The sequence below is a fragment of the Somniosus microcephalus genome, chromosome 8, assembly GCF_052327205.1.
Source record: "Somniosus microcephalus isolate GS21.2 chromosome 8, FLI_Smic_1.0, whole genome shotgun sequence".
Lineage (NCBI taxonomy): Eukaryota > Metazoa > Chordata > Chondrichthyes > Squaliformes > Somniosidae > Somniosus > Somniosus microcephalus.
Window position 1 is genome coordinate 76,429,693 of NC_140994.1, and position 72,089 is coordinate 76,501,781.

Below are 72,089 nucleotides of genomic sequence, written 5' to 3' on the forward strand. Positions count from 1 at the left end.
TCGTAGAGCAAAGAAGGAGGTCATTTGGCCTACTGTGCCTGTGCCAGCTCTTTGAAGGAGCTATCCAATTAATCCTGCTCCCTTGCCCTTTTCCCATAGCCCTGAAATATTTTCCTTTTAAAGTATTTATCCAATGCCCTTTTGAAAGTTATTGTTGAATCTGCTTCCACCACCCTTGCAGGCAGTGCATTCCAGATCATAACAATCTGGAGAGTTGTAGGCGGCTAAATTGGGCTGTGTAGCACCCGTTTTTTAGGTGCTAGGCCGTCAAGTAAGAATCAAAAATGGGATCCGAGATGCGCTCGCAGACTTTCAATGGGAAGTGCGCAAGATGCAATCTTGATAAAGGGGTTTGTGCGCGCACCTAACAACTGCCGGCAACGTGTAGAGCAGCGCGATAATGACGCAAATCAGTGTGCAACACTGTACTGATGACAGTGCTGCCATTTTCGAACTCCACACTCCAGTCAATGTCCTGTACTAACCTCACACAGCTGAACACAATGTTAAACGGAATGAAGGAACCCTCACCAGCTCTATTTAAGGAGATCATGAACTACTTACAGGTTAGTTGCTGGATTATTTCATCTGGCTGCTGATGCAATTTTAAGTGTTTTTGGAGCTTTCCCAAAGCTTGGCTAAAGTTTCAATACTCTGTAGGGAGTGGTTTGGGTGGTCTTGAACTAATTTTTGTTGATTTAAAAGCTTGTGCTGAAACAAGTTGCTTCCAGACATGGGTGGCCTGGTAGGGCTTCCTCTGGGAATTGAGCATGACTGGGAGAATGAAGAGAGGCTTCACAGAGCAGGACAAGCTGCTAGATGAGGGAGGAGGAAGAGGAGTAGAAGGGCTCTCAGCAGGAGGCCATGTCCACCCAGGGTCTTTAGGGAGCAAATCTCTTACCTCAATCACCAATACTTGAGCCATCTTCACTTCATAAAAGAGGTTGTGACTGAAATCTGTCAACTGCTGCAGCCACAACTGCCACCTCAAAGCAGGGTAAGGACAGCATTGCCTGTGGCTGTCAAGGTGACCGTGGCTCTTAACTTTTATGCGTCTGGCTCCTTTCAGGTTGTTGCTGGAGATATAAGCAACTTCACGCAGTTTGCAGTACACTGCTGCATAAGGTACATCATTGAGGCTCTCAATACAGAGAAATACACTTTCATCTCATTCCCTCTGGCAGGCAGAGAGAGCACATGGTTTTGCACGGATTGCAGGCATCCCCATGGTACTGGGTGCCACTGACTGCACACACATTGCCTTTCATGCACCTCATGTGAACTCGGCCATTTTCATGAACTAAAAGAGATTCCACTCCCAAAAACGTGCAGCTGGTGTGTGACCACAGACAGCGCATCATGCAGGTGAATGTCTGGTATCCTGGCAGCAGTCACGATTCCTTCATTCTGCGGCAGTCCTCTAGCCTATGCCCCCTGTATTTGAACCACCACAGCAAGTCAAAGGCTGGCTACTGGGCGACAAGGGTTATCCATTCACGACATGGCTCATGACTTCAGTCCGGAACCCACGCACACGTGCACAGCAGGCCTACAATGAGAGCCATGCTGCCGAAGGAATATTATAAAGCACACCATTGGTGTGCTCAAACAATGCTTCTGCTCCCTGGACCACTCTGGAGGAGCCCTGCAGTACTCAGCTGAGTGGGTATCAATATTTGTGGTAATATGCTGCATGCTGCACAACCTGGCCATTATGAGGGAACAGCCCTTGCCACTACCTGTCAGGCAGAAGCTAAAGAGCACAAGGAAGAGGAAGAGGAGGAGGAGGAGGAAGAGAAAGTGCAGGAACAGGAAGAGGAAGGGAGGCAACAACATAGACAGCTCCTTTCTGCCTGGGCTCTACATGATCAGATTATTCATGAGCGATACCAATAACCTCAAGCACAACTCCCCATTCACCAACAGTCCCACACTCCTTACCTTTCCTCTATTACTGACCATCACATCATACTCTTTCCGACAACGCAAAAATAAAAACCACCAGAAAATTCACATTCCAATCCGATTTTATAATTCACTCATTACATAATGCATAAAATAAAATCACCTTTGTGCATTCCCTTAGTGCTTGTCTTCCGTGTGCCTTTGCCTCTCCTAGTGCTCCTAGGCGGCGTTGCCCAGTGGCTGCAACATGAGTGGTGGAAGGATGCTGACCTTCAATTGAGGACAACCTCCAGCAGCTCTGGGCCTAGGGGGCCCGGCTTCGGTCTGCACAATCTCGGCATGGACAGCAGCAGTCTGGGCTGGCTGACTGACGGGCAACAGCAAGGGCACTGGCAGGGTGGCAGGGATGGGAGGACGAATGCTGTCATCCTGAGAGAGGACAGCAGTTTCGGGCTCCGTGAAGCCAGTGCCACTCTCCCAGGATGGTGCCTCAGTAATCCTGCTGATCTGTTAGAGAACAGATTGATGCACGACTGTGACACCCTGGAAGCCGATTTGAACAATGGTATCCAGAGCCATGATGGCAGCAGTCTGAGATTCCACTGCAGCACTCAGACCTTTGACAGAAGCTGCTTGTGCTGCAACAGAAGCTGTGACATCGGCCATCAGATGCTGCATCATGGTGAGTTCCACAGGTGTGCTGATGGAGGTGACCACCCGTTCTACGCTGGAAAGGATGGGCTTCAAGCTCTGCACAAAGTCCTGTGCCAAGTTGCTGCTGGACTCCTCCATGCTCCTTGACATTGCATGCAGGCTTTCTGGTGGGCATTCCAGTGCACCAAGCATTTAGTTGTGTACACCTGTTAGTCTTCTTCTATAGCCTGGTGCATCAAAGTCCTCATCTGAGTCCACTACAGCAGAACTAATGTGCGACCTCACCCTTTGGCGAGATGGCACCTGCACTATCCTTTCATCTCACCCTGGCTCCTGTGCACTTGTGCCCGGTGTCTCACCACGTGCAGATCCCTCCGCTATCCTAGCCTCTAAAATACACAGTGTCAGTCTCTGAGCTGGTGAGTACGCGTATAAGCTTGAGTGTTTGTGTCTGTTCATCATCATTGTCTTCTTCCTTTTCATCTTCTGACTGGGAAGGTTCTAGTTCTTGGGTATCTGAAATGAAAATGAGTCAAGTGTTGGATTGTGGTGAGGGAAGAGGAGAAAGTAAATGTGAGTGCTTACCCCATTGCAGCTTGTGAGTCAGAAGAGATTGTGTGATGAGGGAGAAGTGGGAAAAGAGGAGGATTAGGTGTGCAGATACCCTCATCATTGATTCCTCCAGCCCCACCAGTGGCCACGGCCTCAGCAATGCCCCTTTCCATGATGGCCAGCACTGTCTCCCCCATGGGGGTTAAAACATGCAGGTGTGCTTGTCCTCCTCCAGTTATTTCCTGCTACCTCTTGTTATGTATTACCTTCTCCTGCAAGAAAGAGGGAAGTATGTCAGTTCATGTCCTGCAATATGTTTGGGTAATATGGCTGTCATGGTTGAATAGCTGCCAGTGTCTGTGAGATGTGAGTTGTGAGTCCGAGGCTTGCAACGGTGCTAAGTGTATGAGAGTGAGGTAAAGCACATGAATTAAAGGGTTGAATACTGATTGATGGAGATTGTTGGTATGTGGGTGATGGGGGTGTAGAGAATTGAGCAGTGGATGAGGTTAGTGGTGGAGTTAGTAGGATGTGCCATTTGAAGATGAATTCACTCACCTTGACCACTTGTGTCAGATCGTTAAACTTCTTCATGCACTGCATCCATGTTCTTGGAACAACACTCCTGCCAGTGACCTCTGCCGTTACTTCTTCCCACTACCTCCTGAGCATATGTCCGATGGGCCTCCTGCCCCCTCCCTTAACCATGGATACAGGATGTCTCTCCTTCTCTCGACGTCTTGCACCAAGTCTTCCAGTGCATCGTCAGAAATGCTTGGTGCTCGCTCTCATGCATGTTCAACCATTCCTCAATGTATCAGAGCACAGATTCAGTTTTCAAAGGACTCTCACCATTTCTTGCTGCCACAATGCATCTCCCCTTTAAGAGGTGCACGCTGCCTTTAATGTAGCACTAGCCACTCGTGATATCGGGAAACCCTACTGATGCGGCAGCCAATGAACAAGTGCAGGTAGTGCTGGCTGTACGCAGCAATCATCTAAAACAGCAGGCAGCACAAATTTAACGTGCGGTCTGCAACGCAATAAACAGGCACGGGTTAATCACTTACCGTGACCCCCCCCCAACACCCATTTTCGGGTCTTATCCAATTTAACCCCCCGTACAATTTACAGATTAGAAGTGGCAGCCCTTGGATTAAGCAATGCTGTTTCAAAAAGGAAAGCAGTGGATCCGAGAATACTGTGTCAACTAATATATTAGAAGGTAAGTATTTTTAGCAGGCACGGATTGAAACATATTAAAGAATAGTAATGCAAGTGAAACTGTTGTCTAGCAATATAGTGTGCAATTTTCCAGCTCAAAGCTAGCGTAACCTATTAATTTATAAAATCAAATTGGTTACTTATAACAGCAAGTTATAGCAAAATATTTTGCTTACAATTTAGGCAGCTGATTGAGATGAAACTATTTTAAAACTCCCTTAATTTTAATGATTCTGTTACACTTTTCATGTTTATTACATCTACACTGTGTATATTTAAGAAGAGATAGTGATTTGGTTGATTTTACTTGTTAGATTTAATTCCTTTCATTCTTATATCTTATAATAATTCATTTTCCTAGAACTTGCACTGTGCTGTTTATCACTGACAATTTCATTAATATTTTAATTATTTCAGATACACCATGCAGAATTAAAATGATGGATGTAGAAATTCTGGAGCACACATTTTTTGTCGCCCACCCCCCCCTGCGCAGGATATTTACCCTGCACACGAATGGAGAGGTCCAAGGAGCCCCAGATAGTGGGGGGTACCATGGGTCTGCGGGGGGGGGGTGATTTGGTGGTCGGGAAGGAGGGCTGGGGTTGTCTTGGGGGTGGGGAGTGGGCGAGGCGGGGGCAGAGTGATTGGTGGCCGGGGGTGGGGGCAGGTGTGTGGGGGTTTATGTCAGCCGACAGCATCCCACGGGTTCGGGGCCTGAGTTGAGGTTCGGTGATCGCGAAGCCAGTGGGAGGGAGATTGATGGATGGGGCTATGGAGCCTGAAGGTCGGGGATTTTGGGTCCAGAGGGGTGGAGGGAGTTCGGGTGTCGAGGCCGGAGAGCCTGGAGGTCAGGAATCGCGAGGTCATGTGGTGACGGGCGGGCGGCGTGTGTAGCATAGCCTGGAGTGGCGGAGATCAAGAGGGTCCTTTAATGAAGAGTCGGGAATAGCACTCCTGCTTCTCCCAGCTCCACATTCAGAAGTGGGTTACTTACTGCTTTTTTTTGCAGATAACCCCTAGGCCTGGTTTCCCTGAGTGCAGCGATGGCACTGGCTGTGTGAGGTCAAACCAATTTGCAGGCGTTGGGTCCCTTCTTTGCAAATGCAAGAGGTCTAATATCTGCATCAGGTGTGGGTAAAGAACACTTCTTGTTTAAACTTACCCAATATAGTGTGCGGCACACTTTTGGTCAGAACTTTGCATGCCCTTCCTGCCCACCGTTTTGGGCACTCAGGAGGCTGCGTAGCATCTGAAAAGTGGCCGCTACATGGCTCAATTTCTAGGCAATGGTTATAATATAAAATATAGGGGGTGAAATTGGTCATTGGCGGCACCACTAAATGGGCGACAACAAAATGGCAGCACATTTTACACCCCGCCTAATTTTCTTTTCCATTGAAGTCAATCGAGCTGCTGATTTGCTGTCACCGATTTAATGCTATCACCGAAGACCAGTTTCACCCTCGTAATCTGAATCAGGTGGTATTGACAGCAAAGAGCGAACACTTTGCCAAATGAATGATTAAAATAATTCATTATAAATATGTATATCCATATATATATATCTGAGGGTTATTGAAGAAATCTCTTAGACCCCTTTTGCTGGGATTCTGCCTCGACGCTCATTTCCAAATGGGGATTGAACATATTCAGCTGGAAAATTTGTCAGGTCCATCGCCAATTCTACCTAATATAGGCTGACTCGAGCTATACTTTGCTGAGTCGCAGTGGGGGGGCGGGCGGGGGGGGGGGAAGATTTCCTTGGTGCGCTATTTGAAGCAATATGTAAATGCATTTATAAAGGGCATGTTCACAATTTAGCTACAAGCAGCAAACAGAGGAAATCTTGCCCCCCAGAACTGGGAAAGCTCTCTGGTAAAGATTGCCAAAATCAAATCCTGGCTTTTGTAACGGGAGCTCAAGGCTCCAGCACTAACATTGCTAGGTTCCATATGCACTGCAGCAACTCACCAAGGCTTCTTCGGCAGCACCTCCCAAACCCGTGATCTCTTCCACCTGGAAGGACGAGGGCAGCAGGCGCATGGGAACACCACCACCTCCAAGTTCCCCTCCAAGTCGCACACCATCCTGACTTAGAAGTATATCGCATTCCTTCATCGTTGCTGGGTCAAAATCCTGGAACTCCCTCCCTAACAGCACTGTGGGAGTACCTTCACCACACGGACTGCAGCGGTTCAAGAGCAATTAGGGATGGGCAATAAATGCTGGCCTTGCCAGCGACGCCCACATCTCATAAATGAAAAAAAAGGTTTCTGATAATGTTGATCAATGTATAGCTTTCCATGATTTAGACCAGTATTCTCAAATTGCATTTCACAGTTTGATCACTGGACGATACCAAGTACTTAGTAAAGAGTAAATGCTCACATTAAGTGTCCTGATTAAGCAACATTTACACAGCACCTTTAATATTGTAGTATCAACAAAACTAAAAATAATTATTTATAAAAGGGGTATCATCATCTTCTTGGGAACTTTCTTGTGCGGGCTTGACATCTGGCTGATGGGGGAAAAATTAAACTGCTGCAGTTCCAAGTTTGAAAGATTTTTTTGAAAAAAACATTTGAAACTTACTTCAAAATGTGTTTCTTGCTTAAGCTTAGTAAGGCATACAAGATCAGAGAATTGACATCATCACATAATAATCTACTCAAACATTTTGCACCGCTAACTCAGAATAAGGATGTAGCTAAACCACTAATCTATGTAAGCTTTCTTCAGATAGACTGCGCAGCATAAGATGGCACCATGGTATGAAGTAGCTGTTAAGTTGGTAAGAACCTTTCAAATGGCAAAAAGGTATTTCAAACATAAGGATACCAGGGAAACAAGTGCTAATGAGACTGTTACAGCAGACACCAGTCCTCAATAGGGCAATTACAGCTTCCTCACTTGAGCCTGGAATTTTAAAACTATTATCATCATATTCCCTCGTGTATTTTCCTCCCCTGAAGGAACAGATTCGTGCAATGCCTGATCTCCTCTAGTACCTCACCCAAGCGGCAAAAACATCAGCAGAACATTCAGCAGAATATTCTACCATAAAGGACATCACAAGTGAGTGCAGTTCTGTCCTCACCTGACAATCACCAGACATACAGCTTTCAACAGGGGTTAGCTGAGTAACGATCAGAACTGGCAACACCAGCTTTTTATTTCACTTCCTTGCTAAGGGGCAGTGAGGCCAAAAGCAACATCCCAAGCTCCTTCCTAGGTGATACTTTGCAACTTTTAAAACACTGCATAAGGGAGTTAAGCTCTTGGTTTCAGGGAAATTTGTCAGTGCATCAGAGAGATTTTGTTATTTCATATTTGTAACCCATTTCCCTCTGTCCCACTTTTACAAACTAAATATAGCTTCATACATTGTAATGCGGGAAGGTCAACTGATTAAACATAAGGAAAGTCAAGGAGAAGAAGAGGCCATTCGGTCCATGGAAGCCCACTGCAACAGTATTCTGGCTATTCCAGCCTGCCATCCAACTGTGTTTTGAATACCTCTAAAATCCGCACCTCCACTAATCTGCCTGACAGATTATTCTTTCCATTTATTACCCTTTGCATGAACATGTTCCTTTGGTCTTTCATTGAATTTACTTTTAATATATTTATGACCTCTGATTTTATTCTCTCCTGCCTTGTTAAAACATTCAGGATCGACCTTATCTAAACCACTTAATATGTTGTATATTCACCAAGGTTCACTCCACACCTTTTCTCCACAGACTAAGCTTTCTTTACCATTTTCTGTTATATAGGGGATCATTTTAACCTCCCAGGGAGGCAGGAGATAAAATTTCAAAAATGGGAAACACGTCCCCGACCTGCCCACTTCCAGATTTAACGGAGGCGGCTTGGAGGTGGTGGGGGAGACTAAGCTGCTCTCCAGAGGCAGGTCCAAATTTAAATATTTTAATTAAGTTGCGTGCTTCAGATTTTAGCTGTGTTTCAGAGTTAATGGCTGTGGCCTGCGTTTCCCAGGCCTCGGGAAACCTGGCAGCTGAAGGGAGGTGAGAATGGACGGATCCAACAGGTAAGTACCTTTCCAGCACTGCTTGTAGGCCAGGAGTGCTTGCCCCTGGCCCCTCAAGCAAACATGTTAACCTCCCCACAATCGGACCCCGTGATCGAGCACCCCCCCACCCCCATGATCAGACCCCCACAGCCCGAACTCTCTCTCGCCCACCCCCACTGATGTCCCCCACGAACAATCTCTCCCTCCCTCATCTCCGCTCCCCAGCTACGGCCAGGTACCACAGGCCTTCCCACCCAACAGCCAGCCAGTCTTTCAATCTGGCTAGCTGTGGCCAGGAAACAGTGTCCACAAATTTAAAGCAGGTCCATTAAATTCGACAGGACCTCAGGGAAACCCATATTTCCTTATTTCCCAGCCACTACACCTCCACCCACTCCCCTCGCCCCCTCGGCCCACCAGCCTTCCTGTAAATATCAGGGCCATGGAATAATTTGTGTTCCTCTTTCTGCACTCTAATCTCACACAATGCACACTCCCATCTTGAGCACATGTTGGGAAATCATGGGAACGTTCCTCATAATTTTCTCTTCACATGGAGTACAGGATTTCCTGAGAAGCACTCCCAGCTACAGGAAGAGCATGCATTCATAAAAGTTACCCACAACTGTTGTAGGACCGGTGTGTCCTTGGTGTCATATTTGACCCTGAAATGAACTTCCGACCACATATACATGACATAACTAAGACCGCCTATTTCCACCTCCGTAACATTGCCCGTCTCCGCCCCTGCCTCAGCTCATCTGCTGCTGAAACTCTTATCCATGCATTGTTGCCTCTAGACTTGACTATTCCAATGCACTCCTGGCTGGCCTCCTGTTAGATCCGTGTGTTAATGGAGACACGGAATGCAGGAGTTGATTTAACAAGTGTTTACTGAACAAAGTCTGGAGGTGAACTAACAACACAAGACGCTACACAGGCTTATATACCCGAGTGGTCACTACTGGTACTACAGTATACAAGGGCTTCAAAAACATAGTTCCTCTTAAAGGTACATACACTACAATTCCTCCCCTTTTAGATAAATAGTACATAACATTTTAAGTAATCATTAAATAACATTTTTACAAGAACAATAAAATACACATTTGCTGAAGTTAATCAATTACAAATTCAGTCTCTCTGGAGGCTTCCTGACTCGGTCCAGATAACGCCTCGGTGGTGTAGTAGGTTCTTTTGGCAAGGTCGATTCGGCTTCAATGCTAGTGTCGGGTTCATCTGGTTCCAGTATCACCGGATCGGAGGTAGATACTATGGGTATCTCTGCTTCATCACTAGGCGTATAGAGTTGTGGTGTAGGTTGTCCTTTTTCGGATGACTCTGTGATCTGGTCAGCATGGTACCTTATTATGCTTTCTCCAATGTCCACGGTATACATCAGTGGTCCTAGTCATGTGCAAATAGTTCCAGGCTGCTATTTCTCGGTACGGTAGTCCAGGGCCAAAACTGGTTGACCTATCTGGAAGGTTCTAGTTGGCCTTTCATTCATGCTTTGAAATTGCCGGTTCTCTACGTCCCTTCTGACATTTGGCTTGACCAAATCCAGCCAGCATCTTAGTCTTCTATTGAAAAACATCATGGCGGGGGTTTGGTTTGTAACCACATGTGTTGCATTCCTGTACGCAAACAAGAAGTTATCTACCTTATGTTGTAGATTTATGTCTTCATTACCCATGGCCTTTATGGCCTTCTTGAAGGTCTGGACAAACCTTTCAGCCAATCCATTGGTGGCAGGATGGTATGGGGCGGACGTGTAGTGCTTAACCCCATTGTTTTTTAAGAACTTCCTGAATTCTTTGGATACAAATTGCGGTCCATAATCAGAACAGATCTGTTCAGGCAGCCCATTCCTGGCGAATATGGTCCTTAATACTGTGATGGTTTTTTCCGTGTTGGTGGAGGACATCTTTATTACCTCCGGCCACTTGGAGTGTGCATCCACTGCGATTAAGAACATTGAGTCCATAAATGGACCAGCAAAGTCGATATGTACCCTTTGCCATGGAGATGAGGGCCACTCCCATGGATGTAGAGAGGCTTGTGGTGGGGCGTTTTGGACCTTCTGGCATCCTAGACAGCTCTTGGTCATTTCTTCAATGTCTCCATCGATACCTGGCCACCACACAAACACTCTGGCTAAGTTCTTCATTTTCACTCCACCCAGATGCCCCTCGTGAAGCTCCTTTAGCACTTTATCCTTGAGTTTGGGTGGAATCACCACTCTGGATCCACACATCAAGGTTCCTCGGCACACTGACAGCTGTTTTCTTTGCGAGAATGCTGGCAACAGTGGTTCGCCATGTGCTGGCCATCCCTTCACCGTTAAATCGTAGACTCGTGAGAGAGTCGGGTCATTTCGCGTTTCCTTTTCAATGGTAGAATTTGTCACCGGTAGACATTCCACTATGGTCGAGTGGAATATCTCCAGTGGGTCCACTGTAGGCGCCTCTTCCACCGTTGGCAACGGTAGGCGCGATAACCCGTCAGCATTCCCATGCTGTTTTGTTCCTTTGTACTCTATGTCATATTGGTGTGCCCCTAGGAAAAGGGACCACCTCTGTAGCCTTTGCGCTTTCATAATGGGAACGCCCTTTTTAGGGTTGAATATGGAGACGAGGGGTTGATGGTCAGTCAACAAGGTAAACTTTTGTCCGTGTAGGTAATGGTTGAATTTCTTCACCCCCCACACCAGGCTGAGTGCCTCCCTGTCGATCTGGGCATAGTTACGCTCAGCTGAGTTCAATGAGCGTGACGCAAAAGCTATCGGCCGCTCCGAGCCATCAGGGAATCTATGCGATACCGCTCCCACGCCGTAAGGGGATGCATCGCACGCCAGTCTGATTGGCAGTGATGGGTTGTAATGGGCCAACACTTCCCTGGACGTGATCAAGCCTTTGCATTTATGGAAGGCACGTTTACAGTCTTTGCTCCATTTCCAAACTACTCCCGTTTGTAGCAGTGCGTTAAGCGGGTGCAGAACCATCGACAAGTTTGGTAAAAATTTATGACAGTAATTTACTAATCCCAGGAACGACCTTAATTGTGAGACATTTTCAGGCGCTGGGGCCTTTACGACCGCTTCAATTTTTTCAGGTGACTTATGCAACCCTTCTTCGTTAATGACATGGCCACAATATGATATTTGTTTCTGGAAAAATTCGCATTTGGGGCGATTTGCTTGTAGGCCCCGTTCTCTCAGCCTCGTGAGCACCTGCTCCAAGTTGGCAAGGTGCTCGTTGTCGTTTTCTCCTGTTACAAGGATGTCGTCTAGGTAGCATTGAGTCCCCGGAATCCCATGCAGGACTTGCTCCATAGCTCTTTGCCAGATAGCCGGAGCTGATGCCACTCCGAAAACCAGTCGATTGTACTGGTACAGGCCTTTGTGTGTGTTTATTGTGAGATACTTTTTAGAGGCCTCCTCAACCTCCATCTGTAGATATGCCTGTGCTAAGTCAAATTTGGTGAAACGTTTCCCTCCGGATAGTGAGGCGAAAATATCTTCTATCCTCGGGATACTGTACCGTGTGAGGAACCGGGTTTACAGTCACCTTGAAGTCCCCACAGATGCGAACTTTTCTCTGTTCTTCAGATTTATCATTATTCAACGTTTTCTTCATGACCGGGACGATGGGTGTTGCCCACTCGCTCCAATCTACCTTGGGTAACACGCCTGCTTTTTCCAAATTCTCCAGCTCTGCCTCGACGGCTGGACGAATTGCATATGGCACCGGCCTTGCCTTAAAAAACTTGGGAATTGCCGCATCTTCCACTTTTATTGAGGCGGTGGCGCCTTTCAGGGTTCCTAGTTCCTGTTGAAACACTTCTTTGTCATTAGCCAAGATTTCTTTTAATCGTCCAGGTATGACGTCATCATCGTTTTTTTTCTTACTGGTCACCGTCAGTGCCTGAATGGAGTGCCAGTCTAAACGTATCTTTCTGATCCATTCACGTCCCAACAACGGTGGACCACCATCTTGCAGAACGTATAAATACAACTTCTGTATTTCCTTGCCGTTGTATACAACAGGCACCCTTATTTTCCCTCTGGGGTATACTTTCTGCCCCATATATGTCTTCAAGACAATGGATGTGTCTTTCAAAGGTATATGCGGAAATAGCCGCTCGCAATCCCGTCGACTCATGACGGTCAGAGCTGATCCTGTATCTAGCTCCATTTTGACTAGGGACCCCGCTATCGTGAGGGTAACCCAAATGGTCTGGTAATCTTCTTTGGCAATTACATTATGTAATTTGAGACAGCTTAGTCTCTTGTTTCCGGAGTCGCTATCGCTCTTCTGGTCTTCGGAGCTACTGTCCGTCATCATTTGTACCTTTCTGTACTTTTCCTTATTGACCTTTTTACTGTCAGCGGATTTCTTTCCAGATCTGCATACACGTGCAATGTGTTCCATCTTTCCGCATTGCCTGCATGCTTTGTCCTTGAACCAGCAGTCCTTCTGGTCATGGGTGGATCTGCCACAGCGATAACATCTCTCGAAACCCCGTGTCATTTCATGGGTGCCGAAGTCCTGTGGCTTTTGCTGTATCTCTGCAGCTCCTCTTGCTGCTGCTTCGTATGATACAGCCACACGGAAAGCCTTGTCCAGTGTCAAATCTTCCTCAGAAAGTAGTCTTTTCTGTGTTCCTTCGCTTAGGAGACCGCAGACGAATTTGTCTCGTAGAGAGTCTGCCAGTCCTGCCCCAAATTGGCAGTGCTTTGACAGCTTTCGTAATTCGGTGAGGTAATCAGCGTTGCTTTCATTCTTGTGCTGATTCCTCCTGAAGAATTTGAATCGTTCCGCTATCAGCAGCGGTGTTGGGTTTAAGTGCTCCTGTAAGGTATCAACAATCTCCTTAAAATTCTTGTCCATCGGTTTGGCTGAGTGATCAAGTTTCGTAACAGCCCGTATGTCCTTGCGCCCATCAGATTTAGAAGTACCGATGCCTTTTTATCATCCGCTACTTCATTCGCCTTGCAATATACCTCCACCCTTTCCACATATGTGGTCCAATCTTCTATATCACTATCGAAAGCAGTAATATTGCCAGTCTTCGGCATCTTGAAAATCTAAAATGGCGCTTCCCGTGCTTTTCTTTCTTCCCCGCCGAGTTAAGATGGCGCCTCCCGCGCTTTCCCGCCGCTGCCGCTGCTGCCAACGCTGTTCTCCGCGGTTCCCGTTGCGACCTGCAGCTTTTCGCGGTATTTCTATTTTTTTAATATATCGCTTCAATAGTTTCTCCATTACTTGGAGAACCGTTCCCGTTGTGGAGAGGACCCTCTGGGACTTTCCCCTCCCTCTGCTCGGTCCGAACGCCGACCTGCTTTGCAGCACCGGCCGCGCCCTGAATGCTCCACCCTCTCTCTCTCTTTGCTTCTGCTTCCCGACTCGCTGCCCAGCCCCATTGCAGAGCCACCCGATCGAGCTCTAGCCCGCCGCAGCCCAGGAAGGATCAGTGCACTACCTGCCACCAGCCCGTTTAGCTGGGGAAACCACAGACTGGAGACCAAGCCTGGCCCTCGTTTTCGAGTTTCTTCGAGTTATTTTTTTTTTCTTGCTTCTGGCTTTGACCTTCGTCTGTGGAATCAATCCCTTTGAGGTGCTGCCGAATTGCAGGTAAGTTTGTTTCTAACTCGTCGCCACTGTTAGATCCGTGTGTTAATGGAGACACGGAATGCAGGAGTTGATTTAACAAGTGTTTACTGAACAAAGTCTGGAGGTGAACTAACAACACAAGACGCTACACAGGCTTATATACCCGAGTGGTCACTACTGGTACTACAGTATACAAGGGCTTCAAAAACATCGTTCCTCTTAAAGGTACATACACTACACCTCCCACATTCTACCCTACGTAAACTTGAGGTCATCCAAAACTCGGCTGCCTGTGTCCTAAATCACACCAAGTCCCGTTCACCCAACACCCCTGTGCTTGCTGACCTCCATTGGCTCCCAGTTAAGCAAAGCCTCAATTTCAAAATTCTCATCCTTGTTTTCAAATCCCTCCATGGCCTCGCCCCTCCCTATCTCTGTAATCTCCTTCAGCCCACAACTCCTCAAGATATCTGCGCTCCTCAAATTCTGCCCTCTTGAGCATCCCTAATTATAATTGCTCAACCATTGGCAGCCGTGCCTTCTGTTGCCTAGGCCTTAACCTCTGGAACTCACTCCCTAAACCTTCCTGCCTCTCTACCTCTCTTTCCTTCTTTAAGACGCTCCTTAAAACCTACCTCTTTGACCAAGCTTTTGGTCATCTGCCCTAATTTCTTCTTATGTGGCTCGGTGGCAAATTTATGTCTTATAATACTCCTGTGAAGTGCCATGGGACATTTTACTAGGTTAACGGCGCTATATAAATACAAGTTGTTGTTGTGCAGTATTAGCGTAACCTCCGTAAACTTGTATTCATTGTTCTGACTATATATTCCAGCATTTTGTTTGTTTTTTGTTAAACGCTTCAGCACATTGTCTCGACATTTACAGTGACAAGACTTTTCTAAGTCACCCTGTCCTCATTTTATTCCATTTACTTTGTATTTATGTGTTATTATTTTATTTAATGTGTAAGACTTGCATTTGTCAGAGTTAAATTTCATCTCGCATCTGTCTGTCCTTTTGCAGGAATAATCAAAATCCTTCCTTAAATTCTTAGCTGCATCCTTTATTTCATTACACTGTCTATCTTCATGTCATCTGCAAATTAGACTTGCAGTTGATGTCAAAATCCAGATCATTTATGCATGTATGTAAATGAGTTCAAGCCATGAACATCACTCAACACCTCTCCCCAGTCCAAAAAGGCACCTTGCGCTAACATTCTGTTTCTTAACCTTTAACCAACTTCATGCCCTTTCTCACATTTTGTATTGCATACCCATGGCTTTCGACATAATTAGAAGCTTATCATTCAAAACCTTAGCAAAAGCCTTCTGAGAATCCAAGTAAACCATATCTGCAATCTCCTCAAATGTGTCAAGTGAATTTGACAGGCATAATCTTTCCCTTCCAAAACCATGTTGACTATTTCTTATAAATTTATTTCTATATTAAGAACTTAAAAAATAGGAGCAGGAGTAGCCCATTCGGCCTCTCAAGCCTGCTCCACCATTCAATAAGATCATGGCTGATCTGATCTTGGCCTCAACTCCACTTTTCTGCCTGTTCCCCATAACCCTTGATTTCTCTGTAGTTCAAAAATCTGTCTATCTCAGCCTTGAATGTATTCAATGACTCAGCCTCCACAGCTCTCTGGGGTAGAGAATTCCAAAGATTCACGACCCTCAGAAAAGAAATTCCTTCTCATCTCTGTCTTAAATGGCCGACCCCTTATTCTGAATTTATGCCCCCAGTTCTAGATTCCCCCACGAAGGGAAACATCCTCTCAACATCTACCCTGTCAAGCCCCCTCAGAATCTTATATATTTCAATAAGATCACCTCTCATTCTTCTGAACTCCAATGAGTATAGGCCCGACCTGCTCAACCTTTCCTCATAAGACAACCACTTCATCCCAGGAATCAACCTAGTGAACCTTCTCTGAACTGCCTCAAATACAAGTGTATCCCTCGTTAAATAAGGAGACCAAAACTGTACGCAGTACTCTAGCTCTCACCAACGGCTTGTACAGTTGTAGCAAGACTTCCCTCCTTGTATACTCCATCCCCCTTGCAATAAAGGCCAACATTCCATTTGCCTTACTAATTACTTGCTGTACCTGCATGCTAACTTTTTGTGTTTCATGTATGAGGACACCCAGATCCTTCTGTACTGCAGCATTCTGTAGTCTCTCTTCACTTAGATAATATTTTGCTTTTTTATTCTTCCTACCAAAGTGGATAACCTCACATTTTTCCACATTATACTCCATCTGCCAAATTTTTTCCCTTGCAGACTCTTTGGCTGCGAATTTAATAGAGGAGGCAGGTTGGAGTCAGGTTGCCTGGTGGGTGGGTACCGGTGCCTATGCCGGTTTCAGCTGCTCCCGCTTTCCGATTTTAGTTTAAGTGCCCTAATTAGTCCCATCGTGCATGCTGCCTAGTCCAATGAGTGGGAGCGAGTCTGTTGCTCTCCACTTATGACGTCATTGCTGCAGTTGTTTTTACGGGGCCCATGTAACCTCAGCTTCTCATTTCTCCTTTCTGCTGCTGTTTGAATGGGCCCTGGCTACAATGACTGCTGCCAAAGCCAAGGCTGCTCCAAGGTTCAATGAGGACTCCCTCCAAGCTCTTGTGCAGGAAGATTCTGTTCCCTCCCGATGACCGGACGAAGCCTCCTCAGCAAACAAGGCAGCCTGGCTGCACATTGCTGAGGAGGTAAGCGCAAGGTCCTTATGTTCACGCACCTGGTCCAGTGCCGAAAACGGTTTAATGATCTTCTGCGCTCATCAAAACTGAGTATCACATCACACTTACCTTCACTCTGCTTCCCTTCTCTTCTCATCACCAGCACGCTACTTTGTCAGCCTCCCCCTCCACATCCCACCTTACCCTTACTTTCCTTGCACCCTTACCTAGCCATCTCTCTCTCTGTACTGAATCACTTCACCATCCGACTGTGCACCCCTCACATTTGCTCTCACTGCTATGCAATAACTACAACTAACAACGCACAGGGAGGCTCCTTCCTCTTGTCACCTCACTCCATCCTGGCCTCCCTCTAAGATTCAACCTTATGGATTCTTCACACTCACTCCATCAATCTTGCTGAGACTCCACTTGTGTCCCTCCTTGCAGGAAAAGATAGCCCACAATAAGAGGGAGTGAGCGTCGACAGGAGGAGGCCCACCATCCCTAGCGACATTGACAAGTGCTGAGGAGGCTGCTCATGAGATCATGGGAGGTGACGAGGAGCTGGAAGTGGGGGACGGAGAGACAGGCACAGCAGAGGAAGCTGGTGACAGAATAGATGTTCAACCCTCTCATTTAGATTTCATGATTGACTGCAATGGCATATGATTTTGATACAGATTGACTTTTGATCATCTGCACAATAGGATGTGTCTGCTACCTAAAATTCAATCCTTTACTCCCCCACAGGACAATCAAGAACCCTCCTCCCCAGTGTCCATGAGGAACAGCCGGACGACTCCTCAGAGGAAACTGCAGCCTCTGAGGGAGCAGCGTCACCAGGATTCAGCGCACCCAGCACCAGCAAAGATACGCACACCTCGGCGGGTCCTTTGCGACATAGAGTAGTGTTGTCACGTGGTGTATTACAGCTCACAAGTGAGCATCAGCAGATGGTGGAGACAGCAACAGCAGTGGCGAGTCCTCGTTGGAGGGTGCAAGATGCTCCTAGCTCTGCTCAGCTGCATGTAGACGCAGTGCCTCTGGGGCCATCCAGAAAGAGAGCGGTGCTGGAACTTCAGGAACAAGTGCACGAGTGTCTGACAGGGTTTGCACCCATGGTAACTGCGAGTGTGCAGAGAATGGAGGAGTCCATCTCAAACATGAGCGCTGCCTTTGTGGAGGCAATGGCACATGAACGTGTTGCCATGGAGAGGGTGGCAACCTCCTTGGAAGACATAAGTCACCACACTCAACAGAACATGGTGACTCTTCTAAATAGATGGTCTGCTATGGAGGATAGATGGGCATCTATTGGGGAGACACCAGAGGTACATGGACGTGCCCGTTATGAGCCCGCTGTCAATTTTTCCGATTTTTGCTACCGACCCGCCTCCAAACCCTCCCTCTGAGCTCTATTAAATCTGCAGCCATAGTGTCCTCACAACTTGCTTTCCCACCTATCTTTGTATCGTCAACAAATTTGGCTACAGTACACTCGGTCCCTGATGTAAGAAAACTACTAGGCACTTGGCCTGGGTATTAAACAAGGCTTTAATCAACTGTTTTTCAACATGGAAGTCTAGTTGTGTCCTTCACTAGTTCCTGTTAAAGAATGTCCTGAGCAAGCTGGGCCCATGCCCGAGTATTTATACTCTCCCTGGACAGTGCCACCAGCAGGTCGCCCAGTATCATTTCATAAGTCATTTCCACATGAATGACAAGATTCATGTCAGTCCCTTTATCCAAGCCATTAATAAAGATTGTAAATAGTTGAGGCCCCAGCACTGATCCCTGTGGCACTCCACTAGTTACAGTTTGCCAACCTGAAAATGACCCATTTATCCCGATTCTCTGTTTTCTGTTAGTTAGCTAATCCTCTATCCATGCGAATATATTACCCCAACACCATGAGCTCTTATCTTCTGCAGTAACCTTTTATGTGGCACCTTATCGAATGCCTTTTGGAAATCCAAATACACTACATCTACTGGTTCCCCTTTATCCACCCTGCTCGTTACATCCTCAAAGAAGTCTAATAAATTTGTCAAACACGATTTCCCTTGCATAAAACCATGTTGACTCTGCTTGATTGTATTATGATTTTCTAAATGTCCTGCTACTAATTCCTTAATAATGGATTCCAGCATTTTCCCAATGACAGATGTTAGGCTAACTGGCCTATAGTTTCCTACTTTCTGTCTCCCTCCTTTCTTGATAAGAAGCGTTACATTTGCGGTTTTCTAATCCGCTGGGACGTTTCCAGAGTCTAGGGATTTTTGGAAGATTACAACCAACGCATCCACTATCTCTGCAGCCACTTCTTTTAAGACCCTAGGATGCAGGCCATCAGGTCCAGGGGACTTGTCAGCCTTTAGTCCCATTAGTTTGCCTAGTACTTTTTCTCTAGTGATAGTGATTGTTTTAAGTACCTCCCTCCCTTTTGCCCCTTGATTTTCAACTATTATTGGGATGCTTTTAGTCTCTTCTACCGTGAAAACAGATACAATATATTTGTTCAAAGTCTCAGCCTTTTCCTTGTTTCCCATTATTAATTCCCCCGTCTCATCCTCAAAGGGACGAACCTTTACTTTAGCTACTCTCCTCCTTTTTATATACTTGTAGAAGCTCTTACTGTCTGTTTTTACATTTCTTGCTAGTTTACTCTCATAACCTATTTTCTACCTTTTTTTTTAGTCATCCTTTGCAAGTTTCTAAAAATTTCCCAATCTTCTGGCCTTCGCAATCTTCGCAATATTGTATGCCTTTTCTTTCAATTTGATACCCTCCTTAACTTCCTTAGTAAGCCACGGAAGGTTCATCTTTCTCAGAGTCTTTCTTTCTCACTGGAATATATCTTTGTTGAGAGTTATGAAATATCTCCTTACAAGTCTGCCACTACATATCTACCATCTTACCTTTTAATCAATTTTCCCAATACACTTTAGCCAACTCTGTCTTCATATCCTTGTAATTGCCTTTATTTAAGTTTAAGACCCAAGCTTCAGACCCAAGTTTCTCACCCTCAAACTGAATGTGAAATTGTATCATGTTATGATCACTCTTCCCTAGAGTATCCTTTACTATGAGATCATTAATTAATCCTGTCTCATTACATATTACCAGATCTCAAATAGCCTGTTCCCTGGTTGGTTCCACAATGTATTGTTCTAAGAAACTGTCCTGAATTCACTCTATGAACCCGTCCTCAAGGCTACCATTGCCAATTTGATTTGTCCAATCTATATGAGGATTAAAATCGCCCACGATTATTGCAGTACCTCTCTTACAAGCCCCCATTATTTCTTCATTTATACACTGTCCCACAGTGTAGCTACTGTTAGGGGACCTATAAACAACACCCACCAGTGACTTCATTCCCTTATTATTTCTTATCATCACCCAATCTGATTCCACGTCTTGATCTTCTGAGCCAAGATCATTTCTCACTACTGTACTGATCTCATCCTTTATTACATACTGATACTCCAACAGCCGAGCCTTTAGAATGGTTGCCATGATTTTGCCTGGTGTAGACGTTTGGCGAAAAGGCCTTGTCTGATTGTTAAATATTGAGTGTTATTGGGCCAGATTTTCAGTGTGCCGTAAGGAGGGATTTCAGGCGTGCGGGGGGCAAAAATCCCGAATTCGGGGGTCCCGACACCATCCCACCCAAAACCCGCCCCCACGTAAGTTTCAAGGGAGGCAGGTACCCGCCCCGCACGGGAAGGGATTAGTGCCAATTAACTGCCTGTTAATAGGTAGTTAACAGGCAGTTTTTAGCCTAATCCCTATTTTGAGGGGTGTCGTATGGGATTCCCGACGGCTCCAAACCATGCCAGATTAGAGCAGGCGGGCCATCGGGTTGAAGGACTTGGAGGGGTCGCGATATCGGTGTTCAGGTGAGTGATGGGTGCATGAGTGCAAAGGTAAGTGTGTTTGGTGTGTCTAAAGTGTGTAAAGAAGTTTTACTTACCTGCAGCACGGTGGCATAGTGGTTAGCACTGTTGCCTCACAGCGCCAGGGACCCGGGTTTGAATCCGGCCTCGGGCGATTGTCTGTGTGGAGTTTGCACATTCTCCCCGTGTTTGCGTGGGTTTTCTCCGGGTGCTCCGGTTTCCTCCCACACTCCAAAGATGTGCAGGTTAGGTTGATTGGCTATGATAAATTGACCCTTAGTGTTAGGGGATTAAATACGTTGGGGTTACAGGGATAGGGTGGGATATGTGTTGGTGTAGGGGTTACGGGGATTGGGTGGGATATGTGTCGGTGCAGGCTCGATGGGCCGAAATGGCCTCTATCTGCACTGTGGGGTTTCTGTGTGATTCTGTGATACTTACCTTAACAGCCTTTCTTCCTCTAGGCTGCGGGAGTCCATCACTCAGCTGGAACTGAAAGCTGAACGGCTGCGATCTGTCAAAAGTGACAGCCTGCAGCTTTCAGTGCCGGTGACAGTTCTAACTGAGTCTGCGTAGAAGGACTCAGGTTAGAAGTCAGACTGTCAGTGTTTGACAGCTTCAAACAGCTGTGAAACACTGATATTTCATCTGTCAAAAACTCTTGACCGATGAAATTTCAATCTGTGACGTCACCTGTTGCCGGGTGGCCCTTAATTGGCCTGCTGAGCCCGCTGGGTGGGCTCAACAACTTAAATCAAGGGAAAATCACTTCGATTGGCCGGACGTCGATGGAGGTGGGACTAAAACCCGAAAGCTGTAGTCCCGCCTCCTTCCCGACAGCTTAAGGAAAATCCAGCCCATAGTGTCCAGAAGTTTCTGGGTTTGAATGCTGACAGGGTTGACTCAGTCTTCCATCTCCCTGAAGTGGATAAAATTAATACAAACCACACTGTCCTAGCGCCTCTCCACATGCACTCCTGGCTGTTCGAAAACAGGGATCCAGTACCCAGTAGACAATCATGTTAAAATCATGTATGTCTGCTGAGGACAAGACAAGCACAGCTAAATAGGCTGGTGATGTTCATTGTCAAGACTCACAGATCAATAATGGTCAACTGGGTGAGCTATTGTAGGCCAACCGTTGTCACCAGCAAAGAATCAAGAGCAGAGAGGAGAAAAAAAATTGTATAGATTTTAAAAAAGGAAATAAAAACTGTTCCAAAAATATTAGTTACTGAAGCTCAGAAATTATTGTTGCCAGCATTAATGCATTTTATTTTAAATGAATTAAAGCCTCTACTAAGTGTAATAAATTTGAAGTCCGTTTGGACTGTCTCTTCAATAGTTCGAAACTGACACCATATTGGTAACAGTTATGGTTTTTATTTAAGCAAAAGTGAGACTTAATACACATAGGCCGCGATTTTGCCGGTGCTCAGAGGGTGGGTTTGGAGGCGGATCAAAGGTTAAAATCGTTTTGATTGACGGCGGGTTGCAATCCCGCCATCAACCCGCCTCCAAACAACTTTCCCAAGAGTCGGGTCCCCGATTTGCGAATGGACCCGACAACTAGCAGGGGGAAGAGGATTAAAGGCCTATTAACAGGTAGTTGTCAGTAGTTGACAGCCTATTTTTGAATTTTACCGCTTCTGGCATGTGTTTCCAGACATCCGGACACCATGCCAGGTAAGTGTGGCATGTTGTGAGTCTGCTGTAATATTTCTGGATTGATGACAGCTGCAGAACTGGTGTGAAGGATCCAATGTTGCACATGGTGAGTCTCAGAGGAAAGAAAATGTTGGGGACTGCATTTTCAACACATTTACACTTTTCTTTAAGTTTTTAAATCCATGTCCAGTGCCACTTCACTGGGAAAACCTCTCTCACCAGTAACAGATTGCTTCTGCCACCTCACCTGCAGCTGCCATCTATTCTAGCCTATGGAGGGAGTCATTGGAGAACCTGGGTGCAAGAGGTCACCTTTGTGCAGTGATTGTCAGTGTTTTCAATACCTCAATGCTGTCAAACATTGTGAAATCAACTGTCAAAATAATATTGTGCGTGGTCCCTTTAAGGAAACCGGCAGATGATGCATTTTCAAATTACGTCATCTGACCCGCTTCCTCTTAATGGGTGGGCTTAACAAGATTAATCAAGGCAAAATCACGTCTGTGGGCCGGATGCAGCTGGGGGTGGGACTGGAAGCCAAAAACCACCTGACCCACACACAACCCGCCTCCATTAATAAAATCGCGGCCATAGTATTCGAGCAGCAGTTTACAAAGTACAATTGAGAATTATATTATCCATTACTGTCCTTTGGGTAGAAAGAGTGGCTCATTCCTCACACCTTCGACTCACATACACGTCTACACCGGTCTGGTGTCCTCCCTGGCCCTTCTACACTGAGATTGACCCAACCCCCACGATATACTCCAAAATCTATCGAACCATAGGAACAGCAAGTTCTGTGTCCAGGCACAGACCTTGGGCCTCCCTTATCTGCTTTTTAGCCTTAGCACTAGCTTTTTCTGTGCTTGTTTTCTGTTTCCATGGTTGATGACAATACCCAGGACCTTGAGGACAACAAGAGTTCTAACAGTAAATAAAATCTAGATTTTAACATACTTTTCCCTAATTCTAACAAATGAGAAATAAATCTAAAGTAATAAACCTTTGACTAGTAACCTTAATATTAAACTGCAATCTAGCAAAGCATAATTTTGTAAACTAGTAAAAGGGAATTATATTTGATAATATTTCAACAACTTACAACAGTTTGTGCATTGCCACAGACATAGAAAGAGATAAGAGATTTGACTGCAGACAGCTCTAAATCTCATTCTGTTCTCTTCCACTCTCTTTTGCAATAACAGCATCACTTGTGATACTGCATCTGCCAGAAGTCAGCAGACAGTCCAAAGCAGTGTATTTTTGTAGAATGATAGCTTGAGAAAAGCTTAGGGTCATTTAACTCCTGCAATGCCTAATCACTCAAAATACCATCAGAAGCTCATATTCTTACATAAGAAAACAATAGAGCATGCTAAGCATTCATCTGTTAATATCAATTTCTAGATTTTAATCTTCCTCTTTAGCATTGTTTGATACTCATATACTCTACACAAATGCTCATATACGTATGCAGGATCAGTGCAAGGAGGTCCAGAGTGAGCGGCAAACTCACTTACTTGTGTGGAAGGCCCAGATTTATTTTAACTCCCAGAACTCGTTGCAATATGGAATGTCAGACTCCCATCTTATCCCGGCAGGAATGAATGCCGAGCAGGTGAGAGGGACTGAGATTTTGGTTGGTAGGAGGCAGCTGCCCAGGGACCCAGTGGAACAGTCCCCGGAATTAAAGTAGATTGTTAGAAGGGGTTGGGGGGTTCACTATGTCTCGGTGGTAGCACTCTCGTCTTTGAGTCAGAAGGTCATGGGTTCAAGTCCCACTCCAGAGACATTAGCACAAAATCAAGGCTTACACTCCAGTGCAGTACTGAGGGAACTGCTGCACTGTTGGAGGTGCCGTCTTTAAGATCAGATGCTAAACTGTCTGCCCTCTCAGGTGGGTGTAAAAAATCCCACGGCACTATTTCGAAGGAGAGCAGGGCAGTTCTCCCCGGTGTCCTGGCCAATATTTATTCCTCATCCAACATGGCTAATACAGATTATCTGTTCATTATCACATTGGTGTTTGTGGGACCTTGCTGTGAACAAATTGGCTGCCACGTTTCCTACATTACGACAGTGACTACACTTCAAAAAATACATAATTGCTTCTAAGCACTTTGGGGTGTCCTGAGGTAGTGAAAGGCGCTAACGAAATGCAAGTCTTTCTTTTTTCAGGAAGTGATTGCAGTCGGGGTGGGACGCGGGGTATAGGTCCAAGGTACCCTTCTGGGATGAAGGGGCCAGGGGAGCATTCCTGCTCCTCCTGCCCCATAAGGAAACCTTACAAATATTTTAAAAATTAAATTACCTGGGGCCTCTTCTGGCTCCGCTGCCAGCAGGTTAATATTGTAGTTGGGCCTCAATGACGTTATCGGAGCTCAATCTGTATATTTAAAGAAGGACCTCACCGGCTGCGGCCGAGTGTCCCTGCTGCTGGAATTTCATTGGTCAGATCGAGGCAGGAAGCCTGTGGGTAAGGCCTTGCTCCGTTTTAACTGCCCCCCTCTCCTGGTTTCTGCCAGGCAGGTGTAGTTAAAATGGCCAATTTAAAATGGTGTGGAGATGCCGGAGTTGGACTGGGGTGGACAAATGTGAGAAGTCACACAACACCAGGTTATAGTCCAACACGACACCACACAACCCTGCCACAGCAACCTCTGCAAGGCATGCCAGATCATCAACACAGATACCATCATCACACGTGAGGACACCACCCACCAGGTACATGGTACATACTCATGTGACTCGGCCAACGTTGTCTACCTCATACGTTGCAGGAAAGGATGCCCCGGAGCATGGTACATCGGCGAGACCATGCAGACACTGCGACAACGGATGAACGGACACCGCACAACAATCGCCAGGCAGGAGTGTTCCCTCCCAGTCAGGGAACACTTCAGCAGTCAAGGACATTCAGCCTCCGATCTTCGGGTAAGCATTCTCCAAGGCGGCCTTTGAGACACACGACAACGCAAAATCATCGAGCAGAAACTGATAGCCAAGTTCCGCACCCATGAGGACGGCCTGAACCGGGATGTTGGGTTCATGTCACGCTACACGTAACCCCACCTGACGTAGGGTCATCCAGACTCGAGTCGTCGTTGGCTTGTTCTCTCTACACAGATGCGGCCGGACCTGCTGTGATTTCCAGCAAAAAAAATGTTTTTTGTCTGTTTTTTTGTTTTTCACACAGACCCCAGCATCTGCAACATTTGACCCCTTGTGACCCCACCTCATTGTTCTTTGATGTAATGTTTTCCTGACTGACCTGTTTGGACACCATTCACACCTTTGATTGCTGTGATTATCTCTCTGCCGAGGTGTGATAAATGGCAGTTAGAAAGATTACCTGTAAACATCTGACATTATTCTCTGACTATATAAACTGTGTCTTTATGCATCTCTCCACTTCACCTGATGAAGGAGCAGCGCTCCGAAAGCTTGTAACTTCAAATAAAGCTGTTGGACTATAACCTGGTGTTGTGTGATTCCTCCAATTTAAAATGACATTTCCCTATGTCTGTCACAATCTGTTGATGGTCCAATTGAATGACTCCAATTACTTTCTGAAAAAAAATTCCCATCATTTTTTTCTCAGTAACGAAGACTGAGATTTTCCGGGTGTCAGGGGGCACAATCAGTGGTGGGTTGGGTGGGAAAGTGTTCCCCCCCCCACCCTGCAGCAGATCGGGACCCCACTGTGAACCTGCCACCATGTGCCTTTCCCCGATGCCGGGTCTGTCAATGTTGAGCAGACCCTACACACAGTGGCGGGGGACCAAATTCAGGGAATTATGACCTTGTTTAGAGATCATTAAGAATACATTTGAGCTCACCTTTTGATTTTACGTGCTCGCTCATGGGGTCCTTGCTGCTCGGGGCTCACGTCTGTTAAGCTGAGGCGGGAGATGAATAGCCATTGAATCAGCTGATTACTCGACAGCTGCAAATGTGCTGTAAAAGCTCCCACCTCACAGCTGTTCACTTTCCAAGCTCAGAAGCTGTTGCTTGCTGCATTTGGAATACAGATTCAGCTTTATGCAGGTTGCAAGTGTTTGGAGCAAACTCTCTATCCAGTGTCACTCATTGGAACAACCTCTCTCACCATTGGCAGATTGATTCTGTCATCTCAACTTCACCTGCCATCTCAACTTCACCTCCCATCTATTCCATCAGCATGGGTACCATTTATACTCTTTCACCTTGGTCCTCAGAATCTGACCATGATCAGCCCCAACACCAAGCACCAGGCACACCAGCAGCACCAACAACAACACCAACCTTCTCTGCAATCAACTGATGCTGTACAGGACACAGGGCATCAGCACCTGACCACATTGCTGCCCAGGACACCAGGGATGGCTTCACCATGGTCAGATTTACTTCACTTGATGCTGTACACCCTGGCTGCCACATGATGCATCAGGTTGGCACCACCCCACACCAACACCATAAAACATCCCTACAATGCCCAAGCCATTCCTTTCACACTCATGACCATTGCAGGGGTACCGTTATGTCTCATCATTCACTCTAACTCGCTAAGCCACTTCCAAAGGTGCACACAAATCTGTCCAAGAGCGCTAAGTGTTGAAATTAAAGGTTTCAATGTTTGACACCACATTAACAGAAACTTTACATGAACATTGCATAAAACACCCAAGTGCCTACTCTTGTGTGTTGTTAGTTGGTATGATTGCACTTGGTTGAGGGTGAGTGTGGGGGGTGGCTAGTGAGATGGGATGTGATAATCTAGATAGAGAGGATGAGGTTCAGTGCAGCTTTGTACTAACGTTTCGTGATCTACTGAGATCATTGAAACGTTTGTGGCACTGCACCCAGGTCCTCCTGACCACATCCCTGCTTGTGCCCTCCTCTGCAATGTGCAACCAGGCTGTGTTGATCTCCTGGGGAGGTCTCTTCCGCCCATGGGAAGAGAGCCTCCCTGCATGCTGTGGGAGAGCCTGGGTGCAGCCCAGTACCTTGGTACAGTACTTGTCCGTGTTTGCAGCACCTCAATTCTGTAGAACATTGACAGCACAAATGTCAAAGTAAAGTTGGCCATGGTCCTTTTAAGGAAAGCAGCTGATGACGCGTCATCAAATGACATCACCAAACCCGCTTCCTCTAATTGGCCCGGAAACGCACTGGGCGGGCTTAACAAGCTCCATCAAGGTAAATTCATTTCAGAGGCTGGGATGGAGACAGCAGCGGGGTCGGGACCCGTCACCGACGTTGCCCGCCACGGACCTGCCAAGGTGAGCAAAATTGCGGCCTGATAGTTCTAAGTCCCTATTTTAACTGGGGGTGAGCAGCGTGCGAGGGGTCGGCATGGCTAGCATCAAGCTAATCATGACTCATCAACAAGAGGCTCAGGCCATTTTAACACCCTGACTCCAGCAGGAACCCGGCGTCAATTATGTCACCTAAGGGTGGAAGCAGAGTGAGAGTGGCAGGAGATCGCTGCTGGGGACCACGGGAGCAGTCCTTGGCACTAAGATAAGTGGATAAGGGGTGGGGGGGGAACAGGCGATCGCAATTTGGGAAGCGGAGGGGATGCCCGGAACTCCTGCTCCTCCCAGCCCACATGGAAATCAGAAAGACAATAATAAACTCACCTTCTCAGCCTTATTCTGAGCATGCTGCTCCTTGGCGGCGGGTTTCCCTGGTAAGGCTGGCATCAGGTACCAACCTGGCTGAAAACCAGTCAAAATGGCGCAGAGACAAAATGACATCATCAGACCCCGACTTTGGCATTTCAGTGAGGCCCTTGCCCGCCTGGAGCGAGCAGCTCGCGTGTTGCCCAAAACACACCTGTTAAAAGCAGCATGGGGCATGAGTGCAGTGTGGACAAGCTGTGTGCCACGCTGCCGATGTTTCATCTTCTTGCACATCGGGCGTGGTGGGTTAAAATCGAGCCTTCCAAAGTAAAGTTTTAAAGAAAATTAAAAATTCTAAATGTTACACATTTCGCAATAATGTGATTATATTTATCTGCCGAGTTATTTTTGTATCCTTTAATGCCCTTCATTAAAGTTTTTATATCAAAGCCTCAGGCTCTCCTAAAAAGCTGAGTTTGGACTTGAGCCGGGGGCAATTTTAACCGAGTCCACCCATCGGAAAACTGGCGGGATTGGGTGCAACACTGGTTTTACACCCTGCCTGATTTTACGTTGCTGATTTCCACCCGACCCCATGGGTTTCCCGCCCAGCGGATTAGGTTAAAATTACCCCTGATATTTTTGTTGTGAGTGGTGACTGTTAATTGGAGGGAGGTCTTGCAGTTTGAGCATATGCAGCGTGCTCAATTTCCCAGGCTGCATCGGTAACATTTAAGCTAGTTAAATGATAGAATACTTCTTTCTCAGCCTGTAAGAAAATCTATTTGGTTGTTTTCGAAAAGCTAGAGGACAAATCAGGCAGGGATGTGGGTGTCCAAGGTGCTCAGAGATTTTTGTCTGCCAGGCACCTGTTTTTCAGATGAGAAATAAACAACCGGCAGCTGAAAACCTCCACTCTCCCTCTCCTAGTTATTGCTAAAAATAACCTTGCACTCATCTGAGAAAGTGTTTTGGCCAGACTTGTTAAATTCAATTCAGAACAAAAATTTGTGTTGAAAATCAACAATTTCCAAGGTAAACAGTCCCATATGAACTGTAGATGTGAAATAATGGTGATTAACAAAAGCTAACTGTTGCTGTACTACGCTTCTATTGATTACTGCTGGGCTTAATGCATTAATAATGAGCTGGAAATCAGTAAGTGGAACTCCCACATAAAAAAAGCCTTGTGATTAAAAAAAAGTGAATAATGAATCGAACAAAATAAGAAAACAATGATGAAATGATTACATTTGACAGCATGAGAGTAAGGCAGGCCTAGTCTCTGTCAAGTGTAATTTGCTCTGCAGGGTCAGCACATGTCTTAAGGCTTTCCAGCATATTAATTTTTCACCTCTAACAAGTTTTACCACTTTGGTTTTTGAATGCTGGAAGACAATATAAATAAATCCATTAAAATCTTATCAATCTCTAGCTCAAAAAAATTCGCAATTAAAATTTTTAGTATTTATAACTAACTTTTGTGTTTTTCACACAAAATTTCACACATTCATTAAAAAATCATGAATTTATATTGATTTAATCATGCTAATTAATGCAAAAACAAGTGTGAATGTTTAAATTGCAATTGGCATTAAAATTTATTTTTGAAAGTGTATAAAAGACTGACGTTAAACCATTATTGCCAGTATGTATCCACATATACAGAGGGAGTGCTGCGTTGTTAGAGTTGAAACATTTTAGGTAAGGTGTTAAAAGAAGGTCCTGCCAATTATGTTCCAATGAGCATAAACCATCCCCTGGAATTCTTTGAGAAAAAAACAGGGAGTTCTCCTAGTATTCTGGCCAATGTTCAGCCCTCAACCAAAGCCACCAAAACACATTAATTGGTCATTCATCTCATTGCTGTTTGAGGGCCCTTGCTGTGTAGCAATTGGCTGCCATGTTTGCCGACTAAACAACAGTCATTGCATTTCAAAAGTAATGAACTGACCGTGAACTACTTTGGGATGTCTTGGGGAACTGATAGATGCTACATTAATGCAAGTTATTTCTTTCTTTCATATATGTATGGAACAATTTACGTGCAAATCTGTTAAAAGTTTAATTTGTTAAAGTTAAACTTCTTTAATAGCAAACATAAATTGAAAAGCTACTGTCGGCACCTTCCTCTTTAAATAAAATCCATCACAAATAAGTTTCATTAATTTTAATATTTATGGGGAATTATGGTGGAGCTATGGGTTCTAAGGTGAAAGGATAATATAGTACGAATCTGTCAACATTTAGGTTGTTCACAATGGCAGCGTATACAAGTTTAAAAATTAGGAAGGGTGGAGTAAGAAAGTCAAGCCGATGTTCCTCTTCCTATTGGGCATGTAGAGGGCACAGGGCACGTTCCCTGCGCCTGAATGCTGAGGCCCGCCAGCGAAGAGGATGCAAGATCGGGCCGATGCTCGCGGCTCAGTGGCCCTCAGTAAGTGGGTCCGGGGATTGGGTCCGGAAATCGGCATTGGGTTTGGGTGCGGGAATTGCAGGGCTGGCAAATGCATGGGTGGAGTTGCGGTGATTGGGGCAGGGGTGGAGTGCTAGCGATGGGGGGTGGAGTAGTGGTGATTTGAGGGACTGGCAGCGATGGGTGGAGGGGGGGTACTTAATATGGTTAAAATAACAGGGGTATTTAATATGGTGAAAGATGCGGATATGCTAGAGGGGACTGTTTGGGAGAGGGGCAGACAATTGACAGAAAGAATAATAGAATCATAGAAACTTACAGCACAGAAGGGGGCCACTTGGCCCATCATACCTGTGCTGGCTCTTTGAAGGAGCAGTTCTGCGTAGTCCCCCCGCCCTGCTTCTTGTCCGTACCCCTGTAAGTTCCTCATCCTCAAGTACCTGTCCAACTCCCATTTAAATTTTATTTATGGAATCAGCTTTCACCACCTTTTCAGGTAGAGCCTTCCAGATCTCGACAACTCTGAGCGTAAAAATTTCTCCTCCTCTCCCCTCTAGATCTTTTGCCAATGATTTTGAATCTATGACCTTTGGTTATTGACCCACTCACCGGAGGGAATAGTTTTTCTCTATCTACGTTATCAAAACCTTTCATCTTTGTAGTGTATGTGCTTTAAGTCAGGACTACTTTTTACAGCTCCTGTATACTGTAGTACCGGCAGTAACCACACCGGTATATAAGCTGTGCGCATGCCTCTGTACCCCAGTCTAGAGATGACCCTCCTCCAGTAAAGACCTGTTGTTTGTTTATGTACAGCATCCGTGTAATTATTTATCCACTGAACCACGGATCTAACAGTGGCGACGAGTGTTGATGCAAATCTACCTGCAACATTAAACAAAAAAAAAAATAGTCGAGTCCAGGAACAAGGGCGTCGACCGCGAGCAACCGCCCAGCAGTCAGGCAGAGATCCAACTTCACTGGGGAGGCTGTGGAGAGCCGGGCTTGGTTCCCCAGCCACAACGAGCAGTAAGAGACCGACGACAGGTCCAGAGCAGACCCTTCCCGAGCAGCGGCGGTTGGAGCCGACCGACGGCAGAGAGAGAGAGCCGGGCAGCGTCGACGGGGTAAGAAAAAGGGTGAAGAGAGCAGGGCGCAGCCGGGGGTTGATCACTGAGCGGCGTCGAGGAAAAATACTGCAAAACCGGAGAGAGAGAGGGTAAGAAACAGTCGGGTTCTAGACTGAGCGGCGTCGACAAATATCAAGAGAAGAACGCGCAGAGCACAGCCAGGGATCACAGGCTGATCAGGGTCCACAGGGAGAGCGCAGGAGATGCCATTGAGCCGCGGAGAAGCAGGGAGAGCGCGGGAGGTGCCATTGAGCCGCGGAGAAGAAGAAAGAGCACAGGAGACGCCATTTTGCGAAGCCGCAGCGGAGAAGACGGGCGAACGCGGGAAGGAAAGCGCGGGAGATGCCATTTTGTGACAGCGGAGAAGAAGGGGAAGCGCGGGAGGCGCCATTGGGGATAGTTAACGCACAACCAAGGATGCCGAAGAGTGGCAGTATCTCTACGTTCGACAATGAAGTCAAAGATTGGGCGACATATGTGGAACGTATTGAGGTGTACTGCAGGGCGAATGAAGTGCCAGATGCTAATAAAGCACTGGTTCTGTTAAATTCCATGGGTGCAAAAACTTATGGGTTACTGCGAAATCTAATAACCCCAGAGAAGCCGGTAAACAAGAATTTTGAAAGCATAGCAGAAATCCTACAGGACCACTTAAACCCCACACCGCTGCTGATAGCAGAACGATTTAAGTTCCATAAAAGGAACCAACACAAAGACGAAAGCAATGCTGAGTACCTAACGGAACTGCGCAAGCTATCGAAATACTGCCAGTTTGGAGCGGGACTAGCAGACACGTTAAGGGACAAGTTTGTGTGTGGGCTACAAAGTGAAGGAACCCAGAAACGGCTTCTATCAGAAAAGGACCTTACGCTGGACAAAGCTTTCAGTATGGCAGTATCACACGAAGCAGCTGCAAGGGGCGCTGCAGAGATACAACGGAGACCGCAAGAATATGGCACCAATGAAATGACCTATGGAACAGGGAAGTGCTATCGCTGCGGCAGAACAACACATGACCAGAAAGATTGTTGGTTCAAGGACCAAGTGTGCAGACAGTGTGGGAAAGCAGGACACATAGCAAGAGTCTGCAGGTCTGGGAAGAAAACCAACAGTAAGAAATCTCCACAGGAGAAGTACAAAAAGGTACACCAAGTGATGGACAGTGGTTCAGACGAACAGAAAAGTGACACAGACTCCGGAAGCAAGGAGCTGGGTTGTCTGAAACTACATAATGTAACCGAAATAGAGGATCACCAGACAATCTGGGTTACACTCAAGATAGACGGAGTCCAAGTGGAAATGGAATTGGACACAGGGTCAGCCCTAACAGTCATAAATCAAAGAGACTACAAGCGGCTATTTTCACACATACCCTTGAAAGCTACAGAGATTGTCTTGAAGACGTATACGGGGCAAAAAGTCTACCTCAAAGGAAAAATAAGGGTGAAAGTGACATATAAAGGTCAGGAAATACCTAAAATGGATATATATGTATTGCCAAATGGAGGACCACCACTGCTAGGACATGAATGGATCCGGAAGATACATTTAGATTGGCATTCCATACAGGCACTGAAGGTGGAGGCCAAAAAGGATGAAGACGTCACACCTAGACGACTGTCAAAAATGCTAACTGACGCAAAAGAAGTGTTCCAGGAGGGACTAGGAACACTAAAAGGAATAACAGCAACAATTAAAATAGAGGATAATGCAAGCCCAAAGTTTCTGAAGGCCAGACCAGTGCCTTATGTGATCAGACCAGCGGTTGAAGCAGAACTGGAAGGGTTGGAACGTTCAGGAGTACTGTCCAAAGTGGGCTGGAGCGAGTGGGCTACACCCATCGTTCCTGTAATGAAGAGGTCGTTGAGTAATACGCCTGGGGAACCAAAGAAGGTCCGCATCTGTGGGGATTTTAAGGTGACAGTGAACCCAGTCCTTCACACGGTGCAATATCCGCTTCCACGAATTGAGGATATTTTCGCCTCGCTATCTGGTGGTAAACGCTTCACCAAAATTGATCTAGCCCAGGCGTACTTGCAAATGGAGGTAGAAGAAGCTTCGAAACATTACCTTACGATCAACACCCATAAAGGTCTCTATCAATACAACCGGCTGGTGTTTGGAGTAGCCTCGGCTCCGGCTATCTGGCAAAGGTCGATGGATCAGGTCCTGCAAGGGATTCCAGGGACCCGGTGTTATTTGGACGACATCTTGGTCACGGGCGAAAATGACAGTGATCACCTCGCTAACTTGGAGAAGGTACTCGCCAGATTAAAGGAATATGGGCTACGAGCTAATCGCCACAAGTGCGAGTTTTTCCAGAAACAGATCTCGTATTGCAGCCACGTCATCGATGAAGAGGGGTTACATAAGTCCCCTGACAAGATTGAGGCAGTAGTCAAGGCTCCAGCACCGGAAAATGTGTCACAACTGAGGTCGTTCCTCGGGCTGGTAAACTATTACCACAAGTTCTTACCAAATTTGTCTACGGTATTACACCCGCTGAACACCCTACTGCAAACAGGGGTACCATGGAAGTGGGATGACGAACGTAGACGAGCTTTCCAGAAGTGTAAAGAATTGATCACATCAAAAGAAGTGTTGGCCCATTTCAACCCAGCACTACCAATTCGTTTGGCATGTGATGCATCACCCTACGGCATTGGAGCGGTGCTGTCGCACAAATTCCCAGACGGGTTGGAAAGGCCAGTAGCCTTTGCATCTCAGTCACTAACCTCAGCCGAGCGCAACTACGCCCAGATTGACAGGGAGGCCCTCAGCCTAGTATGGGGAGTAAAAAAATTCAACCATTATCTGCATGGGCAGAAGTTCACCTTGCTGACTGACCACCAACCACTTGTCTCCATCTTTAATCCTAAGAAGGGTGTGCCAGTAATGACTGCACAGCGGTTACAAAGATGGTCCCTGTTTCTAGGGGCAAATCAATATGAAATAGAATATAAAGGCACGAAACAGCATGGGAATGCTGATGGGCTATCGCGCCTGCCACTGCCTACAGTGGAGGAAGCACCAGCAGTGGACCCTATCGAGATATTTTATTCGTCGATAATTGAACGATTGCCAGTAACAAAAGCGGATATAGAGAAGGAGACCCGCAATGATCCGACGCTGTCACGGGTATATGAATTGACGGTGAGGGGATGGCCAACACATGGCGACTCACTGTTGCCAGCATTCTCATCCAGAAGAGAACAGCTATCAGTATGCCAGGGGACAGTGATGTGTGGATCCAGAGTGGTGATTCCACCCAAGTTAACGGAGAGAGTGCTAAAGGAGCTACATGAAGGTCATCTGGGGGGAGTGAAAATGAAAAGCCTTGCTAGGGCTTATGTGTGGTGGTCGGGAATCGATCAACAAATCGAAGACCTAACTAAGAGCTGCTTAGAATGCCAGAAGGTCCAAAATGCACCACCACATGCCCCTCTACACCCATGGGAGTGGCCCTCCTCTCCATGGCAATGGGTGCACATTGATTTCGCTGGTCCATTCATGGACTCAATGTTCTTAATAGCAGTGGATGCTCATTCAAAGTGGCCTGAGGTGATAAAGATGTCTTCAACCACTACAGAGAAAACGATTGCAGTCCTACGGACCATATTTGCCAGAAACGGTTTGCCAGAGCAGATCTGCTCTGATAATGGACCACAGTTTGCGTCCGACGAGTTCCAAAAATTCATGAAAAGGAATGGGGTAAGGCATTACACATCCACCCCGTATCATCCAGCCACAAATGGATTGGCCGAGAGGTTCGTACAAACCTTTAAGAAGGCGATAAAGGCCATGTGCGACGAGGAAATTCCACTACTGCATAAGATGGACAATTTCTTATTAGCCTACCAAAACGCGACACATGCAGTTACCAACCAGACCCCGGCCATGATGTTCTTCAACCGAAGGTTGAGATCTCGTCTGGACTTGCTCAGACCAAATGTGCGAAGAAATGTTGAGGACAAACAATTCCAGCACATCAACGAGAAGCCGACAAGGAGCTTCAATGTAGGGCAACCAGTCTTGGCCCGTGGCTATCGAAAAGAGAAGTGGCAACCCGGAACAATATGTACAAGGCAGGGGCCATTAATGTACACAGTGGATGTCGGGGAGAACATTGTGAGACGCCACGTCGATCAGATCTTAGCGTCACAGGAAGGCGTCAACCCCATGTCTCGAGTACCTGGGGATAAACCCAACATACCGGTTGCATCTACTTCAGACCCAGTAGCAGTGGAACCCGATGAACTACCCGATGAAAAGGGGTCAGAATCGCCTCTGCACCAAGAACAAGAACCTCCGGAAAGGCGCTATCCCGAAAGGGTCAGGAAGCCGCCCCAAAGACTGAATCTATAAATGGACTTTTGTTATTGAATGTACATGTAAAAATGTAATTGTTATTTGAATATTAAGGGGGTATTATTAATCTAAAAAGGGAGGAATTGTAGTGTATGTGCTTTAAGTCAGAACTACTTTTTACAGCTCCTGTATACTGTAGTACCGGCAGTAACCACACCGGTATATAAGCTGTGCGCATGCCTCTGTACCCCAGTCTAGAGATGACCCTCCTCCAGTAAAGACCTGTTGTTTGTTTATGTACAGCATCCGTGTAATTATTTATCCACTGAACCACGGATCTAACAATCTTGAAAGTCTCCATTGGGTCACCTCTTAACTTTCTCTGTTCCAAGGAGAACAATCCTAACTTTTCCAACCTCTCCTCATAACTGAAGTTCCTCATCCCTGGGGACATCCTGATAAACCTATTCTGTATCCCTTCTAATGCCTTTACATCTTTCCTGTAGGGTGGTGCCCAGAATTGTCTACATTGCTCCAGCTGAGGCCTAACCAGTGACCAGATGCAGTTTAATGTACAAAAAGAAACTATTTCCTCTGGTGGGATCTCCAAAACAAGGGGTGATGTCAGGAAGCACTTCTTCACTCAAAGGGCACTGGAAACCTGGAACTCTCGCCCCCAAAAAGCTGTTGAGGCTGGGGGTCAAATGAAAATTTTAAAACCGAGATTGATAGGTTTTTGTTTGGCAAGAATATTAAGGGATATGGAGCTATGGCAGGTAGATGGAGTTAAGATACAGATCAGCCGTGATCTAACTGAATGGTGGAACAGGTTCAAGAGGCTGAATGGCATATGCTCCTAAATGTAAAGATGTACACTTAGGGATAGGGAATAGGCAGGAATATAACAGAATTAATGGGAAAATAATAACCAAGGAAGATCTGTAAAGGGATCTAGGTTTCATAGTAAAGAGATCTCGCAAGTATAATTTAAAAAGAAAAAAACACTATAACCAAAACAAATATATTTTATTTTAAAACACAGCTCTTTAATACACTACTGTGAACAAAATGAAACACAGTATATATTCTCAGACTTAAGATATATCAAGGTATAGAGGAGAGGAAAGGTGGGCATGCTGATATGTGATGTGATTTAATATATTTCTTTTAGTTTGTTATTGGGATGTGTGCAATGCCGGCAAGATTGAAATTATTGCCAATCGCTGGTTGCCCCGAAAATGTGGTGATGGACCTTCTTCTGGAACCACTGTGGTCCTTGTATGGTGGTGGTGCTCAAATGATAGTGCTAAGTAGGGAATTACAGAATATTGACACAGTGACGATGAAGGGACAGTGATATATGTCCAAGTCAGCATGGTGTGTGGCTTGGAGGGAAGCTTGGAGGTGATGGTGGTGTTCCCATGACATTGCCGCTCCTGATCTTTTCAGTGATATAGGTTACGGGGCTGTGGAGGTACTGTCGAAGTAAGCTTGCTGAGTTGCTGCAGTGCATCCTAAAGATGGCACATACTGCAGCTACAGTGCACTGGTGGTAGAGGAGATGGACATGGAGCCTAATTTACCACAATTAATTCTCCCCAAACTGCTTGGAGGAAATTAATGGGTTATAAATTGCGGAGTGCGCCTGGTGGATAAGGCTCTGCCCAGGGGCGTACATTTGTAAAATATACCCTTAAATGCCCAAAATATGAAAGTGTTGCATGCCTTAATGAATAGAAAAATAGTTAATGAAAACAAATTTGATATCCTATTGTTCACTTCAGTCTTCATTGATTTTTGTTTTAAATATGCTTATTTTAAAATGAATGCTGATGCTATAGACATTGTGGGGTTTACTGATTTGGAAGAGTTACTGAGCTTGACAGCATGAAGGAGCCTAATTAATATACACAACTGAAGCACTACGAAAATCTCTGCTGTTGTTAATTCTACTCCCTTGTGTTGTTCGACTCAATAATTCTGAGCCTGTGATGCTATCAGCACTCCCAAGCAACCGGCTCTTATATTTGAACAAATAAGCAAAAGGATGTTAAAGTTACTTGGCTAGAAATTCGGTGCATTTGCACCTCCCGTTAGCGCCTCCAGGGGCGCTAACGGGGCGCAAACTACTTTTCGCCCAGGCGCGGAACCGTTAATGACTCACGCTAAATTTAGCGGGAGTTTAGTGGCGGCGGTAACCGGTAGCGCCCTGCTCCACTGTTCAGGCGATGACAACATCAACACCGTGCGCTGCGCCCCGTTTACGCCCCACCTGGAAAATTGGTCCACGCCCCCTGAATCTGCGCCGGGCGATGACAGCGACCGATTCAGGGGGTGGGAACGGAGCACAGGAGGCTCGCGGGGCAGTAAGTAAAGGGAAGGTGGTGGGCGGGGGAAAAAATCAGCCGACTTACTTGTTGCGGTCCGTTGCGTCTTTGAACGCGGGGTCCGTGCCGCGATCTGGCAGCCTGGTGCTCCTCTTGTGTGCCAAGCTGCTGACACGGCACCCCACTCCCCAGTGGTCCAGGTAGGGCCCCGCAGAGTTGTGGGCTTGGGCCCTCCCCTTTAATGAGGAGAAGAGCCCTTCCATGCGGCATTGTTACGTGGCCCAGTGCGTAGCGCTGCAGAACGCACCGCCCCGATATTCAGGGTTAGCGCTCTAAGAAGAAAGTGGAGCGCTTGAATTAGTGCTCCACCTCCCTCTTGGGACACTAAACCTGAAGTTAGCGATCACCGGCGCTATTTTTCACCGGGCACTAAATTTATCTCCCAGGCGATGTTAGCGACCCAAAATGGTCGCTAACGAATCCTTCCTCCCAATGCCTTTCTTGTAACTTGTTTTTAAAAAGGAGTTGGTGATATTGACAGGAGCTCTTTAATATTTAAAAAGCTGTCAGGAAAATTAGGGAAGGACTAAAAACAGTAAACCCTTGCCTATTATTTCAGCTAATCTATAGTATTCTGGTAGATGTCACATTTCGTTTTATTTTAGGTATGGTGCATTCCACAAAGTATTGGCATATGTCCTAGCTTAACTTCAGTGCTTTTAACTAGCTCCAATCTAGTTGCACAATTTCTATTACCATTAATGGAACTTGTTTCATTCTGAAATATGCCCGGAGAACACACCTTTCAAAAATCAATAAATCTTTACCACAACCTGATAAGAACAATAAAACAACCTATATTGAAATCAAATTGTTCTATCAAATACATTAATCCATTTAAATTCTGATGTATAATGTATAATTTTCATGACTTACAAAAGCAATTTGTTTGTAAAGTGATTAAATCAATGCATTCTGGATATTACGATATTTGTCCTGACGAATCAATCAATAAATAAATAAATAAAACACTGCACGGCTCCAAATATTGCTGAAATTCTCTGCGAGTGTTAAAAATAATCTTAATTTCAATACTGTTGTGATCAACCAGTTAATTTAGATTGGAAAAGGCCAACACATTTACTACCCCCTCCCCCAACAAAATCCTAATTACAGCGTCAACATTGAAAACTTTCACCACAAGCTGTTTCAGAAATGCTTTTTTTTCTCTTTCCTTGGACACTCACACGTTTCATTACACAGCTGTGGGGCCTTCAGCGCACTATTTTAAAAAAACTTTCACATCCTTTAGGGTTGAGTGTCTGTATGGGTAAGATAATGAAGAATTATTGGGTATATGAATCCAATGCCCAATAGTTTGCCTGATATTTAATTACCTGTCAGAGATTGTGGCAGTTGTAACAATAAAATATGTCATTGATCGCACTGCTCTTAACACACACGGAAAAAAAAACTAACCAAAGCATTCTGTTGAAAATGGCCCTCATTTTAAGGCTTCCAGGAATGCAAACACTTCAACTAATAAAACATCTGCAGCTATGATGGGTTGCGCTTTCAAAAAAAAAATCAATAAATTTACTATTACTGAACTGCCTTAGCTGGTTTATCGCAAGGATAGTCAGGTCATGAGTTCTTTGTACGTTACCCTTTTGTCCATTACAATGAGACAAGGATGAAACAAATGTTTGAACAGTCGAACCACAATTATCAAGGCTGTTTGGGGCTGCCAGTTCTTAACTGTGAATTGCCCCAATTCTGAAATTTCAGTATATGTGGCAGGGAAATGGTGATTTAGAAAAAAACATATTCAGATACTGCACATTGCGGCAACCACTAAAAAAAATGTACTGTACGTTTTGTGAAGGGTTATGTGGAGTTGTGACACAAAATGGCATTTTTATAACAAAGTGTTGACAACTTTGAGGGCCATAATTCTGGAGTTGTACTGTGGCTTTAATTTTAGAACCACAGCCTGATAAAAAAAAGCATAGAATCACAGAGATTACAGCATAACAGAAGACCATTCAGTCCATCATGTCTGGGCTGGTGTTAGCTCTTCAACTGATGCTGTGTATTCTATTTCCATTCTTCTGCTCCTTCCCCACATCCTTTTATATTCTTCCTTGTCAAATACTTATTCAATTCAATTTTAAATGATATTATAGTCTCTGCCTTAATAGCAATTTGTGGTAAAATATTCTATGTTCTAATAACTCTCTGAAAAAAAATGTAAAAATTTGCCTACTTGTTAGCCAATTTGCCAATCAGTGAAAACCGTCTTTCAATCTTGATCCTCTCAAAACCTTTTAGAATTTTGAAATTCTATTAAATTCCCTCCTTAACTATATCTGTTCCAATGAAAAAAGTTCAATTCTTTTATCCTTTCTTGAAAACTATAACCTCTCATTCCTTGGATCATTCCATTGAATCTTTGCTGTATCATTTCTATGGCTCTTCTTTTCTTTTCCATGGCTATCCTTCTAAAATGGGATGTCCAGAACTGTGGGCAACCATGGCCTAAGCAATGACTTGCACAAATTCAACATAATTTCCTTATTCTAATATCCGATGCCCCTTACATAAACCCAGAATCCAATCTGTCTTTTCATGGCCTATTCCCACTTTTAAAGATCTCAAACCATCAAGCACTACTCCCATAGACCATATGCAATCTCTCCGATAATGGATTCTGCTCAATTTACTTAATAGCGAGAAAAATAAATAAACAATTTCTCCCTGACCACTCCTTTCTCTTCTGTGCTCTCACAATAACCAAGAAAATCTACAGAACAGCTACCATTCTCTCCATTGTACAATGGCTGGTTACTTTCCACAGATGGCATTTCCTTGATTACAGCAGCATTTCTTTCTGGACTGCAGCCAGGTCCTGGAAAAAATGTTGCTCACATTCACGTTTTGCCACAACTCACCTTTGCACCCATCGATTATACAAAGGGAAAAGGACCTCCTTCCTCTCGCAAACTTGTTTCAGCAGCATCTCCCCAGGTCTAGTTGAAAACTTCGGGGCCCTGCTCAAATGCTCCTTGTCCCCAGCCATCTTCCTGCAGCATCATAGGGCTCGATTTTAACGCAGCCGACCGGCGGGCTTTTAGGCGTGCGGGGGGTTAAAATAGCAAAACCTGGGGGTTGGGACCCCCCCCGCCTGGTTCCCGCCTCCACGCCATTTTAACCTAGGTGTGTCTGATTGACCCGAATCAGTCCCACCTGCAACAGGCGGGACTGGTCTTTAGGGCCCTTAAACAGCACTGATTGGCCTTTATAATCCCATTTTAACAGGCCCTTGCCTGTTTAACCCTTTTCCCACATAAAATGCGCCTGGTGGGGATCACGCCTGTGAAACCTGGCGTGAACACTATTGGCTTGCTGACTATCAGCTGCAGATCCAACATTACAGAGGATATTTGATCAGTCATCATTTGCAGGTGGCAGGACTTTGTTGTCTCAGGTCTGGGGCAACTTTTACCAGGCCTAACCACACCTGTGGAAGGTTGGAGCCTCACACACTTCTCCAGTGTGACCTCCTGCGAGACCCCTCTCGCCACCCTCACTCAGCGCTTCCTCAACTGAGGCACGTACCAGAAGCATGGGAGGCCTTTTTTACCTTCCCCTCTTGGCATTAGAGGACCTCCAGCCCCATTCGCGAAATGACACACGCCACAACTGCAGAAGTTGCCATCAGAATTTTTTTCAAAAACAAACAACTGATGGCATTTTTACAAAATACACAGCATTTCACCCAAGTAACTACCCTTGTGACTATTTGTGCTTTATTTTCCTCTTACGCATGCTCCTACGTAGTGGTTCCCCTGTGGCTTCAGCAGATGTAGAGGCCCTTTGCTCACTTTCCTGCTGCTCCTGCCTCGACGCCTTTGGCGGGCGTCCTCTGGGGTGGCGAGCCTGTGAGGGCTCGCCAGCAGTCTGCTGCTCCTGTGGCTGTGCAGGGGTTGAGACCTCTATCTCCATTGGGTGCGTACTCCGGCGGGGCTCTGACCGAGAGCTCTGCAGTGGCATGGAAGTGTGAGCACTTGGAGAGGAGCCCCCACTTCCTTGGGGTCTGCCACCAACCTCCCTCTCATGGGTCAGGTCCACCTCAGTGCCTGCAAGTGGCTTCAGAGCAGCTTGCTGCACATCAGGGGGGCCATGGGGACCCATATCTACAATGGCAATCCTACTCAGAAGGACTTCCATGAAGGTCTGGTTTATCTGTTCAATAGATGCCCACCGCTCCTCAAGAGATGTCATTCTATTCTGAACACTCACCATGTTTTCCATACACTGGCCACTAACCTCCTCCATGGCCGTAGCCCTCATCTCCTCTACCATTGCCCTCCTCTCCTCTACCGGAGCCATCCTCTCCTCTACGGTAGCCAGCCTTACCACGGAGGCAGCAATCATTTCCACGTAGGTAGCCATCCTTTACGTGTTGATGCGTTCATGCGCCAATGACTCCACAAAGGCTCTGCTCATGTTCGCTATGGACTCCTCCATTCGCTCCACACTGGCAGCGACCCTGGAGACAAAACCTGCCAGAGACTCCTGCATCTGTGCATGGAGTTCCATCGCCTCTGATCTTACAGATGGACCCAGAGGCAGAGGGTCGATATGCAGCTGAGCCGAGCTGGCAGAGTCCTGCGCCCTCCGACGAGGACTCTCCACTGCTGTCCCTGACTCCACAATCTGCTGATGCTCACTTGTGAGCTGTGATACACCAGGTGACAACTCTACTCTATGTCCCAAAGGTCCCACCGAGGTGTGAGTGTCTGCGCTGGTGCTGGGTGCGCTTATTTCTGCTGATGCTGCACCCTCAGAGGTAGCAGATTACTCTGAGGAGTCTGGCTGCTCAGGCTCTTCCTCCTGCACAGTGGGGACGGGGGCTCTCGATGGTCCTGTGGGGGAGTCAAGGAAAAAGTTAGAGATGTGATGCCAAGGTTAGATGCACATTGCATTTTGCAGATGGTCATAAGTCCATATGATGTAGCTTCAGAATCATTATCAGCGACTCATGCAATGCCAATGAGAGAGATGGTAAACTATTCTGTCACCAGCTTGCGGGGAGGCTCCTGTCTGTCCTTCCCCAACGTCCACATCTCGGTCAGCCCCGGCAATCTCCAGGACGCCTTCCTCCCAGGGGGTGAGCTGGCCTAATGAGGGTGGCCCTCCTCCTGTCCTGGCTCGCTCTCTCCTGTTGTGAGCTCTCTTTTCCTGCAATGAGGGAGACAAGTGGCGGTTGAGTGAGAATGAAGGAGTGAGTGCAGAGATTGCATAGCATAGATACTTAGAAGGAGACAAAGATGGAGTGAGGTTGCAATACCAAGGGCCCTCCCTGTGTGTTGTCAGTTGTGTTCAAAGCATCAGAGTGAGAGGGAGTGTGAGGGCTGCATGGTGGAATAGTTCTGTGAATGTGAGCATAGAGAGAGAGGGAATGGGTAAGGGTGCATGGATGTGAGTGTCTAGTGCGATGTGCAGGAAGAGATTGCTAAAGCTGAGTGCTGGTGAGGAAAGGCAATGGGGATCAGATTGAGGGTGATGGGAACATCATACAGTACTTACTTTTCCAGTGCGAAGAAGGTCATGGAATCTTTTCCTGCACTGCAACCACGTTCTTCGTGTGAGCCCCAAGCAGTTGATTTGACCTGCCACCTGTAGCCACACAGCCTTGGTCTGACTGGGAGGCATCTTCCTCTCTGAAGAAGGGAACAGGACCTCCCTGTGGGCCCTAGCACCATCTAGTAATGCCTGCAGTGAAGCCTCATCAAATTTGGGGGCAGATCTGGCCCTCCCGCTGGCCGTTGCTCCTGCAGGCTCCTGTGCCATCTTAATGGTGAAGTTTGGGAGCCTGCAGAGGAAGCAAGGCTTGCTGTGGACCTTAAATGCAGCAGCAATGATGACATCATATTCTGCGACTTTCTGACTGGAAATACTCAATTGCCAAGGCTTCCCACATGCTGGAAATCAATTGGCCAATTGAGTTAAAATTGCATCAATCTCATAGACCCATTTAGAATCGTGTGGGAATCACTAAATTCGGGGAACCCGCCAATTCCCCGCACCTGAGATAAAATCGACCCCATAGTGTTACTTCCTTACTCTGACCATAAAAAAACCTCTACTTTAAGACGCTGCAGGCCTTTTAGAAACTGCAGCAGTGCCCAATTTTTAACCTCCTAATCGGTGAGCTGCACATCGGAAGCGTGTCTCGCACTGGCAGCTCAAATAAAGCATGTAAATCAACCCAAAAATTGGATTGTCTCTGGGCGGCCACTGCTCTTGCCCCAACCACCTCCCACTGGTTTCACACTGCGAGACCAAAATTGACTCCATTGTGATGCATTATTTAATTATCTCAATTCATACTTGTCCCTATAAACTTCAATTACATTCCTAACCAGCTATTTATCCAATTTTTTTATTGGAGGAGTTAATCGACAAGATGTTAATTGCTATTTCTGCAATTCTTTCCCCATAGCCACTACTCTGTAGGTGAAGAAAATATAGGCTGCTTGGTTTCACTTGCTACTTATCCACTACTCTGTGTAGTGTCGTATTTGACCCCGAGATGAGCATCCGACCACATATTCGCTCCATCACCAAGACCACCTATTTCCACCTCCGTAACGTTGCTCGTCTCCGCCCCTGCTTCAGCTCCTCTGCTGCTGAAGCCCTCATCCATGCCTCTAGACTTAACTATTCCAACGCTCTCCTTGCCAGCCCTGTTAAGTCTGTGTGTTCTAGTTATTGTTAATAAGAATCACTGCACACAGACCACAAGAATAAATTCAACAGGTCTTTACTAGTCGAAGGTCAGGCTGAACTGCCCAATAAATCATTACACAGCACTTATATACCGGTGTGGTCACCACCGGTATTACAGTATACAGCAGCCAAGATAAAGTAGTGCATCTCTTAAAATAGTTCTCTTAAAGGTGGAACGGTTACATACACCACAAGCCCCCCATCTTCCACCCTACATAAACTTGAGCTCATGCAAAACTCTGCTGCTAACTTGCATCAAGACCTGTTCACCCCTCACCCCTGTTCTTGCTGACCAACATTGGCTCCCAGTCTGGCAACATCTCAATTTTAAAATTCTCATCCTAATCTCCAAATTCCTCCATGGTCTCGCCCCTCCCTAGCTCTGTAACCTCCTTCAGTCCTACAACCCTTCGAGATATCTTCTTGGTCTCACTTGCTGCTTATTCCTTTTGGGGTAGAATTTCTATGGAGTACTCCTGATCTCCTACTATAACTTTAGGGTTACAAAATTACGAAGGCAGAAAAGCAGGACCCCTGAGGAAATTCCAAGCATTTGAATTTGTGTCCTTCATTTTTGACTAAACAGTCCAAGTTAAATGACTTCATGCAATTGCATTATCTATATCTCCCACTTTTAGATATCCCGGTATCAGTCTTTTTTTTCAGCAAAAATAGGTTCAGCTCCACGAGTCTCACTTCACAATTTATAGCCCTATGTAACAGAATCATCGATGATGCTTCTGAACTGTCTCCAACACATCTGCAACAAATGAGCGAATTTCATGCTTTTTTTCATACAGTTTTGAAATAGCTAGATTTATAATAGAAGCTACCTTCCCACACCAATTTTAAAAAGGTGATGGATTATTTCCAGGAACTAAGAAATGTTGATTGACCTGAAAGTTAGTCAGGATATGGAGCTTTATTCCAGGTTCAAAGTGAAGTGTACATTGTCAAGCCCTTTGTTCATAAATTAACACCTCACCTGAGATCTGTAAAGCTCTTAGTCTATTTGCTTAACCTTGATACATGTCACAAGGCATAAATCACAGCTTTGTTTGCTTAGTTGTAGTTCTGGTAGGAGACCCTAATTTGTGGATAAACTGGGATTAGCAATGTCCATGTACTGGGATTCATGACATGCCTCTGTGGTTCAAAAGGAAATCTAGAAGATTTTGCTGTTTGAGAAACACATAGTTGGAGAGTGGACTCCAAGAAACCAAAAGGTAGTGCTGCAGGAATGTTTCTTTGGCCTATATGGCAAACACTGAGAAATTCATAATTTCCCCACGATCTGCAGGGAGATAATCTTTGGACAGCTTATATTAACCCCTTGCGATTTTTGTATAGGATTCTTAGGATTGATCGTGGCATGCTCTACAATTGGCTAATCCTATTTTTTGTGTTTTTAGGAGCTGTTTAAGCTTTACATAAATACATGTCAACCTCCCGTGGCATTGCACACAGTCAGTCGGAGAATATGGTCACTCTCCTATCTATCTCTGATGTCTTTGTACTGCTGTTTCTCCCTGACTTTCTTCTTCTTATGTCTCTTTCTCTTTGCTTCTGATTCTCCCGTCCCCCCCACCCCCTTAACTGCTTCTCTCTGTCCTCTTCTACTTTTCACTCTATTTCTTCATTTCTTTCAGATTGAAGGTGATGGGTGGTATGGCATGGTGTAGCAGGAAAAGGAGCCATCAATGGCAGCACGCTTTATGTGGAGTTGGATTGTGGAGAAACTGTGGCTCTAAGTGGCTCCCTTCCCATGCCGTCCCCCAATCACTCATGCTCCCCCCCCTACTCATCGCATCCCCTACCCCTTCAATATTCCACTATCTCCTCACATTCTTATCAACTCTTCACTCCCAGCTCACCCCTGTATCCACTCGCCATCTTGCTCTACAGTCATTCATCTCACTCTTAACTCTCCCCACCTACTCCCACTCACTCCTACTAAGGACAGGCGGCAAGAGGTTAGAGGCTTCCTAACTCTCAACCTGTTCCCTTCCTCCTCTTCCTTCCCATCTGTTTCCCTCAAAGCGGCTTTGTTTGCTTTCAAATTTCAACCTACCTGTTTTAAAACCTGAAGTCAAATTACAACGAAGAAAGACATTCTAAGTTTGTCTTTCTCTCTAACTGCCTGTCTCTCTCTGTCCTCATAGATGTCACCTATTAGAATCTGTCTCATAACTGTAAGGAATTAGCAATTACCTTTTCTAACCGTCAGAAAAATATAGGCGGATAATTAGTTGTCTTCAAAATGCAACTTAAAAAAAAAATTGAATTAACATTAAAATTAAGACTTGCTCTCTCCCCCTCCCAGTGTATTTCACTTTCTGGAGTTTATAAAACACAAAACAAAAGCTACAACAGGTGTGTAATCTGTAATGATCAATAACATGTCATTCTAGAGTGGTACACTAGATGGAGTTGTAGAGCTGTATAGAGCTGTATATTTAGTTGTATGTGTTTAAGACTACACTACCCACAATGCACTAGGCTACCCACAAGGCAGTAGTCAAGATGGCTGCCTGCACACAGAAGTACACATGCTGAATCTCTACAGATGCTGTACCTAAAGAACGTGTACTGAATAAATGACTAGCTAGAAGCTAGCTGTTCATAATAAGAATGTCTAGTTATTAATGAACATAACATAATCTTTTTCTAATTCTCTCACCTTTTAAAAAAAAACTCAATATAATTTTTACCTCAATAATGCTCTGTTGTTTTTCAAAATTATTTGCAGAAAAATTACTAAGGTGGAAGTGCTAAATATTCCAATAAATTTGCAATGAAATACACTCCTCACAAACTGAATATAATGCATAATAGATATATTGAAGTTAATTTTATTGTGGGAAATTTCAAGCTGTGTGGTAATATTCTGTCTACCGAAGTAAGTGAAAAACATGTGTTGAGACTACAGAAACCCATTTGTGCAGTTACTGCAATTGGAGCAATTGCTAGCCCTGGATCACAGACTGCCTGCAAGGACAGGATAGCAACAATATACTTACTTCCAGATCTTAAGAGCATATTTGAAAGGGAAAAAAATGGTGTTTTAAAAGCCTGAATCATAAGACACACAAAAGAAAGACTAACATTTATATAGTGCCTTTCACGACCTTAGGACGCCCCAAAGTGCTTCAGAGCCAATGAAGTTCTTTTTAAGTGATCAATCAGTCTTGCCTTTAATTGCTCAGAACGCTGTAAGTGGCATTGTTAAAACTCCAATAAATCATAGCTAATCTATGCTAGTACATACGAATGTCATTTTGTATGACCTTCCAAGTTTATTTAATTATTGATCTAACAATCTCTTGTTTCTTTTTATATTTTCTAACATTGGACTTATTAACTCCATTGCCTTCAAAGGTTGCAATATTACAATCAAATTATTCTGAAATCCAGATCTGGAAGCAGTATTTACGAATGTTACATTTTTGATTATTTTCAACCTTTCTTATTCCAGATTTTTTTCAGCTCTCATAGGTGAGTTCCACTTAGGCCTCTGAGTGCATCCACTCAAGCCTTAATATCAAGGTAAGCTTTTGGCAACATGCCCAGGATAATGAACAGAACAACTTTTCCATTAATTTAGCTACTGGAAGTATCGTGCATCTCCACTGGATCTTCAGGAAGCAATAAAGCATCACAACTTCAGATGTCATGAAGCGTGAATTTTTTGATTGGCATGAGCCCAAGCAGAAATGGGACAAAGCACTATTTGTGTCCACTCAGTGTCATGAGTGCTGACGCAGACATAATTTCGAGGGTCAACTCCATTATAATATTTTGGTCAGGCTCTGGGCATCAGAAACGACAGATTGGGAGCTTGCCTGTTGGGGGACATTAAATATCATGCTGTTGCAGGATTTAAAGACCTGAAGTAGTTTAAAGGAACATTTCTAATAATTTCTGGTGTCAGCAATCGTGAAATTCAGTTTTAGCGCACCAAGAGGGAGGTGGAGCGCTAATTCAAGCGCTCCACTTCCTTCTTCGAGCGCTAACCCCAAATACTGGGGCAGTGCGTTCCGCAGCACTACGCACAGGGGCATGTAGCGCTGCTGCATGGAAGGGCTTCTCCCCTCATTAAAGAGGAAGGCCCAAGCCCACAACTCCGCGGGGCCCTACCTGGACCACCGGGGAGCGGGGTGCTGTGCCAGCAACCCGGCACTCGAGAGGAGTGCCAGGCTGCCAGATTGGGGCATGGACCCCGCGTTCAAAGACGCAACGGGCCGCGACAAGCAAGTCGGCCAATTGTTTTCCCCCGCCCGCCACCTCCCCTTCAGTTAGCGCCCCGCGAGACTCCTGCCGCTCCGTTCCCGCCCCCTGAATTGGTCGCTGTCATCGCCCGGCGCAGATTCAGGGGGCGCGGATCAATTTTGCAGGTGGGGCAAAAACGGGGTGCTGTGCATGGTGATGACATCGTCATCGCCTGCGCAGCGGAGCGGGGCGCTACTAGTTACCGCCCCATGGGGGCACTAACGAGAGGCGCAAATGCACTGAATTTCTAGCCCTAAGTCTGCAGCCCTCCAACCTATTACAGACCTTCCATTTTGTTCTTTCCTTCCCCCCACCCCCATCTTTTTCCCTGCCTCTGTACTTGCGTATAAACTGTTAAATCTCTAACTTCTTCCAGCTCTGATGATGTATCATCGTTCTGAAACGTTGGGGCCGATTTTCCCGCAGGTGCGGGGAATTGTCAGGTTCCCCGAATGTCGGGTTCCGACACGAATCTGAATGGGTCTGCCAGCTGGATGCAATTTTCGCACAACTGGCCAATTAATTTCCAGCGTGTGGGCACCCTTGCTAATTGACTATTTCCAGTCAGAAAGCCCCACAGTATGATGTCATCATTCGTGGTGCTTTTAAAGTCTACAGCAAGCTTTTCAACCTCTGCAGGCTTCCCAACGAGCCGTCCAGTATGGCAGATGAGCCTGCAGCAGCTGTTGCCAGTGGCAGACCCCGAGCTGCCGCCAAATTTGACGAAACGTCAGTGCAGACATTAGTGGATGGGGTTAGGGCCCACAGGGAGGTCCTCTTCCCTAGGTCAGAGAGGAAGAGGCCTCCCAATGAGACCAGGGCTGATTGGATGGAGGTGGCAGCAGAGGTGAACTCTCAGTGAGTCACCAGAAGAACATGGATGCAGTGCAGGAAGCGATTCCATGACCTTCACCGTACAGGAAAAGTAAGTATGAAGTTTCCATCACCCTCAACCTGATCCCCATTGCCTTTCCCCAACAGCACTCATCTTCAGCACTCTCTTCCTCCACATCCCACTTCACAGTCACATCCATGCACCCTTACCCATTCCCTCTCTCTCTATGCTCACATTTACATAACTATTTCACCATGCAGCCCTCACACTGCCTCTCACTCTGATGCTTGGAACACAACTGACAACACACAGGGAGGGCCCTTGGTCTTGCAGCCTCACACCATCTTTGTCTCCTTCTAAGTATCTATGCTATGCAATCTCTACACTCACTCCTGCACTCTCACTCAAACTCCACTTGTCTCCCTCATTGCAGGAAAAGAGAGCTCACAACAGGAGAGAGCGAGCCAGGACTGGAGGAGGCCTACCCTCAATAGCCCACCTGACCCCCTGGGAGGAAGGAGTGCTGGAGATTGTCGGGGCTGACGTGACTGCGGAAGCAGGGGAAGGAGAGACAGGAGCAAGCCCGCAAGCTGGTGACAGAATACTTTTCCATCTCTCTCATTGACATAGCATGAATCGCTGTTATGATTCTGAAGCTACATCATTTGGACTTATGCGCATCTGCAACATCCAATGTGCATGTAGCCTTGGCATCACATCTCTAACTCTTTCCTTTACTCCCCCACAGGACCATCCAGAGCCCCCGTCCCCACTCTCGAGGAGGAGGAGGCTGTGCAGCCAGACTCCTTAGAGGAAGCTCCAACCTCTGAGGGTGCAGTGTCAGCACCAGCGCAGACCCTCACACCTCGGGGGGACCTTCGGGGCATAGAGTAGTGTTGTCACCTGGTGTATCACAGCTCAAAAGTGAGCATCAGTAGATTGTGGAGACAGGGACAGCAGTGGAGAGTCCTCGTCGGAGGGCGCAGGGCTCTGCCAGCTCAGCTCAGCTGCGCTGCATCTCGACCCTCTGCCTCTGGGTCCATCCGCAAGAGAAGAGGTGATGGATCTCCATGCACAGATGCAGGAGTCTCTGGCAGGTTTTGTCTCCAGGGTTGCTGCGAGTGTGGAGCGAATAGAGGAGTCCATAGCGAACATGAGCAGAGCCTTATTGGAGTCATTGGCGCATGAACGCATCACAATGGAAAGGATGGCTACCTCTGTGGTAAGGCTGGCTACCGCCGAGGAGAGCAGGGCTGCGGCCGAGGAGAGGAGGGCTACGGCCGAGGAGAGGAGGGCTACGGTAGAAGAGAGGAGGACTACGGCCATGGAGGAGCTTAGTCGCCAGGGTATGGAAAACATGGTGAGTGCTCAGAATAGAATGACATCTCTTGAGGAGCGATGGGCATCTATTGAGCACCGAAACCAGACCTTCATGGAAGTCCTTCTGAGCAGGACTTCCAGTGCAGATACGGGTCCCCATGGCCCCCCTGATGTGCAGCAAGCTGCTCTCCAGCCACTTGCAGGCGCTGAGGGGGAGCTGACCCATGAGATGGAGGTCGTTGGCACACCTCAAGGAAGTGGGGACTCTTCTCCATGCGCTCACACTTCCATGCCACTTCAGAGCCCTCGGTCAGAGCCCCGCCGGAGTCCACACCCAAGTGAGATAGGCGTCTCAAACCCTGCACAGCCGCAGGAGCAGCAGACTGCTGGCGAGCCCTCACAGGCTCGCCTCCCCAGAGGACACCCGCCAAAGGTGTCAAGACAGGAGCAGCAGGAAAGTGAGCAAGGGGCCTCCACATCTGCTAAAGCCACAGGGGTACCACTATGTAGAAGCATGCGTAAGAGAAAAATAAAGCACCACTAATCACAAGGGTAGACACTTGGGTGAAAAGTTTTGTATATACTTTTAATGCCATCAGTTTCTTGTACATAAAAAATCTGATGGCAACTGCTGCAGTTGTGGCGTCTGTCATTTGGCGAATGGGGATTTCACATTGAGGCCTTAGGATTACTTGCAGATGTCAGCAAGCTGGTCAAATAGGTAGAAATGCGCAGGGATGGGCCACTGTTCATGGTCAGGTAAGAAGCAGCGAGGCTACAGTGTTTGATGTACCAGGCTAAGCAAATCTGGACAGGATGAGTGCGTTCCTTGCATTCCGGCCAGCAATGTTCTCGCGTACTGGTGCCGCTGGTTGATGGGCCTCTGCAGGATGCTCATTTCCGGCCTCCTCCTCCTCCTCCTCAGCATCATCCTCAGCATCATCCTGATCCGAAGCGGCTCTGTGAGGAGCCTCTTGGTCCTGCGGAATCTGCAAGCGACGACGCTGTGCCATGTTGTGAAGCACACAGCAAACCACGACAATTTTGGAGAGCCTGGCTGCTGAGTGCTGTAGGGCTCCACCTGATCTGTCGAGGTATCTGAAGCGCATCTTCAGCAATCCGATGGTTTGCTCGATAATGCATCTGGTGGAAATGTGGCTGGAGCTGTAGCGCTCCTCAGCTTCGTTGGCTGGTCTCCTCAAAGGCGTCATTAGCCAAGTCCGCAGGGGATATCCCTTGTCTCCAAGTAGCCATCCCTGAAGTTCGTCTGGCGGACTGAATAGCGGAGGCACAGTAGAGTGGCGCAGTATGAGGGAGTCATGGCAGCTGCCAGGGTACTTGGCACAAACATGCAAAATCGCCTTCTTGTGGTCACACACCAGCTGAACGTTAAGGGAGTGGAAGCCCTTGCGGATGACAAAAACTCCTGGATTGCGATGGGGTGCCCTAAGGGCCACATGTGTGCAGTCAATGATGCCCTGCACCCTTGGAAATTCTGCCAGCTGAGCTAATCCAAGCGCTCGTGCCCTCACACTTGCGCGATCTCTGGTGAAATGGATGTGATTGTGCGCGAGGGCAAGGAGGGCATCAGTTACCTGCGTGATGCAAGTGTGTGCGGCCGCCTGGGAGATGCCACTGATGTCTGCTGCTGATCCCTGGAAGGAGCCTGAGGCAAAAAAGTTGAGTACGGTGGTGACTGATTGCCACTGGTAAGGAGTGTCGACCTGGTGCTCTGGGCTCCAGGTCTTGCTGCAGCATTGCGCAGATGTCAGTCACTACCTCTCGCGAAAGTCAGAGCCGCCTTTGGCACTGCTGCTCAGTCATGTTGAGGTAGCTCACCCTGTGTCTGGAGACCCTGTTTGGGGGGTATCTCCTTCGCCGACGGGCTTCCATGCGCTGGCCCCTTCTGCCTCAGGTGGCTGAGCCGCAGCCTGTCGCTCCTGCTGCTGCTGCTGTTGCTGCTGTTGCTGGTGCTGCTGTTGTTGCTGGATCTGCTGCAGCCTCCTCTGCTGTTGGAGATCCTCTAATGCCAAGAAGGGAAGGAACAAAAGGCCTCCCATGCTTCTGGCAGATGCCTCCGTTGAGGAAGCGCTGAGTGAGGGTGGTGAGAGGGGCTTCCCAGGAGCTCACACTGGAGAAGTGTGTGAGGCTCCAACCTTCCACAGCTGTGCCTAAGCCTTGAATAAGTTGCCCCAAGCCTGAAGCAACAAGGTCCTGCAACCTACAAATGCTGTCTGATTAAATGTCTTCTATCCTGATTGACCTGCAGCTGAAAGTAAGCAAGCCGACATTGTTCACGCCAGGTTTCATCAGCGGTGTTCCCACCAGGCCGGGTTTACATGGGGAAAGGCTGAAAATTGCAAGGGCCCCTTAAAATGGCATTATAGATGCCAATTATTGCTGATTAGGCTCCCGACGACCAGTCCCGCCTGCTGCGGGTGGGACTGATTCGGGTCGCTTTGAAACGCTGGGGCGAAAGTCGGACGGGGCGGGGAATCAGGCGGGGGGGGGTCGCGACCCCTTATTTTTACGATTGCCCCCCCCACACGCCTGAAACCCCGCCTGACGGCTCCAGGAAAATTGAGGCTGTTAACTCTACTCTCCCCACAAATGCTGCCTGAACTGCTGAGTGTTTCCAGCATTTTCTGTTTTTTATTTTAGATTTCCAGCATCTGCAGTATTTTGCTTTCATTACAGGATTAAGTCTAGTGACCTTATCAAGTCCAGCAAGGTAATAAGAGCAGCCACACCTTGGGAATACAGTGCTCTTGACACCCAAGTCTTCATCTGAACGTTTCCTACACTCTCATCCTCGTGGCATTCACCCCTTAAAAAGCCTCACAATGAATGTAATTGCTTGGTGTATGCATCTGTCATCACACCCATTATGCTGATACCTGGGTTTTACTGCAAGTTACAGTGACAAATAGTAATTTGGCCTTTTTTTCACTGTTTTTCAAGTGCAAGGCAGTCCATAAGAGTGTCAGCCGTGGCTCAGTGGTAGCATGTTCGCCGCTGAGTCAGCAGGTCCTAGGTTCAAGTCCAACTCCAGAGACACTTCAGTGCAGTACTGAGGGAGGGCTGCACAGTTGGGAGATAGCACCTTTTGGATGCGACGTTATATCCAGGGTCCGTCTGCTCTCTCAGATGGGTGGTAAACTCGGTGAACTCCCCTACTTTTCTTCAAATAATTCCATGTTATCTTTTACATCCACCAGAGAGCTGACAAGCCCTCAGTTTAAGGATTCATCTGAAAAAGGGCACCTCCAAGAGAGAGCAGACGGACCCTGGATTTAACGTCCAATCCAAAAGGCGATATCTCCAAGAGTGCAGTGCTTCCTCCGTACTCCACTAAAGATGGCAACCTAGAAATTCGTCTCGTGCAGTGACACAACACAGGTGGTATTGGATCCGTCGCCCGTTATACACAATATCGATCCGATACCGCCCGGTTTGTGCCACCACCCGAGACAAATGTCGAGGTCACCATCTCTGTAGAAGGAAGGGTCGAGATGTAGACAGTATTGTAAATGCTATTCCCAAGCTTCAAAGTCAAGAGAAGTCCTCATATACCACAGTAGTATGAATGTGTCTTAGGAACATAGGAACAGGAGGAGGCCATTCAGCCCCTCATGCCTATTCTGTCATTCAATTAGATCATGGCTGATCTGTGTCTTAATTCCATTTACCAGCCTCGTTTCCCTAACCCTTAATACGCTTGCCTAACAAAAACCTATCAATCTCAGTTTAGACATTTTCAATTCATCCCTAGCCTCAACTGCTCTTACAGTAGCATACTACACCCTCCAACCCCACCCCTCATTCACAGAAACACTCTACCTGCTTGATGTTCTTCCCGCGGGTCATCACCTCAGCTCCTGTCTGACGTTGTTGCTGCTGCATGAAGGATCTGATTCTATGCTGCAAGTAGTAATTCTTGATCCAGTAGGAAGTCCCACGCAGCACTGAGTCAGTCCCAGAACAAAGCTGCAGCATCAGGTACAAGTTTCAGTGAGACTAGCAGGAAGAAGAACATCAGTGAAAGAAGTGCAGTGATTTTCAGGCCAGATTCCCTGATGCAGCAACAACTGATTTGTCACAGCAGGAGATAAAAAGTTGATTATCCTGTGTACGCCTGACTACACTGCTGTAAACAAGGAACTAAGCATGGGGCCAGCCAACAGGCCCTTCATAGCCTTTTTTTTACCTCTGCTATTTTCTGTGACTATTTCAGTGCTTTTGAGATGATAAGCCCTTCAAATTATTTGAGTTTGGACTGTCTACCATACACTTATCGGGTCATGCCTTTCAAAGACATTATTTCGGAAATGATCACACTTTCAAGTGTCACACTTGTGTGTACATAGGGCTAAAATTAATGCAGACAAATCAAAAATAATTAGATGTAGTCAGTAGCACCAACGATAGCACAAGTAAGCAGCAGAAAACTGAAAATTCAGATTGTTCCTTTTTTTTTCTCTGAAAGCTATGAATCGCAAACTGGAAAGTCGCAGAAACAAACCTATTAAATTGTTCAAACAGTTCTGTGAAGCTGGTTTGAGCAGCCATTTTGAATTTTTCACCTATCTGTATCATTTATGAAACAAAAAATATTGTATTACGTTAAACCATTCAGAATAAAATGTTTATTTTTACTCGTAATTTGATGGCACTCCCAGTGCATAAAGCTGTTATTAAACTGGATTTGTAGTTCACTTGTAGGCTTTGTAGTTCAGTTAAAAGAAAAAAAAGTGTACTGAGGACAGGAGGTGGGATTCCCTCAACCAGATGCTCTTAAGGTGTTCCTAGTTATCCTTACAGGTATATTTGTTTTCCACCAAGAAAAGTTTGGGGGCAAATCTGCCCCTATCAGTGACCAGGCTTTGGAGGACCTGCGGCTCCTGCAGCAAATAGAGGCTCTATTTGGTGGGGAGGTGCACTCTGCAATTAAAAGTACAGCCCGAGTACCATGGATGGAAGTTGTATTATCATGTGGTTTGTCACATGGGTTAGTATGAGTATGCTCAGTTCACTCTGGCCAAGTAGACAAGCACATTGACCTGCAACTCATTGTGTCTCATAGAGTCATAGAGTTATACAGCACAGAAAGAGGCCCTTCGGCCCATCGTGTCTGCACCGGCCATCAAGCCCTGTCTATTCTAATCCCATTTTCCAGCACTTGGTCCATAGCCTTGTATGCTATGGCGTTTCAAGTGCTCATCTAAATGCTTCTTGAATGTTGAGGGTTCCTGCCTCTACCACCCTTTCAGGCAGTGAGTTCCAGATTCCAACCACCCTCTGGGTGAAAAAGTTTTTCCTCAAATCCCCTCTAAACCTCCTGCCCCTTACCTTGAAACTATGCCCCCTGGTTATTGACCCCTCTACTAAGGGGGGAAAGTTCCTTTCTAGCTACCCTATCTATGCCCTCATAATTTTGTACACCTCAATCAGGTCCCCCCTCAGCCTTCTCTGCTCTAAGGGAAACAACCCCAGCCTGTCCAGTCTCTCTTCATAGCTGAAGTGCTCCAGCCCAGGTAACATCCTGGTGAATCTCCTCTGCACCCTCTCCAATGCAATCAAATCCTTCCTATAGTGTGGTGACCAGAACTGCACACAGTATTCCAGCTGTGGCCTAACTAGTGTTTTTACAGCTCCACCATAACCACCCTGCTCTTATATTCTATGCCTCGACTAATGAAGGCAAGTATCCCATGTGCCTTTTTAACCACCTTATCTACCTGTCCTGCTGCCTTCAGGGATCTATGTAAAAGGTCCCTCTGATCCTCTGTCCTTCCTAGGGTCCTACCATTCATTGTGTATTCCCTTGCCTTGTTAGTCCTCCCAAAATGCATCACCTCACACTTTTCAGGGTTAAATTCCATTTGCCACTGTTCTGCTCATCTGACCAACCTGTCTATATCATCCTGTAGCCTGAGGCTTCCCTCCTCGCTATTTATCACTCCACCAATTTTCGTGTCATCTGCGAACTTACTGATCATACCTCCTACATTCATATCTAAATCATTAATGTACACTACAAACAGCAAAGGACCCAGCACCGATCCCTGCGGTACTCCACTGGACACAGGCTTCCAGTCACAAAAACAACCTTCGACCATCACCCTCTGCCTCCTGCCACTAAGCCAATTTTGGATCCAATGTGCCAAATTGCCCTGGATCCCATGGGCTCTTACCTTCTTGACCAGTCTCCCATGCGAGACTTTGTCAAAAGTCTTACTGAAGTCCATGTCGACTACATCAACTGCATTACCCTTACCTTCATCCACACACCTAGTCACCCCCTCGAAAAATTCAATCAAATTTGTTAGACATGATCTCCCCCTGACAAAGCCATGCTGACTACCCTTGATTAATCCTTGCCTCTCCAATTCAGCCCCTCAGAATTTTTTCCAATAATTTCCCTACCACTGATGTTAGGCTCACTGGCCTGTAATTCCCTGGTTTATCCCTGCTACCCTTCTTGAATAATGGTACTACGTTAGCTGTTCTCCAGTCCTCTGGCACCTCCCCTGTGGCCAGAGAGGTTCTGAAAATTTGTGTCAGAGCCCCTGCAATCTCCTCCCTTGCCTCACACAGCAGCCTGGGATACATCTCGTCTGGGCCTGGGGATTTATCCACTTTTAAGCCCGCTAAAACCGCTAGTACCTCCTCCCTCTCAATACTAATTTATTCAAGTATATCACAATCCCCCTGCCTGATTTCTATGCCTACATCATCCTTCTCCATAGGGAACACAGATGCAAAATATTCATTTAAAACCTCACCTACATCTTCCAGCTATACACACAGATTGTCACTTTGGTCCCTAATGGGCCCTACTCTTTCCCTGGTTATCCTCTTGCCCTTAATATACTTACAAAACACCTTGGGATTTTCCTTTATTTTGCCCATCAGTGTTTCTTCATGCCCCCTCTTCGCTCTCCTAATTTCTTTTTTAAGTACCCCCCTGCACTTTCTATACTCCTCTAGGGCTTCCACTGTTTTTAGTCCTTTGTATCTGCCAAAAGCCTCCCTTTTTTTTCCTAATCCATTCTTGTATACCCCTTGACATCCAGGGTTTCCTGGGCTTGTTGGTCCCACCCTTGACCTTTATGGGAACATGTTGGCGTTGTACTCTCTCTATTTCATTTCTGAAAGACTCCCACTGCTCTGATGTGGATTTTCCTACAAGTAGCTGATCCCAGTCCACTTTGGCCAGATCCTGCCTTGTCATATTAAAATCGGCCTTCCCCCCAATTTAGAACCTTTATTTCCGGTCCATCTTTGTCCTTTTCCATGACTACCTTAAATCTCACCGAATTATGGTCACTGTCACCAAAATGCTCTCCTACTGACACTTCTACCATTTGCCCGGCTACATTCTCTGTCCTTCATTTGTTCTACCTACATATATTACATTTTGGCAATGGCAATGGGATCCCAAAGCTATTTTTAGGGATCATGGAAGGACACAGTGTTCAACCTTTGAGTGGAAAAGTTTAAGGTACACAAGTAGCGTGCTGAGTCACTGTTGGACGGGATCGGGAAAATCATGGCCGTGCCTATAGGATTCATCGTAAGCTTCAGCATGTATGACCGAGCTCGCGAACCATTCAGTTCTTACATTGAGCGGATGGAGATGTTTTTTAAGGTCAATAACATTATTGAGACTGAAGATGCAGATGAGAATGTTCAAGCTCAAAATAAAGTAATTCATGAATGGAAGAAAGCAATTTTTCTAACGGGGATTGGGCCAGATGTCTAAGAAATGTTGACAAACTTACTCGCACTAGGAAAAGCGAAGGATGTGTCATTTGAAGACACTGTCAAGTTTGGTACCAGAAACAAAAAACAAAGTGAAACCATCATTGACTATATTGTAGCGCTGAAGAAACTGTCTTTGCATTCTATCTTCGGCACATTTTTGGATCGTGCGTTACAAGGTAAGTTTGTGTGTGGACAGGTGGATGAGTACGCACAGTCCAAATTACTGAACACTCCGAACCTAACGTTTAACACAGCATGCAAAATTGCCCTATCTATGGAGATGGCATCTAAGGATGCTAGGGAGCTCCGTCCAACTCAAGTGACTAGTGCAGCTGTGGTCTACAGTCACAAAGCCACCGCCAAACCTAAAGTTGTAAGACCAAGTCAAAAGCATGTTGGTGAGAACAGTTCAGTGAATTGTTATCGCTGCAATGGAAATCACTCCCACAGACCTACCAATAGAGAAATGTGAAGTGTTTTCACTGCCAGAAGCAAGGCCATATTTCAACAGCTTGCAGGGCTAGATCGAAAGCGGGAAGTAAGAACCATTCTAGTGGCAATGCAAAGCAGCAGCAACAAAAGGGAGGAGTTTACAATACTGAAGTGAACACACCTGATGTTGAAGGACTAGGCATCTACAGTATCTATGCCACTAGCGGCAACAATAGCAGTCGTGAGAAAGACTTCCGTACAAAGCTTTTGATCAACGACCAATATATTGACATGTGTTTCAACACAGCGGAGGAGTGCTCTATCATGAGTAAGGACACATATGAGAGTAAGTTTAATCAAATGCCACTTACAAAGAGTACCATAGAGTTAAAAACCTACTCCGGAGAAATCCTAGAGACATGTGGATAAATGGAATGTACAGTTCAACACAATGGCTAGTCAGTAAAGCTGCCTATTATTGTAGCGAGCTACAGCAACAGGCCAATCCTGTTCAGACTTCAGTAACTAAAGTACCAGGTTCAAATAAGTCTGAGATAGAAACAGGATCACCTTTGAATTTGGAACCAAAACAAGACAGCCCGAAAATTGGTTCAACACCAAAACCTTCTGTAAGGAGATCAGGAAGGCTTTGCAAACCTGTTATGAAACTGGGTTTGTAGTTCATTTGTAAGCTTTGTAGTTCATTTAAAAGAAAAAAAAGCCAGGAGTTTTTGTTATGTGGTGCATGTAATGTTGAGTAGGTGGGACCATAGCTTTGTTGTATTTGAAAGGGGAATACATACATTTTTTTTAAAGGGGTAAGCAGTGTGATATATTATCACATGGTTTGTCACATGATTTAGTACGAGCATGCCCAGTTCGCTCTGGCCTAGTAAACAAGCACATTCACTAGCAACTCATCGTGTTCCTGTCCTTCATTTGTTCTACCCACATATATTACAGAAGTGACAGAGAACATCCATGCAGTTTTACCAGTGGGCCAAACCTGGGGGCAGATGAATAAGAAATGTTTTGTCCTAAACAAGGTTGCCAAGATAAATATGGAGCCATGCCCAACATTTTAACAGGATGGCCAGCCAAGCTTCTTTATTTTTTCTCATTGTAAACTTGGTACAGCATCATAGGTGGGAATTTTAACTTCCGGGCGGGAAAGTGGCCTAGCGAGTGGCTGGCCCGTCTGGGACCAGTAGTAGGAGGCAAAATTGGCCAGGCCTCATTAGCGTACCGCTGACCGACTTCCCATCCAAACATACGAGAGGTCAGCAGGAAGTCGTGAAAAGTGGGGGAACCCAGAAATAAGTGCAAGGACAGGAGAGTTGAGGAAACTTGGGACTTTTTTTTTTATTTGTTCATGGGATCTGGGCATCCCTAATTGTCCTTGAGAAGGTGGTGCTGAGCCGCCTTCTTGAACCGCTGCAGTCCGTGTAGTGAAGGTACTCCCACAATGCTTTTAGGCAGGGAGTTCCAGGATTTTGACCCAGCGACGATGAAGGAACGACGATATACCTCCAAGTCAGGATGATGGAGGGGAACTTTGAGGTGTTGTTGTTCCCATGCGCCTGCTGCCCTTGTCCTTCTAGGTGGTAGAGGTCGCAGGTTTGGGAGGTGCTGCTGAAGAAGACTTGTAGATGGTACACACTGCAGCCACGGTACACCAGTGGTGGAGGGAGTGAATGTTTAAGGTGGTGGATGGGGTACCAATCAAGCAGGCTGCTTTGTCCTGGATGATGTTTAGCTTCTTCAGTGTTGTTGGAGTTGCACTCATCCAGGCAAGTGGAGAGTATTCCATCACACTCCTGACTTGTGCCTTGTAGATGGTGGAAAGGCTTTGGGGAGTCACGAGCTGAGACAGTCATCGCAGAATACCTAGCCTCTGAGCTGCTCTTGTTGGCACAGTATTTATGTGGCTGGTCCAGTTAAGTTTCTGGTCAATGATGACCCTCAGGATGTTGATGGTGGGGGATTCGGTGATGGTAATGCCGCTGAAAGTCAAGGGATGGTGGTTAGCCTCTCGCTTGTTGGAGATAGTCTTTGCCTGACACTTGTGTGGCACGAATGTTACCTGCCACTTATCAGCCCAAGCCTGAACGTCATCCAGGTCTTGCTGCATGTGGGCATCGACTGCTTCATTATGGGAGGAGTTGCAAATGGCACTGAACACTGTGCAGTCATCAGCGAACATCCCCATTTCTGACCTTATATTGGAGGGAAGGTCATTGATGAAGCAGCTGAAGATGGTTGGGCCTAGGATACTGCCCTGAGGAACTCCTGCAGTGATGTCCTGGGGCTGTGATGATTGAACTTCAAACACCACAACCATCTTCCTTTGTGTTAGGTATGACTCCAGCCAGTGGAGAATTTTCACCCTGATTCCCATTGACTTCAGTTTTACTAGGGCTCCTTGATGCCACACTTGGTCAAATGCTGCCTTGATGTCAAGAGCAGTCACTCTCAGCTCACCTCTGGAATTCAGCTCCTTGGTCCATGTTTGGACCAAGGCTGTAATGAGGTCGGGAGCCGAGTGGTCCTGGCGGAACTCAAACTGGGCATCAGTGAGCAGGTTATTGGGGAGTAAGTGCCGCTTGATAGCACTGTTGATGATACCTTCCATCACTTTGCTGATGATTGAGAGTAGACTGATGGGGCAGTAATTGGCCGGATTGGATTTGTTTCTGCTTTTTGTGGACAGGACATGCCTGGGCAGTTTTCCACATTGTCGGATAGATGCCAGTGTTGTAGCTGTACTGGAACAGCTTGGCTAGAGGTGCGGCTAGTTCTGGAGCACAAGTCTTCAGCATGATAGCCGGGATGTTGTCGGGGCCCACAGCCTTTGCTGTATCCAGTGTGCTGAGCCGTTTCTTGATATCACGTGGAGTGAATCGAATTGGCAGAAGACTGGCTTCTATGATGGTGGGGACCTTAGGAGGAGGCCGATATGGATCATCTACTCGGCAATTCTGGCTGAAAATTTTTGCAAATGCTTCAGCCTTGTCTTTTGCACTCAGGTGTTGGGCTCCACCATCATTGAGGATGGGGTATGCATGGAGCCTCCTACTCCCATTAGTTGTTTAATGGTCCACCAGCATTCACGACTGGATGTGGCAGGATTGCAGAGCTTTGATCTGATCCATTGGTTGTGGGATCTCTTAGCCCTGTCTATAGCATGCTGCTTCTGCTTTTTAGCATGCATGTAGTCCTGTGTTGCAGCTTCCCCAGGTTGGCACCACATTTTTAGGTACGCCTGGTGTTGCTCCTGGCATGCACTTCTACACTCCTTATTGGTCCCCTGGCTTGATGGTAATGGTAGAGTGAGGGATATGCCAAGCCATGAGGTTACAGATTGTGGTGGAATACAATTCTGCTGATGCCGATGGCCCATTTAGCACGGTGGTAGTGCCACACAACACGATGGAGGGTGTCCTCAGTGTGAAGATGGGACTTCTTCTCCACAATGCCTGTGTGGTGGTCACTGCTACCAATACCGTCATGGACAGATGCATCTGTGACAGATAAATCGGTGAGGACGAGTTCAAGTAGGTTTTTCCCTCGTGTTGGTTCTCTCACCACCTGTCACAGGCCCATTCTGGCAGCTATGTCCTTCAGGACTCACCCAGCCCGGTCAGTAGTGGTGCTACTGAGCCACTCTTGGTAATGGACATTGAAGTCCCCCACTCAGAGTACATTCTGTGCCCTTGCTACTCTCAGTGCTTCTTCCAAATGGTGTTCAACATGGAGGAGTACTGATTCATCAGCTAAGGGAGGGCAGTAGGTGGTAATCAGCAGGAGGTTTCCTTGCCCATGCTTGACCTGAAGCCATGAGACTTCATGGGGTCCGGATTCAATGTTGAGGACTCCCAGGGCCACTCCTTCCCGACTGTATACCACTGTGCTGCCACCCCTGGTGGGTCTGGCCTGCTGGTGGGACAGGACATACCCAGGGATGGTGATGGAGGAGTTTGGAACATTGGCTTAAAGGTATGCTTCTGTGAGTATGACTATGTCAGGATGTTGCTTGACTAGTCTGTGGGACAGCGCTCCCAATATTGGCACAAGTCCCCAGATGTTGGCGAGGAGGACTTTGCAGGGTCGACTGGGCTGGGTGTGCCATTGCCGTGTCCGTAGCCAGTGCCGAAATCAATGCAGGGTGGTTCCTCTGATTTTATTCTTATTATTGTGTTTCGTAGCAGTTTGTTACAGCTGAGTGGCTTGCTAGGCCATTTCAGAGGGCAGTTAAGAGTCATCCAGATTGCTGTGGGTCTGGAGTCACATATAGGCCAGACCAGGTAAGGACGGCAGATTTCCTTCTCTAAAGGACATTAGTGAACCAGATGGGTTTTTACGACACACCGATAGTTTCATGGTTACCATTACTGATACTAGCTTTTTATTCCAGATTCCAGACTCTGCCTATGTGGATGTTTGAGTTGTTTGGTTGGGAAATTTTTAAGCATACATGTGGGCTACTAGGCTGCTGTGTTGCTGAGCCCTCTGCCAAGCTGCGTGCCCCAGCTCCCCACTGTGTGGCATTCCCCAGCTCGGAATGAAAGTATGCTAAACCTTGGAACTGGACTCTGGACCTGGAACTACCAGTGAGCAATGCCACAAGAGAACAGTGAGATTTTAAAATCTCTCATTTGAGGGATATGTTGATTGATTAACCTACATGCACAGATCTCAAAGACTTAAGGATATCGTTAGTAGAGTAACATACCAGATAATGGTATTTTATCCTCAGCAAATCAAGGAATGTGCAATATTTACCCAGGCAGAAGTTGTGATGATGATTATAGCAACTGTAATCCCAAGATAGCCAATTAATGGTTTTAGTGCCTTCTACTGTGGATGGATTCACAGAAATCACAGAAACCCCACAGTGCAGATAAAGGCCATTTCGGCCCATCGAGCCTGCACCGACACATATCCCACCCGATCCCCGTAACCCCATGTATTTAATCCCCCTAACACTAAGGGTCAATTTATCATAGCCAATCAACCTAACCCGCACATCTTTGGACTGTGGGAGGAAACCGGAACACCCGGAGGAAACCCACGCAAACACGGGGAGAATGTGCAAACTCCACACAGACAGTCACCCGAGGCCGGATTCGAACCTGGGTCCCTGGCGCTGTGAGGCAACAGTGCTAACCACTATGCCACCGTGCTGCCGTGATTATTCTAGACTGTCTGTCAAGATTGATCCCACAGCCAAAGAGCTTTGAATATATCATTCGCTGACAAAGAGAGAGTGTCATCATGAGTACAGTGTTTTTCTTTTTGCTTCCTTACTTCTACTTCTGTTAATGTGTTTTTTTTAATTCACTCATGGGATGCATATACTGCCCATCCCTAATTACCCTTGAGAAGGTGGTGGTGAGCCGCCTTCTTGAATCGCTGCAGTCCGTGTAGTGAAGGTACTCCCACAGTGCTGTTAGGGAGGGAGTTCCAGGATTTTGACCTAGCGATGATGAAGGAACGGCGATATACTTCCAAGTCAGGATGGTGTGTGACTTGGAGGGGAACTTGGAGGTGGTGGTGTTCCCATGCGCCTGCTGCACCTGTCCTTCTAGGTGGATACTGATGGTGGGGGATTCGGCAATGGTAATGTTGTTGAATGTCAAGGAGCGGTGGTTAGAGGCTCGCTTGTTGGATATAGTCATTGCGTGGTACTTGTGTGGTGTGAATATTACCTGCCACTTATCAGCCTAAGCCTGAATGTCGTCCAGGTCTTGCTGCATGCGGGCATGGGCTGCTTCATTATTTGAGGAGTTGCGAATGGCACTGAACATTGTGCAGTCATCAGCGAACATCCCACATGTTTAAGTATTCTATTCAAGTAGAAATTGTCAAGGAGATTGGCTTGAAGAAGTTATTGAACCCAATAAAGGTTAAAAAAATCCTAAATATTAGCAGAGCTACAATAGCCCATGCTTTTTTGTGATCGTGTCAGTATTAATTCAGCTCCATCATACTCTCTGGCTCAGTAATTATTTTTCATATTGGGCCAGAAATTCGTGACCAAATGCGTGAGTACGGTCTGGGTACTCACGCATCTGGCCGTTGGAAATGCCGGCGTTCAGCATGCACAGCGCATGCGGGGAACGCCGGCATTTCCAGACCTCGGAACGAAGGGGTTCATAGGCACAGCGCGTGCGACTGCACAGGCAGCGCTTGCGCAGTGAACTTCGTAGATTTCATTCATGGATTCAGTGAGGGTAAGTCCTTACAAGTTACACTTGAAAAAAGCATGTGTAAAGTTGTTCCAAGGCTGCGGAGGAAGATATATTTTATCGTGGAGCTTCTGAAAGGCAATATTTTTGTTTGTGAAAGGGAGGGAAGTTATTTTAAGAAATTTTAAGTAAGTTTTAAAGTTTAAATTTTTTTTTTTAAACGGGTTTTCAGAATGGTAGGTAGAAGGAGCAATTGTGGCTGTGTGAATTGAATGTGAAAATGAGTGTTCTAAAATGAGTAATGTAACATTTCCAGCACTTTTAAGAAAGAAACTTTTCATCAGTAATAAGTAATTATGTATGTATGTCCGCATATATTCCTTTACGTATATGTATGTATGTTTTATATTCCTTTACTTATGTGTATGAATGTATGTTTTTAATTATGATTTTCCAATAAGTTACTTTCTCTGAAAGTCATAATTAAATAATACATTCATACACATAAGTAAAGGAATATATACATAACACGCAAAGGAATATATACAGACATACATACTTTCAGAAGCTCCACGATAAGAAATATCTTCCTCCGCAGCCTCTGGAGCAACTGTACCCATGCTTTTTTCATGTGTAAGTTGTAAGGACTTGACCTCACTGAAAGCATGAATGAAAGCGGCGAATTTTACTGCGCACGCGCTGCCTGTGCAGTCGCACGCGTTCTGCCTCTGAACCCCTTCGTTCAGAGGACAGGAAATGCCGGTTTTCCCCACATGCACTGTGCATGCTGAAAACCGGCATTTCCTCCAGCCAGACGCGTAAGTACCCCGACCGTACTCGCGCATTTGGAAGGGAATTACTGGGCCAACATTTTCCATGTCAATAAAATGAAAAATTTAACAATTGCACGATTTGCCCCCTCGCATCTGCGACTGAGGGTCCAAGGAGGTGCATTGCGCAAGAGGTCATCGTCGTACGTATCCTCACACTGTTCCCTTTCGGGAACTGTATGAAGTGGTGGAAGGATTTATGGCCGTGATTAACGCTCATTCCGTGACCGTAACCATCTTTGAACCAGCCATTAGGGTGGTTAGTCCTATGGCGTGAGGGTTTTACGGGCTCCCACAACCCATCTGAGGGGGGGGGGGGCCACCCACACCCACGGACGCAAGTATCCCGCTGGATGTCCACCCAGAATTTATAGTTGGAGCTCCGACTCCACTTGCCGGGACTGTCTGGAGTGGGGTTCGAAACCCTACTCCTTCTGGCCCAGCGGCGGGGATGCTTACTGCTACGCAAAAGGCCCACTCCGCACAAAAGGTGACACCCATACGTTTCCTGCGCCTTTTCCCTCCCCGTGACTGGAGCCCTATGCTGCCACTTGAAAGACCAAGCTATCATCTGTCCTTTTTGCGGCGCCTTTGACTTCTCATTACCAATGATGAGCAGGCGCTGCGCCTCCACCTCCTTGAGGAGATTGCTGAGGTCATCATCAGTTCAATTGTGAGTTCTTTTAATGCCGTGAATTGTGCTCATTCCAGCCATTTCACGTTGCTAATCGGATTGGGCCTTTGGCATAGCGGTAGGATCCCCGCCGCTGGGCCAGATCAGGGTAGGGTTTCGAACCCCGCTCCAGACAGTCCCGGCAAGTGGAGTCGGAGCTCCGTCTCTAAATTCTGGGTTGACATCCAGTGGGATATTTGCGTCCGTGGGTGTGGGTTGCCCCCCCTCCTTGTATAGCTTGTGGGAGCCCGTAAAACCCTCCCGCCATAGGACTAACCGCCCTAATGGCTGGTTCAAAGATGGTTACGGTCACGGAATGAGCGTTAATCATGGCCATAAATCCTTCCACCACTTCATACAGTTCCCCAAAGGGAACAGTGTGAAGACACGTATGACGACGACATTGCTAAATAAATAAATGGAATTAAAAAAAATCTTTTAGGGCTTTTAAAAGTCTTTAAATTGCTTTAATTCTGTTTAAAACTACTTCAGATTCTTCAAAATAATGTAAACGTTTTTAAAAGTTTATAAAAGTTACCAAAAGCTTCAAAAAACTTCCAAAAACCTATTTAAACTGCTGCTTTGCATGTAAAAATGCTTAGCAGCTTGGCAGAAACATTGGGGGCGTGCCCTGTTAAACTGAGACCTCAAGGGGCGTGTCTCAGTTGCACAGCGCGCTCCAGGCTTCGCGCTGGCTGCACTCCTGGGTGGCGTGACGTCAAACGCTGCCCGGGATTCTTCAGATTCAAAATGGAATTCCAGGCGTCCCTGGAGGTGATCGGCAGGCGCGTCGGGTAAGTGCAAATCGGGACCTTGCACGCGCGGCAAGCCCCGTTCACGAATTTCTGGCCCAATAGGTGGTGTAAGAGTGCAGCCGGAGGCAACAGTAAGAGGCATCTCACAAATCGGAACTTGGAAGATGCTACCAGCACAGAAAAACATGCGAGAAATTGTGCTGCAGTGTCTATGGGAAAGGCATATTCACATTGCAACAATCCCTGTTCAGTCAGATGGCTAACTCTGCATTTGACCTTCTATGTATAGACTGCAGTCTTCTAACGGATCACACTACTAGTGAGTTTCACAAGCAGAGGTAACGTGTGAAACTACGCTGCTGGTGTTCTTTGCTGATTGTTAGACTGAAGCAGAATGTTGAGATATAACTGCAGCAAACACAATACTGTTACAGCACTATTTGCAGCACAGACCCTGGAGAGTCAAACAATAAGGTGGCAATTGCTGGCTCAGAGGCTGGATTGACAATAAGGCCATGTTGGCTGAGCCGGGCGAAAAGTGTACGTAAATGGGCCATGTGAGCTGTCGTATCCTTGCTGGCTATTAGGATGTCGTCCAAATATACAAAAATGAAGGGCAGGTCCCGTACGACAGAGTCCATCAACCGCTGGAATGCTTGAGCTGCGTTTTTCAGACCGAATGGCATGCGGAGGAACTCAAAAAGGCCGAACGGAGTGATGACTGCCGTTTTGGGGATGTCTGGAGGGTGCACCAGAACTTGGTGATATCCACGAACGAGATCCACTTTAGAAAATATAGAGTTGCCAGCCAGATGTGCCGAAAAATCTTGGATGTGGGGAATAGGATACCTGTCCGGTGTCGTGGCGTCGTTTAAGCGTCTGTAATCCCCGCAAGGTCGCCATCCGCCACCTGGTTTGGGTACTATATGCAGTGGGGAGGACCAAGGGCTGTCCGAACGCCGGATGATCCCGAGGTGCTCCATGGTCTGGAACTCAGCCTTTGCGGCTGCCAGCTTGCCGACTTCTAATCGCCACGCCCGAGCGTAAACGGGTGCTCCGGTCGTGGAGATATGGTGCTCCACCCCGTGCCGTGTGCCTGTAGCCGAAAAAGTAGGCCTGGTGAGCTCCGGGAATTTGCCGAGCAGGCGCGTAAACCCGTCTTGCGACGGAACCGCACAGGCCACCGACCAGGACACAGCGGTGCTGCGGTGGCAGGGCACTGCGTGGAAAGTGGACGCATTAATGAGTCGGCAGTGTTGGAGGTCGACCAGCAGACCGTTGGCACAGAAAAAATCAGCCCCCAGGATGGCCTGTGAGACCTTAGCTGTAATAAAGTCGCAGACAAAATGCTGACCGGCGAAGGTTAAGTTTACCGTCCGTTTACCGAACGTACGCATGGCAGCACCATTTATTGCCACGAGGGAAGGCCCCTGGCCGCCAGATAGTAGGTCCAGCTTTGAAGCTGGCAGGATGCTGCACTGTGAACCAGTGTCGCACAGGAATCGTCGGCCCGTAACGGAATCCGTAACGTAAATGAGTTTGCCCGCTGAGTCCGCCGCCATAGCTAACTTGCCGTGCTTTTCAGACCTTGTTGTCCGTCCGGGAGGACGAGGGCTTGGTGGAGTTTTTTATTTCTTGAGGGGAACTGCAAGGAGGCCGGCAGCATCGAGCTTTGGCGCCAAAACGGGCGTGGTATGCGCACCATCCTGCTGGGGGAGGGCTGGGCTTCGCTCGCGTGGGGGAAAGGCGCCTCGTGGCTGCACAACATTGCTGAGTAACAGTAAATATCTTGTCTGCCTCTTCAGTGAGTTCAGCACCGTCTGTGATGGCAGTGTTGAGCAAGGCCGCCTGAACCGGTTTGGGTAGCTGGCAGAGGAAAAGCTCACGGAATAAAAAACATTGGGGTTCCGCGTCCAACAGCGTGAGCATTTGACTCATCAGCTCTGACGGTTTTGAGTCCCCGAGGCCGGGCATGGAAATAAGCTTGCGTGCTCGCTCCGACTTATTAAGATCAAATACCTGTAGCAAACGGGCTTTAAGCGCTTCGTACTTGCCCTCCTCCGGTGGGCTTCCAAGAATGCTGATGACCCGCGAGGCCGTGGCACTGTCGAGAGCGGCAACCACATAATAATAACGGGTCGAATCCGCTGTGACGTCCCGGAGAGCGAACTGTGCTTCTGCCTGGAAAAACCATGCTGCTGGCTGCTGTTCCCAGAACTGCGGCAGTTTGAGGGCGACGGCGTTCGTGTTCATCCTCGACGAAAGTTGTCCGACGAGATCGGGGTCATCAATATAGGAACGGAGGTTCCTATCTGAACAAGGTATTCGACTCGATGAATCAAATCAAGAGGTTTTAATGAACAACGAAGTTAACAGGGAAACTACAGGAGAAACGGTACACAGGTCTAATCAGCTTGCTGGGCACTCGACGACTACTGGAAGATTTTGGAAGCTGACGTCATGACGTCATCGCGTTCTTCGCGCCACTGGTGGTCACGTGATCGGCGTCATGACGTCATCACGTGGAGTGCAGGAAAACACAATACAGTACAGTTAACAGGCAGTTTAAAGGTGCAGTCCGCAGCTGCACTACACTGTAGTTAAAGGGATTATTACTAATTGTTCTGAGACCTTTGGTGGCTCCGCCACAATACAGCATAAAGCTGGCTCGTTTTTGGGCTTTCTGAGAACCCTGACTGAGCAACACGTAAATAACCCAGGAAGAGCATAAACGGTAAAGTTCACCATTAAAGCGGGAACCACGTGTGTTCCTATACTGCAGGCTCAGGAAGCATATCCTCATCATTTATATGTCGATAAATGGTATCAATTTAATCAACCAAATCCCTCAGAATATTTAAGGTTTCAGCTGTGGCTCAGTGGCTCACTCTCACCTCTCTGAGTCATGAGGTTGTAGATTCAAGTCCAAACCTAGAGACTTGAGCACAAAGTCTATGCTAACACTTCTGTGTGCTGGTGGAGTGCTGCACTGTCAGAGGTGCCGTCTTTGGGATGAGACATTAAACCGAGGCCCCGCCTGGCCTCTCAGGTAGACGTAAAAGATCACACGGCACTATTTCAAAGAAGAGCAGGGGAATTCTCCCTGCTGTCCTGGCCAATATTTATCCCTCAACCAACATTATTAAAACAGAATATCTGATCATTGTGGGACCTTGTTGTGCGCAAATTGGCTGCCAGGTTTCTTACATTGCAACAGTGATTACAGTAATTGGCTATAAAGCACTCTAGGATATCCCGAGGTCGTGAATGGTGCTATATTAATGGAAGTCTTTCTTTCTTTTAAATTTTACTCACCTCCTTGGACCAACTATGTTCAATCCAAACACACATGAATTTGGTGTGTGGTGTTTGATGTTGAACCTTCCAGTTCTTGTAACCAGCTGTTTATGTAGCTTAAGTAACACTATCAATTACTGCCACTTTAGTGCCTAATTAAGGGATGTTTTATGATACAGATTCACGCGCAGCGAGAACTGGTTTGAGACATCCAAACTCATTTCATTTAAGATCCTTACAGACATCAGAGAGGATCACTGACTGGGCTCCCCAGTTCAGGGGCTCTCAGACAAACACAGCAGAGACTCCCTGGAGTTCTGAGGGCAGGTTAAAGAGACCAAGGATTCATCAACCAATGAGGCAACAGGTGCTAAGAGCAGCCCTTTCCTAACCTCCAGACACACAAAATTCAAATAAGACCAAACGCAAGCTGCAAGAAAAAAAATAAACAGCGAATGGCAGGCAGCCAAGCATGTATAACATCAATGTCTCAAAATATGGTGCAAATATTCCAGTGTGATTCAATACAAAAAATGTAAATAAAGGTAGAAAAATAAGGGCAAACTTTGCAAGGCTTCGCTCGCAGCATGTCACATTTCTTAGTGCAGGCACACTGCTGATTAGCACAAGTCTCATTTAACCTTTGCTTCTTATGTAAATTTCATGGTTCATGCCACTTCATCCCCACTGTGCAGCCCGCTCATATAAAGGGAATTGATCCTCTGCGGGCGTAGGACTCTTCAAAGTGTACTGGACTGTTTCTGTTGCCTTCGTTCAAAGTTTTCTTTGTTTTTTAGATTTCTTTAGTTACATTCTGACTGTTCTCTGAATTCCTACTGTTGTCTGGCCCGGACTTTCTGCATTGCAATACTTTATCCCCCACCCCTATTCACAC

The 72,089-nt window shown here is 46.5% G+C and overlaps 1 pseudogene; it reads right to left on the reverse strand.

Annotated features, from left to right (window-relative positions):
- Nucleotides 1-2,124: 2,124 nt before the first annotated feature.
- Nucleotides 2,125-41,112, reverse strand: LOC147113653 (uncharacterized; annotated as a pseudogene).
- Between the last annotated feature and the right edge of the window lie 30,977 nt (nt 41,113-72,089).